General features: G+C 35.1%; 4 protein-coding genes and 2 non-coding genes across 7 annotated transcripts; 5 read left to right on the plus strand and 1 right to left on the minus strand.

Annotated features, from left to right (window-relative positions):
* The first annotated feature begins 12,412 nt into the window (after positions 1-12,412).
* On the plus strand, positions 12,413-20,691 carry LOC131182831 (2-hydroxyacyl-CoA lyase-like). Its single transcript, XM_058152166.1, has 4 exons — positions 12,413-12,635; positions 19,924-20,158; positions 20,208-20,439; positions 20,494-20,691. Exons 1-4 carry the CDS (start codon positions 12,413-12,415, stop codon positions 20,689-20,691), a joined length of 888 nt encoding a protein of 295 aa, XP_058008149.1.
* Positions 17,502-17,608, plus strand: LOC131183697 (small nucleolar RNA R71). Its single transcript, XR_009151734.1, has one exon. It is a non-coding gene; the product is annotated as a small nucleolar RNA R71 (small nucleolar RNA).
* On the plus strand, positions 19,907-23,718 carry LOC110661154 (2-hydroxyacyl-CoA lyase-like). Its single transcript, XM_058153333.1, has 2 exons — positions 19,907-20,762; positions 22,938-23,718. Exons 1-2 carry the CDS (start codon positions 20,751-20,753, stop codon positions 23,250-23,252), a joined length of 327 nt encoding a protein of 108 aa, XP_058009316.1. The 5' UTR covers positions 19,907-20,750; the 3' UTR covers positions 23,253-23,718.
* Positions 23,719-27,043: 3,325 nt separating this feature from the next.
* LOC131183384 (uncharacterized) lies at positions 27,044-28,744 on the plus strand. Its single transcript, XM_058154160.1, has 3 exons — positions 27,044-27,300; positions 27,389-27,517; positions 27,648-28,744. Exons 1-3 carry the CDS (start codon positions 27,088-27,090, stop codon positions 28,365-28,367), a joined length of 1,062 nt encoding a protein of 353 aa, XP_058010143.1. The 5' UTR covers positions 27,044-27,087; the 3' UTR covers positions 28,368-28,744.
* A 1,754-nt stretch (positions 28,745-30,498) lies between these two features.
* Positions 30,499-33,804, plus strand: LOC110661178 (protein DETOXIFICATION 8-like). Of its 2 annotated transcripts, none has more exons than XM_058154161.1 (7): positions 30,499-30,779; positions 31,791-32,302; positions 32,435-32,521; positions 32,620-32,676; positions 32,766-33,004; positions 33,086-33,291; positions 33,483-33,804. In XM_058154161.1, exons 1-7 carry the CDS (start codon positions 30,585-30,587, stop codon positions 33,549-33,551), a joined length of 1,365 nt encoding a protein of 454 aa, XP_058010144.1. In that variant the 5' UTR covers positions 30,499-30,584; the 3' UTR covers positions 33,552-33,804. The 2 variants fall into 2 exon arrangements, with proteins under 2 accessions (XP_058010144.1, XP_021675425.2); XM_021819733.2 differs by having other exon boundaries at positions 30,500-30,779; positions 31,791-32,335.
* A 28,534-nt stretch (positions 33,805-62,338) lies between these two features.
* Positions 62,339-62,445, minus strand: LOC131183588 (small nucleolar RNA R71). Its single transcript, XR_009151632.1, has one exon. It is a non-coding gene; the product is annotated as a small nucleolar RNA R71 (small nucleolar RNA).
* Between the last annotated feature and the right edge of the window lie 9,644 nt (positions 62,446-72,089).

Below are 72,089 nucleotides of genomic sequence, written 5' to 3' on the forward strand. Positions count from 1 at the left end.
TCAAGTTAAAAAAAATAAATATAACTTATAGTATAACTTAACATTAAAAATCAATATCTCTTATCTTATAACAAACATATTATATGTCATAACTTATAGTGTATAATATCTCTATATTTGCATATTTCCCATAGCATTAAATCAAAGATATTAATCGGATTGAATAACGCAATTCCCTTGCTTTTGGAGATAGAACCACCATAACTCATCTCTTATCTCTACTCTCTCCCTATTATCATTCTACGCTCCCTATTATCATTCTACGGTTTCTCAATTCCAACAGAGCAGATAGTATTAATTATTATATCTTTATTTATTAAAATAATATTTTTAATTTATTTAAAATATAAAATAAAATAATTAAAAATTTAAAGAAATTTGGACGCTACTTATAGTAGCGTCCAACTTTTCTTAAATATTTTTAATTATTTATTTTTTTTAATTTTAATTTTTTATTTTATTAAATTTTAATTTAATTTTAAATTAAAAAATAATATTTATAATAAAAATATTATAATATATAATATTATATATTATAATTTTATTTATTAAAATAATATTTATATTTTATTTAAAATATAAAATAAAATAATTAAAAAAAAGGTTGGACGCTACTATAGGTAGCGTCCAACCTTTAAATTTTTTTTTAATTTATTTTTTATTATTTAAAGGAAAGCTAGCGTCCAGCTTTCCTTTAAAAATTTTGATGCGGACGCTATTATAAATAGCGTCCGAACCTTAAAAACGCTATTATAATTAGCGTCCCGCACTCATCTCGTCCAGCTCAGCGTAACTCACCCCTTTTTGGTAATTATCTTCAAACGCACCTTTTTTTGGTATTATTTTGTTTTCGATTACACATTTTTTGTCAAAAGCCCCTTATTTCGGCCTTGTGTGTTTTCTTTGTTTGGCTAAGGGACAATAGGGTTATTTTAGTTGGATGTGATGGGTTTTTAAACTATCTTTCATAAGACAATATGCTCTGTTTTCCTTTGTTTTTTAATGTCAATGTCAAACATTATAAATAACCATTGTTGTCACTTCTAATGTTCTTCCTTTTCTTTTATAACCAGATAATCCTTGCTTATGTTAGTAAAGCATAATAATTGAAAAACTATAATTTTTCTACTTGTTTGCTATAAAGCACTAAGAGCACCATCTGCTTATCGGGCATTTTATCAGCATTTCTTTATCTAATTTGAAAGTGGTGTTAAATATCTCTTGAAGCAAAGATTGTAGAAGAATATTGAACTAAAGCCTAGCATAAAAGGCACATAAAACAACAACCATAACCAGGTAAACCACCATAATTTTAAAACAACCCAATAAAGCACACCAAATGCAACCAATAATAACAGAGACTCGACCAAATTTGAAGAAGCAAGTACACACCAACAAGCTGACAGGATGAGAAAAGCAAACAAGTGGATGACAAACAACCTAAGGACACTGGACAAAAAATAGATAAAACAATCTCATAACCATAGAATGAATAAGCCAACACAATCAACAAAATAATTTTTCGTGATCTGCTTTCTCATAAGCATAATCATTAAAATAGAATCAAGATATCCACCACAATGAATGTCCATTGCATGTCTATCATGCATGCACGTTAAACTAAGCTAAGAACCCTATATGAGAGCTACTTTACTCCAGCCACCAACATGTCTTATTAAGTCTCACGTTAAACAATGAAACATTCATTCCCAGTAAAAGTCTCCATGTTCAACATATATATATGGAGATTAAGCGAGTTTAGTGGTATCAATCTAATTACATTCATTAGCTCAATTCTTTCCCATGGATACAACACCACGTAGAAGGATTAGGAGGTCCATTAACTTGCTCGCATCTCCGCAACGCTGGAAACAATGTACAATAGCACTAAGCAACAGTTGGAAGAGCTAAAACCGAAGTGAATCAGCCATCAAAAGATTGGTTCTTGATATTTGTATGGAATTCATTATTGCTACCTTATTGGATGAGCCACCACTCTTGAAGTCTTATGATATCTTCCTTGATTGCCTCAAACAAATGGAAATTCAACAAACAATGACAACAATGTTATTATCATCTCTCGATACCTCAAAGATCTGCTCAATCATTACCCTGTTGAGTCATTACCTCATGCTGAATGAAGAATGTGTCAAGTTGGCGTCTTGTGTGAAGCTATGGAAAGGATTTGTTTTCTAATTCTATGTTTGGTGGATATGTTTTGTTATCTATGGTTATGTTTCAAAAATTAGTTTTTTATCTTGTTTATCTTATTCCCTTGTCATGTTTCTCTATTATCATGTTTCATTTGTGTTGTTTTTGTGTTCACTTTTTTGTTAATGAAGAGCTATGTTCCATGTTGTGTTAAATAATGTCTTATTTTGCTCAAACATTAAAAATGATTATGTTTTATAAAGATAAAGATTTGAAACTCTAAATGTTATATGTAAATATAAAACTAAGACCTTAAAATCTAAAAGCTATAGCCCTCCATGATTCAACAAGAAAGATTAGTAAGGTGAACCTTCAAACGTGGCTATCATATTTTTTGTTACAATTGTTTTCCTTGTAACTTGCTTCATTTTATGCAAGCAATTTTGAATTGTCTTATAATCTCCTATGCTTCTTTGGCATTGTAATTCAATTCATTTTGATTGTAAAAAAAAAATAAAGAAACACAATTTGCAAAATTTTTGCAGATATTTTAAATTTAAGGAAGTCATACCACAATTAAATATTTCTAGAAAATGAGAAAAATATCATGACAAAATCTTTAATCCACCAAAACAATTTCATAATTTAAATCTACTAATATATACATTAGGCTTTAAGATAACACATCAAAAGGGTAATCACTTCATTTTTTCCAAATACTATAAACTACATCAAGTAACATCCGAATAAAACCCCAAAATGATCCCAGCAACAAATCCGTAGAAAAAAGCACTATAATCCAATTTTTTGGACTCCATATTTCTTAACTGCAGATTACTTATTGAAGGAGATTCTTCACGTGGGTCTTCCTTTCCAAACATTAAGGATTTCTTTGACTCCATATTGATTGTCGAAAGATATTGTTGACATGGCTCTTGATTACCCAAAGTTGTTGAGATTCCAGATGAAGCAACAAGAGACATTCCATCACCACCACGATATGAATTCATAGGCAGATTGTTAGCATGATTGAATGCATGCAAGGCCTCCTCCATTGTGTCATATGATTTGTACAAGCTCCGCTACACCAATAACATGTGGGGCGCATTCTTGCCATGAGGTGTAAATCCCAGGTTGAAGACCATGGAAGACAACATAAAATTTTTCTTTTCTTCTATTGCTTGTGACCCTCATATTTTGAGAGTACAGTAGGATATGAACGTTAGATGAATGGAAGAAGGAAGGTTATTCATCTCCATAAGTCATGAAGTAGGTATAGTCATAAAGAGTTTTCATGGAAGCTTTCAATTTTTAGAGTTCCAACAGCTGCAAATGTATTAATTTCACATTGAAAAATGTTGTAGTTAAGTGGCTTATAAATGTTGTAGGTAAGTAGATATTAAATGAACAGACTTTATAGTTAAGTGGCTTATAAATGAGCTAAATGGCTCACAGTCACCCTAAATGGCTTATATCTTAAAAGGGTAAAATAGTAATAAATTTCAATGTAATTACCAATATGCCATTTTGAGCTGGCTCAATTTGAGTCGTGTAGCATTTTTGTAAAAACATTTCTATTAGGCAACTACTAGGAGATGAAAAGCAAATACTAGTTCCCAATGCTTTCACTTCATCCTAAGTTTTTGAAATTTGAGAGTAATAAATCATGAAGAGAGAGTATGATCTTGCTGTCATGTGTCCTGTTTGAAAGCCTGGTGAAAATCTTGCAAATCCCTTTTAACATTTAAAAGAAAAATTATCCAGCGCATCAAAATTATTGACATAATTGTTATGGTTGTATTACTGGCAGCATTTCTTGCCTTCTACAACATTGGATATAATGTCAATGATTTGGAGTTCCCATCATGTTCATCATTGACATGACTGACGAGTTATAACTGAAATATTTTCCTTGAATTTTTCATTATTCACATAAGAGGCCAGACAGTATGAGTAAGAATTTAAGGGAAAAAAGTTACTTATCGCAAAGTGAAGATGAAGGAGCCACTAACCACCTAACAACTATGCTCTATACAAGGCAGTTCTTTAATATGGCAGGAAACATTCACTCATTTACAACAAAAGAATTCATTTATCAAAAGTATAATTTTAAGAACAATCTGAATGACACAGAAACAAAGATATAATTAAGCAAACCGCTAAATTTTTACAGAATAGGGAATATGCAATGATGAAAGGGAGAAAAAGGAGCCAATTATCCCTTGATCGAAAATTAACATATAAAAAAACCAATAAAAAAAAACACCTATCCCTTGATTGAAAATTAACATATGTACTTTGACAAGTGTTTAATTGGTTGATGCAAAGCAGGAGATATATCAAAATATGGAAAAAAAAAAAAAATCAATTTTACAAGGACATAAAAGCATGCCACGTCCTACCTTAGAATTGAGGTGAGTCCTCATAGTCTCTTCAGCCAAACAGACAATTTGGGGGCAAATACGACACTTATAAACTGATTTGAATTTTAATAAAAAATCTGGCATATCAGCTCGTGGTGATTCCTTTTGGGCTACACCATTAAGCTCTTTATTGAGAATACAAGCACCATGTTTACCAGATATTCGAGGGCCAACAGGAATTTGCTTTTCATTTCCAGTCCCATCATCTTCATTTATAAAACCTAAAATTGAGCCATCATGAGATCAGACAACCCAAAGCAGAAGTAAAACAAGGCATGAATTTTGAGCTTCAAATATTAATATATTTATGGGGTTTTGGCAAATCAAATAGGACAATTTGGCCTTGCATCCTCCCACAAGTAGTAAACATCTCAACACTTGCAAAAATGGGTAAGAAATAGCAGACAAAAGGTGAAAATAAAATGCTGTACTCAAGTGGAATAACAGTATATGAAACAAAACACGTACTTCAGACATCATACATTATTCACACAGATAATAAATCCCAACATTCCACCAAAAAGGCATTTATCCCATATTCCCATTATAATTTTACTACTGTAGAATTCAAAATTGGAGAATTTGGAAAAAAAAAAAAAAAACTTTTCGGCATTTTGGTCTGACGTAGCCATTCCTCAGGACTATAAGTAGCAAACTCAGGAATTTTTATCATTGCACCGACTAATGAAAATAACAAGAATCAGAATTACCGTAAATAAAAACTACATGATAAAGCACATTAACAATTATAAGAAAGCAGCCCAGGCAACCTCTTAACACCATAAAGGTGGGACCAAAACAATGTGTTAATAATGATCAAGAGCAGACTCCCATCATAAAGAGAAAAATGAGAAAAAAATATTGTAAAATGTAATTGATGATATGCAGTGAATCCCCTGTGAAATCATCATTTCACTTGCATTAGCTTCAAACAAGAAAATCATGTCAAACAATGCTTAAGCAGAATCAACAATGGAAAGTTCATAAATCCTCAGAATAAAAAAATTGGGCCTGATACTTCCAGAGACAAAATCAACCAAACTGGGGGTTCAAACAAGCTCTATATCTATCTAAATGCTAATATTAGGCCACCAAATGGATTGTGCAATCACCCACGGTTAGTTTTCAAAATTAAAAATCTGGGAAAATTTTGCGGAAAGGAGGTTAATAAAACAAATACTAATAACTGATACCCATTCATAACAAGTAATACATTTTAGATGCATGTTTCAACAAAAAAGGACAAACAATTTATAAGACCCCAGATCATACATTAAATGCAATCAATAATTTAACCCGATCATAGTTCCATGTAAGCATTATTAGATCATGTAAGGGAAATGGAAGTAACATTATGTTTATCACCCAAAATGCAAGTGCAACTTCCAGATAAAAGTTGCCTAATAAAAAGCCCTGAATGTACAAGAGAATCCTACCTTATGAGCTAATATCAACCTCATCAGTTGAAATATCCTCACTCTTGTATCCTGAATTATATGAAATATGAAAGAAAAGGTGTACACCAATCAGACTAGTGCTAAAAGTTAAAGTAGCTTGCAAAAGATAACAACTATAAGTAACAACGAAAATACATAAGGATTTAAGTAATTCAGGATAAAATAAAGTCTGCTGATCAATACCATGTTCCCAGTATACCACTGAAATGAAATAGCCAATAACAAAATAACGATAGTAGAATACTTGCCCTCGTTATTCCTTACACCCAACCCCCACCCCTCCGCCCCAACTTCTCCTCCTCTTTCTCTCTCTCTCTCTCTCTTTTTATTTATTTATTTATTTTTTTTTAAGAAAAGTAAAGCACATAAGTTTTGCGAATTATCATAAAAAACAACAGAATCCAAAATCTCGCCTTTAACAGAAGTCAAAACTTAGTAACTACAGAGCACTTGTGATCACTTGTAGCAGTAAAACAATGGAGACCCACTAAGCAATACTGAAAAACGATACAATGTGGAACAAACCACACGATGAGGAGCAGGATTCATCATTCTCTTTCGCCTCTGCAGCTGCAGCATGATCATCTGATTCCTCTGTAGCCTCTGCTTCGACTTCAGAGTCAGAAGAAGAAGAAGTGGAAGAAGATGAATCCAAGGAGGGTGCATCTCTCTCTCCGTGTTCGTCCCTATATAAACGACTCTTTATCATCTTTTTATCAATCTACTTCAAATACTGAAACCTAAACAGCAATAATTAATCGGGGAAAATTACCCATATGCAAATATGCATATTTCTGAGTATAGAAAGAAAATATATCTTACAAGCGAAATGAAATGACGCTTTATTTGGTGGTAAGAAAAAAACAGTAAGGAATGATTTTAAGAAATTTTTTATTTATTTGAGATAGAAAGTTGAGGAATAAGAAGGATTTGAGAGTATTATTTGAAGGTTGAAAATCTTTTAATTCTAACTCATAAATTTATTTGCTTGGAAGGGTTGAAAAAATTTTATATTTTTTTATTTTATAAATTATTTATATTAATTTTTAAAAAATTTTAAAATATTATTTTATTATAAAATAATAAATTTCATAAAAAAAATAACTTTATAATTTTTATATTTAAATTTATCTTTTAATATTATTCAATTAAATAAAAAAGGTTATAAAATTTTTATTTATATTATTTTTTTTTAAATATAAATAAAATTATTAACTTATCTTATAGCTTGTCAAGGAGAGAGAGAGAGAGAGAGAGAGAGAGAGAGAGAGAGAGAAGGTTTCAGCTTCAGATTTAACAGGTTGCAAACTGAGCGAGGGAGACAATAAGTTGAATTCGGGTTTGGTGAAAACCCGATCTCTCTCTCGTGGTGAAGCCCATTTACGAGAGTTCAGAATTAGTTCGGCCCCCTTTTAATTTACGTTTGGGTTTATTTAAAAAAAATATATTATTTTAAGAGGATGTTTGATTTAATTATATTTTAATTTTTAATTTAAAATATATTTTTTAATTTATAAATTAATTAAAAAATAAATAAATAATTATTTAATAAAACTATTTAAAAATAACTTTAAAATAATTTAAATATTTGATTAAAAGATATTTAAAAATAATTTAATTAGCTAAAAAATATATAATTAAGTATTATAATTATTAAAATATGATTATATTGATATTTTTAAAAAATAATTTTTTATTAGATTAAAAATAATTTTAGCTTATAAATAAATTTTATTTAAAATATAATTTTAAAATAAAAAAATAAATCATAAGTAAATTATTCTTATTTATAACATACTATTTATTTTAAGTAAAGTTTTAATTTATAAGTTAAATTAAATAATAATTTATAATTTTTTATTTATAAATAAATTTGATTGATTTATAAATTAAATTAAATATTTTTAAATTTTTATTTAATTATTTTAAAATTTAACATATTTAACCTCACTCTAACTATTTAGATTTTAATAATTTTAATAAATACTATTTAAATTAATTTTATATTTTTAAATAATTTATATATTTGGATTTAAATAAGTAAAACATTTATTTAGAATAATGTTTAAATCAGTGACAGATTGTTAAAGGGGACAAAGTAAGAGTAAATTTGAAACTAAAAATGATCAAAACAAAAAGGCCTTCTGCCGTACAAATCTAGCAATTTTTTAATATTTTTAAAAACATTTAAATCTCACATTAAAATCATACATAATCTCTCTCTACATTAATGTAGGTGATCGTCCACGTGGACTTTAAAAAAATGGTCTCTGCTCTGCTCTCTACTGCATACCGTCGCTAACACACGCCATATCAAAATTCAAATCAAAATCCTCTTTCTGCTCTGCTCATTTCCTTCCATGGCAGATTGCCCCCGAAACCCTCATCGATGGCAACATCCTCGCCGCCAATCTTTCGCTTGCTGCGGCGTCACTCACGTGTTTGGCTTTGTTGGCATCCCCGTCAAGTCCCTCGCCAACCGTGCTATCTCCCTTGGAATCCGTTTCTTGGCCTTCCACAATGAGCAGTCCGCTGGCTATCCCGCCTCTGCCAACGGTTAACTTACTGGTCGACCTGGGTTGCTTCTTACTGTTTCCGGTCCCGGTTGGGTCCATGGGCTTGCTGGATTGTCTAACGCTAAGGCCAATACCTGGCCGATGGTTATGATCTCCGGCTCCTGTGACCAAAACGATGCTGGTCGGGGAGACTTTCAAGAGCTTCATCAGATAGAGGCAGTGAAACCATTCTCCAAGTTGTCAGTAAAAGCTAAAGATATTAACGATATACCTAATTGTGTTGTCCAGGTTATTGATTGGGCAGTTTCTGGCCGCCCCGGTGAATGCTATTTGGATCTTCCATCCGATGTTTTGCATCAAACTGTAACGGAATCTGAGGCAGAGAGTTTGGTAACTGCTGCTCGTTCATAAAAAAACTCATCAATTGGTACAAATTGGCACAAGTGACAAACACCAACCGGCTACAATAGTCAATTGTGCCGAAATAAATCTAAATGAAATAGATAGTCAATGTGTCTCAAATAGATGGTGAGTAATGTATGAAAGATTATATTGTCAAATCCATATACAAGTATAAAAGATCTAATTTCACTAATGTAACAAATATTTTTCAAAGAATCATTAGGTCTTTTTAAGGGATGTAATGGGGTCAAATAGTATAAAATTGTGATTAACAAAGAAAGGGAATAAGGTAAATAAAATATGAGAATAATATTAATCATGAAACTCAAAGTGCATCCAAAATTTTTTTTTCATTTTCAATTTTTTTTTATTTTATTTTTTTTATAATAGAAATTTTTTTATCAAGAGAAAAGAAATTCACAATGAATCTCAAGTGCTGTCACAATAAAGGGACTACTTTTATAATATATATATTTTTTATTTTTTTATTTTTTTTTGTATGCGTCCATATTTCACGTCACACCCAAAATTACCTTTGGAATTTTTGGTGATCATTTTTTTTTATCAACTTTTCACAATTACTCTAGCACTATTCAAGATGTTTCAATCCTCCAAGTTTTTTTTTATATCATTATTTATTTTATTTTTTTATGCACTTAATTGCTAAAATATTATTCTCTTAATAGGTGGTAATATTTAGGTTTAATGGCTAGGTAAAAGATTTGAGTTCCAAAGAAATTAGGGAATTAAGGTTCAAGGGGGTTTGCAATGGTTGAAATGAGATTAAGTTAGGTTAAGGCTAAATGTAAGGTTTAAAATATGAAGGAATGCCTAAATCATATTCTTATCAAATGCAAGTTAAAAATTTCACTTTGAAAGATCTAGGATGCTTGTTCTAGGAATGGTGAGACGACAATGACCATTTTCTTCCTTAAAGGCTTATCCAGACACTCAAAACTCAAAATAACTAATCAGAATCTGCATACCTAAATGAATGTATTAATTTTCAGCTATTAAGTAAGAGAAAGAATAATGCTTAAAACTTTGTACCCAGCTGAAACTTTCATTCCACTAACCATCTAAAGGCAAGTTGGATTGCTTGAATAAGTAACTTATGGAATTCAAAGACTGATTTAAAAATTCAAAAATTTTAAATGAATAAATGAAATGCATGAGTGTAAATGTATAGTCAACTTATATGTAACTAAGTATGCATAACTAAGTATATGAAGCTATATGCAAGTGTATGTATGTGAATATGTACAAGTATGAAGTAATGAATATGTCACTATATGTAAGTGAAAAAGAAAAAATAATTTTTGCAAAAAATTTACGCTCTCCCCCATATTCAGAATGAACATTGTCCTCAATGTTAAAAGAATGCAAGAAATGGGATAATTTGGCTATATGTGCAGAAAATGGGTGGCTCATATGTGCATAAAGAATTATTACCCTGTTGCATAAGCGATAGCACAACTTGTGTTGAAAGTGACACAAGCTGAGATGAGAATTGTTATCTCATTGAAGTGCAGCCAATTTAATTAAGTAAAATTTGGACAGCTGCTGCACTCATTGCAAAAGAAACGGTGCAATGGAATCCATTAAATCAATTAAACTCAAAAATTTGGAATAGGGAAGTTAAGCGCAAAAATATAATCATCAAGTGTAAATTCCGAAGGAGCATATCAAAGCAAGTGAGCAATGTACTAAAGATATAAAAGAAAAATGTATGTTATGAGGAACTAAAAAAAAACTGAATAAGTAAATGGTTCAAGTAAAGGAAAAACAACACAAGCAAAATATTAACTAAATAAGTTCAAAATACTAATTAATTAAGTAACGAAATTAAAGACATGAAATGTAAATGGAGAATAAAAGCTGTTCAGTCAGGTATGAGAACTCCTTTGCCCTTGCCATCTTGTGGAGGTGGTGGTGCTTTTGGTGGTTGCTGTGGAGAGATGATGCTCAAAATCAGTGCCTGGTTTGTTTCGATCTTCTCCAGCTTAGCTCGCATGACTTTCAACTCGTCTTGCATTTCAACACTTCTATCCAAATATATATCAGCTAAATCTCGTAATGTCTGAAAAGAGACATTCGTCATTTGCCGAAAAGAATAGATCTCATCACTGAGATTCTCCATGAATGTCAGAAGAGTTGCTATAGATGGTCCAGAAGCTATTGATGAAGCAGGTTGGGCAGCTGGTGGAGCCTGGCGTGAAGGGTGTGTAAAAGGCTGCTCAAATGGTCGCTCAGATGCTGAGGAGGAGCTAATTGCAGTGGGAGAACCAGGTGGTGGTTTTGTTAGTGCAGGAATCTCATACAGCTTGGTAACCTCATTTTTGATACAAAATTTTTGGTTGGCCAAATGAGGTCCATCCAAAAATAGCAAACCAGTTGGAAGAGCAGGACACTTGTGAATTTGAGGATTAAAGCCAAAATAATGTGCAATGGGTGTGACCAAACCTCCAAACACAATGTTACCAGTACCCCTAGTAGTCTGGCGGATCACATGACGGCAAAAATAATAACCAGGGGAAGCTTTTTTGCCAGCTTTTGCACACCACAAAAAGAATAAATCATACTGTGACATTGTGCCAACACTAGTTCCTCTTCCTAAAATTGTATTTGCAATTAGTCGCTGAAGCAATCTCAAGGCATGATTCTCAATCTTGGAGGCCTTACTGTGCCTCGGTTTGAAGGTACCTGCTGAAGGTGCAATTTGCTGCCAAAATTCATACCCATTATAGTCCCTTTGGCTAGCATGTATTTTGAACAGACCATCAGGTGGAAATTCAAATATATGGTGAAAATTATCCATAGATAGCACCCTATCTTGACCAAGGCATCTAAAATTGATTGTCAAGTCATTATCCAATGCAATTTTATGCTCATTAGTGGACAGGGAGGCCATAAATTCCTGCACTAAAATGGGGTAGACCAGTTACTGTTTATGTGCAAATCGCACCCAACCTAAAGCATCTAACAGAGTCTGCATTTCATCATATATCTTCAAGGATTTAAGTGTAGACACATCCAAATACCGAGTTTGGACCATTTGTCGAGCTACGACTCTTGCCTTATTTCTTTTCATGTCGGCAGTAGGTAATACCCAGTGTGTAGCAGTAGGCAAAGAGGAGGGAATTGCAAAGTTACCTTTAGATGTACCGGGACGCTTGACCGCCGACTTTGGGATGCCACGTCGGACAGCAGGTGCAGCAGGCATTGGAGGCGGGATTGGGGGTTGCTGTGTGGCCGGTTCGGGTTGCTTCCTCTTAACGCCGCCCGTTGATTTGTGTGGCTTAATGCATTTTGCCTTTCTCTTCTTGTATGTGGCGATCGGGGCGTCACCAGAATGGGCCGGTGATGGGTCGGCATTCATGGGTGGAGAATTTTGGGGTTGCGGCGGCTGTGAGGAGCGGGGAGGTGAGTTTTCGAAAGAGAGTGGGGAGTCGGACATGGCGAAATGGAGGGGCGTGATCGGAAAAAGAAGAGAATGCAGAGAAGTAATGGTGGTTTAGATGGGGGCTGTGACGGTGAAGATGAAGGTTACGACGAAGAGGAGGGCTGTGTCGGGGCGATGTCGAGAGGAAGAAGGGGTTATGGGTTTACGGGTTGTGGGCTTGGGGTATGGGGTTTAGTTGGTTGGGCTATGGGTTTAGGTTTGGTTTCGGGCTTGGGCTTGTGGGGTATGGTTTTTGGGCTTTGGATTTGGTTTATTATTATTATTATTATTATTATTTTATTTCTTCTTTTTTTTTTATCAAAATGGGTTAGTGGGCTTTTGGGCTTGGGCTTGGGATAGCTACTGGCCCATTCTGGCGAAGGAAATTTTTATCCTACAAAACAAACAGGCGACACAAGTTAGATCATAAGCAAAACCGGTTATGTCGCAGGTTGTGCAACAATCTGCCCAAAATTGTGCCCAGCGAACACAAGCGGCGACACAAGCAAACCCGGTTATGTCGCAGGTTGTGTAATCTGCTGCCCAATTTGATCAAATTTCATAGCACCTAAAAAAATGGAAACAAATTAGATTTCAAATGATTAGCCATTCATAACATGAATTCTAATTGTTCAACTTGTTATGTTCATCAAATACTCATTAAAAATAAGTTTTCAAAACACCAATTTACACATCCATATTCAAATAATTTTCTTGTTAAACCAAGATGACAAGGTTTGGGAAAAAGGGAAATGACCATATTCAAATAATTTCTCTTAAAATTAACAAAAAGGGCAATGAATCCAGCAATATGCACCAGCAAATACTCAACAAAAGAAAGATGAAAATTATAAGTGAACAAGTTTAAAACTAAAATTTAAAACTAGAACTAAAATAATTTTTTTTTTATGCTCATTTACTTGCAATGCATTGCATCCCATCTGCACAAGGAAATTAGAACAATGTTAAACTCTGAATAAGGAGTATAGAAAAAACTTAAAACAAACATATAAATGAAAGAAATAGAGAATCAATGAAAAATTATGAGTTATGCAAAAAAAATGCTAAGTTTAGGTCTTTAGCTTGACCATACTCACTCAAGATTTTATAGAGAATGAGAGAGATAGCAAGTTGCTATCTTCTCAATTGGCTCATCAACTGAATAGTGCCTTAACCTTTATCAATTTACCTTGAAATTACCAGATTTTTCATCAAAAATTTCCACAGCACCATGAGGTAAAACTTTCACAATTTTGAATGGACCTGACCACCTTGATTTTAATTTTCCTGAAAAAAATTTTAACCTTGAATTGAATAAGAGAACCAAATCTCCTTCTTTAAAGTCCTTTTTCTTGATATGCTTATCATGCCATTTTTCAGTTCTTTCTTTATAGATCCTAGCATTTTCATAAGCATCAAGTCTCAATTCTTCTAATTCATCAAGTTGTAAAAGTCTTTTGTGTCCAGCAGCTTGTAAATCAAAATTGATTGCTCTAATGGCCCAATAAGCTTTATGTTCTAACTCTACGGGCAAATGGCATGATTTCCCAAAAACTAACCTATAAGGTGTAATTCCTATAGGTGTTTTAAATGCTGTTCTATATGCCCAAAGAGTGTCATCTAATTTAAGGGACCAATCTTTTCTGGACTTATGTCAGTTTTCTCCAAGATTTGCTTGATTTCTCTATTTGTGATTTCTACTTGGCCATTTGTTTGAGGGTGATATGGTGTGGCAATCCTATGCTTTACCCCATATTTTCTCATCAATTTTTCAAATTGGTGGTTGCAAAAATGGCTACCACCATCACTGATTATGGCACGTGGGGCACCAAACCTGGTTAAAACAAATTTTTTCAAAAATTTCACCACAACTTTTGCATCATTGGTAGGTGTAGCAATAGCTTCTACCCATTTAGATACATAGTCCACTCCTACCAAGATATATTTATTTCCATAAGAAGATAGAAATGGCCCCATGAAATCAATTCCCCACACATCAAATAATTCAACTTCTAATATGGACTGTTGGGGCATCTCATCCCTCTTGGAAATATTGCCTACCTTTTGGCACCTATCACACTTGTTTACAAAGTCTCTCACGTGTTTAAACATATTAGGCCAATAGAAACCTGATGTCAAGACTTTTTCATTAGTTTTTGAGACACTAAAATGACCACCATATTCAGAGGAATGACAATGGTAAATAACATCATTTATTTCTTCCTCTGGTATACATCTCCTAATTATTCCATCATTACATCTCCTAAACAAAAGAGGTTCTTCCCAAGAATAAAATTTAACATCATGCAAGAATCTTTTCTTTTGCTGCCAAGACAAATCAGGTGGCAAGACACCACAAGACAAGAAATTCACAATATCAGCAAACCATGGAAGTGAAGATTTCAACACATACAACTGCTCATTCATAAAAAACTCATCAATTGGCACAATTTCATCATCTTTATTTTCAGTTTTTATCCTAGAAAGGTGATCAGCCACCACATTCTCAACACCTTTTTTATCTCTTATTTCCAAATCAAATTCTTGAAGTAACAAAATCCATCTAATCAACCTAGATTTAGCTTCTTTCTTGCTCATTAAATACCTTATTGCTGCATGATCAGTGAAAACTATTACCTTTGAGTTGACCAAATAAGAACGAAATTTATTGAGTGCAAATACTACTGCAAGGAACTCTTTTTCAGTTGTAGCATAATTAACTTGAGCTTCATCAAGGGTTCGGCTTGCATAGTAAATGGCATAAGGTTTTCTATCTTTTCACTGGCCAAGGACAGCTCCAACAGCAAACTCGCTTGTGTCACACATGATTTCGAATGGCAAAGTCCAATCCGGGGGTTGCATGATAGGAGCTGTTGTTAATGCCGTCTTCAACCTGCAAAAAGCAAGCATACAATCTTGATTAAAATCAAATTTAACATCATGATTCAAAAGATTTGTTAAGGGTTTAGCAAGTTTAGAAATATCCTGAATAAATCGACGGTAAAACCCGACATGTCCAAGAAAACTCCGCACTCCTTTGACAGTGGTTGGAGGGGGCATTTTTTCAATAATTTCTATTTTAGCTCTATCCACTTCAATTCCCCTATTTGAGATCAAATGCCCTAAAACGATTCCTTCTTGGACCATAAAATGGCATTTCTCCCAATTCAACACCAAATCATTATCAGCACATCTCTTTAATGATGGTGGTTTGATCTCCAAAGTTTGCACTTCTTCAAGTTGAAAAATTGTGGCTTCAGGATGTGGTGGAGAACTCTCCAAGTGTTGTGCAAAAGTAGCTATATTGTGATTGTCATCATCAATGCTCCCACCATGGACTAAGCAATTTTCAAGAGGGTCTTGTGGATAGCTTTTTCTGAAATGCTCTTGAACAATCTCATCAATAATGTCTACCCGTAAACAAGACTCAACTTCTTCATGTTTCCTTTTCATGGCAGGATTGATGTTGAATATCATTTGATCATCTCCCACTCTAAGTGTCAATTTCTCACCCTTTACATCAATTAATGCACCAGCTGTTGCCAAAAAGGGTCTTCCCAATAAGATAGGAACTTTTTTGTCTTCTTCCATATCTAAAATGACAAAGTCCACCGGAATGTAGAATTTCCCAACCTTGATAGGCACATTTTCTAGAATGCCTTCTGGATACTTAATTGAACGGTCAACCAATGAAAGATACATATTTGTGGGCTTCAACTCTCCCATATTCAACTTCTCATATATTGAAAGAGGCATTAGGCTGACACTAGCTCCAAGGTCACATAAGGCATTTGCCACACAATTATCACCTATATGACAAGGAATGGAAAACACACCCGGATCTTTGAGTTTGGGAGGTAACTTCTTTTGAATTATAGCACTGCATTGCTCTCCCAAGTTGATGGTGTCATAATCTTCTAATCTTCTCTTGTTGGAAAGAATCTACTTCAAAAACTTGGCATAACTTGGCATTTGGGATAGTGCCTCAGTGAATGGCACATTGATATACAACTTCTTTAGCACTTCAAGGAATTTGCCAAATTGTTTGTCTAGCTTATGCTTGATGAATCTTTGAGGGTAGGGAAGGGTGGGCTTGTAAGGTTCAGGTGGGATGTATGGTTTCTCTCCTTCATCTTGCTCACTTTTGCTTTCTTCTTCTTTTTCATTTTTCTTGCTCTCAACTGAATTTTCTTCTTTTGTGCTCTCTTTTTCTTCTCTCTTGTTTTCACTCTCTTGACCAACTTTCTTACCACTTCTCAAGGTCACAACCTTACATTGTTCATGAGGGTTTTGTGGTTGGCTAGGTAGTTTGCCATAGGAGTTGCTTCCTGATGAGCTTGCTTGTTGAGCCAATTGAGTCTCCAACATGTGGTTGTGGACTTGTAATTGATCCATGGTTTGTCTCATGTGTTGCATTTCTTCCTCTAATTTTCTATTCATCTTACTTTGTTCAGCAAAAAATTTCTCCATCATGCTTTCCAAGGTTGGTTTCGGTTCATGAGGTGGAAGGGATTGTTGTGCTCTTGCTTGATATCCAGGTTGTGGCTGCCTTGTGGGTTGAAATTGAGGCTGAAATTGAGGCCTATTTTGCTGCACATACTGCTGGTTATGAGCATAATTTGAGCTTTGGCCTTGTTGAGCAAAAGTTGCTTGTGGTCTCCATGTTGAGTTGTTCACATTAGAGTAAGCATTTCCCATAGGTTTCTGTTGATAACCTCCTGCATAAGCAGCTTGCTCCTGCAAATAATCATCACCATAAGAAGAGTAATCAACTCCACAACTTTGGGTTCCATCTGTGAAGGCAACTTGTTGCATAGTTGTAGGAGTTGAGGTTGTTGCCTTTGTGCAGAAATCACTAAGAAGCTGAGTCAACTGATCAAATCTTGCATTCATGTAGCTAACTGAGTCAAGTTCATAAATCCCAGCCTTCTTTGGCTCAAGTGCTCTAGGATTTCCCCACAAATGGGTATTATGAGCAATCTTCTCTAATAAATCATAGCATTCTTCACTTGTCATTCTCATGAAATCTCCTCCTGCTTGTGAATCAATTGTGTTTCTTATGGCTGGAGTAACTCTGGTGTAGAAATTCTGAACAATCATCCATTTGGGTATTTCATGATGAGGACATTGCCTTTCAAGCTCCTTAAATCTCATCCAAGACTCATACAAAATTTCATCATCTCTTGGCTTAAAAGCTACCATCAAATTCCTCAAATGAGTGGTCTTCCCAGGTGGGAAAAATTGAGATAGAAAAGCTTGAGATAGCTGCTCCCAAGTAGCTATAATAGCTTGTGGAAGTGAGTCATACCACTCCAATGCTGAATCCCGAAGAGAGAATGGAAATAAGGTGAGTCGAATCACTTCATCTGAAACTCCAGGTTGTCTTTGTGTACCACATATCATCAAAAATTTCTTCAAATGAGAATGAGGATTTTCAAGTGGACTACCTCCAAATTGTGAATTCAAAACCATTTGAATGAGACCAGTCTTTAACTCAAATTGATTAGCTCCAATGATAGGTCTGTTATCTCTCACATCTGCACATCTAGGAAAAGCATCATCCAACGTGGATCTTCTTTGAGGATCATTTTGATTAACCACTTCATTTTGCCCGTTTTGCTCATTTCCTCCATTGTTTCCACCAATAGCTCTATTTTGATTCTCCATATTTTTAATTGTCTCCTCTTGCTCAAATCTTTGTTGTTCTTCTTTTTCTGCTTCCTTTCTTCTTTTGTGTTTCTTTTTGTTGGCTCAACAGAATTTTTCAATTTCAGGATTGAACAACAATTCGGTATCACTTGTGCTTTTCGATCGTCTCATAAACAATTAAAGTACCTGGAAAACACAAGGAGTAGTAGTGAAAATAAAAGAAAATAAAAATTCTAATTAGCTTAAAATAATTAAAATCCAACTTAAAAACAAACAATTCCCCGGCAACGTCGCCAAAAACTTGATACGATGTTGTCTGCAAGTGCACGGGTCACAGTAGTATAGTTTTAAAAAAATGATATCGATCCCACAAGGAATTATGCTTAAATTGGAAATAAAAGTATAAGCTAATTAGAATGACAAAAATTAAAGATGTAAAATGAAATTTGGAATTAAAATTGGTATTTGAGGAATTAAAACTAAATCAAACAATTAACTAAAATTAATTAAACTAGATTACCAAAAATTAATTTGAAATTTCTATTTATGAAATTTGAGAGGAATTAAATCTAAATTCAATAAAAATTAAAGTGATTCTAGAGATTGGGTGTCCAATATTGTTTGCATGTGGTTTATCCCCAATTTAGCCAAACACATGAGAATTGCAATTTTGAGGGAAATCAATTCTTAAATTTTTGAAACCTTTTTCAAGCATCTCAAAGTTGGTTTTCATTAAATCAAACCCTGTTTTCACGGTATTTCAAACCTAACAAAAACCCAATTAAAGCTCTAATTGATTTTGAAAAGTCCCCTTAATTCTCCTAGCTTATCTCTAACACCAAGAAAACAAAGTTTATTGCAAGATTATCTATCCCTAATATTCACTTTTCAGTCCATCTATTAAGGATTAAAGCTTAACTTAATGAGGGCCCATTCATCAAGCAAGGCAACAAGCTCACAAGCAATAAATCAAAATGTAACAATACTCATTTAAATGGCTAAATCAGTTCAAAACCACAATCCAAATCAATATTTACAAACCCATCTCTAGAATCTCAAATAACTACTCACAAACCATAGTTTCAAGACAAACCCAAATGTATAAATGAAGAAATAATGGAAATCTAAGTTAGGGAACAGAAAAACCCAGAAGAGTGCTGCAGAATCTGCTGCTGGATGAGTGCAGAACGAGCTCCCTGTTGCTGCTGCTGCTCCCTTCACGTGCTCCCTCTTTCCCTCTTTCTTTTCTTGCCAAAAATGACTCCCTTCCTTCTTATTGGAAAGAAAATGATAAAGGAGACTTTATATGGGTTAGGGGTCTGTCCTAGAATGGGTAAAAAGGGGGAAGGTTCCAGAGAAAGTGAGGTAAAAAGTCAGAATAACGCAAATGCCACATCAGCCATTTCCAGTAAAAACGACATAAGCTGGATCGGTTGTGTCGCGGGTTGTGTAGCTCTCGGCCTGAATATCTGACGATTCGACACAACCTGCGACATAAGCTAATTCGGTTGTGCTGTAGGTTGTGCAACAATCTGCCTGAATATCTGATGATTCGACACAACCTGCGACATAAGCTAAATCGGTTGTGCTGCAGGTTGTGTCGTTCTCGGCCATTTTTTACTCAACTTCAAAAATTTTTACAATTCAACTTTAATCTCCTCCAAATGGCTACTTTAATCAAAATACATCAAATTTCTCCAAATTTAGCTTACAAAATAAATAAATTTCAAAAATTAAATTAAGAAATATGAAAATTATAAAATTGACTAAATATATATTAACATCTATAATAATAGCTATGAATAAAAGATAAATTATGTGCAAAATTACAACTAAGTGATAATCTAAAATGCATGCATCAACTGCTGCCTTCAATTCTTCAGAATCGAAACCGATTGCAAAGGGGAATCAGGTTCTAAACTCAGAAATTGAAGGAGCCGCGGAGTTGCTTAGAAAAGCAGAGAGGCCTCTAATTGTGTTTGGTAAAGGGGTTGCCCATGCGAGAGCAGAGAATGAACTGAGGAAGCTAGTGGAAACCACTGGAATCCCATTCTTGCCTACGCCAATGGGAAAAGGCTTGTTGCCAGATACCCATGAGCTTGCACCAAGTGCAGCTAGGTCGCTTGCTATTTGGTAAATGTGATGTCGCGCTTGTAGTTGGCTCTAGGCTTAATTGGCTGTTGCACTTTGGAGAGCCTCCCAAGTGGTCTAAGGATGTGAAATTTATACTGGAGGATATTTGTAAGGGTGAGATTGAGCTAAGGAAACCACATTTGGGTTTGGTCGGAGACGCAAAAAAGGTGTTGGAATTGATCAATAAGGAGATCAAGGACGACCCCTTTTGTTTGGCGAAGAATCATCCGTGGGTGGAAGCGATTTCCAAGAAAGCAAAGGAGAATGTGTCTAGAATGGAGGCTTAGTTGGCGAATGATGTTGTGCCATTTAATTTCTAGACGCCCATGAGGATAATTAGAGATGCTATTTTGGGAGTGAGGAGCCCAGCTCCAATATTGGTGGCAGAGGGGCCTAATACGATGGATGTTGGGAGAGCTGTGTTGATTCAGACAGAGCCTAGGACTAGGTTGGATGCTGGCACTTGGGGGACAATGAGGGTTGGGTTGGGTTGGGTTATTGCATTGCAGCTGCAGTAGCTGAGCCTGATCGACTTATAGTTGCAGTTGAAGGCGACTCTGGATTTGGGTTCAGTGCCATGGAAGTTGAGGTATGGCTCCCTGTGCACTATTATGATTTAAATTTCTGTATTGACATTTCTTTATTCTGCTTCATTGATTAACGATTGGCGTTTGATGTTCTGTTTGCTTTTTGTTGGTGTTAATGAGTGGAGGAAAAAAAAAAAAAAACCAAGCTTTTGCTACAGTTAGCAATTAAGGCCAGTCTTTTAGTTTTGTCAATTATATATATAATTGATGTCAACCGTAGCCAAACTTGAAAGGGATTTGCCAAAATTCCGAAATTGTCAATGTGGTATATATGTTAATTCACAAAATTTCGTAAAAATGTATTATGTCATGTGCTAAATGAAACTTTTTTTTGGATAAAATATATAGTCCATGATTTCAATTTGAGAGTCTAGCATATGTGTTTCCATGTTGCTTGTATAAGTTGACAAATTTTAAAGAATTATTGCTAATTGGAGCAAAGCTTTGGATTTTTTTTTTGGCTAGTACCTTTATTATTTTGGTGCTGTGATGAACTTCAACTCTTTTTTAATTGTTCGATGAAGTTTCAGGTCAACTGCTTGATGAAGTTTTCAATTTCCACACTATTTAGGGTTTCATTTAAAATGTTTTGAGGTAACTGTCATTCTGTCAAAGATGTTGAATTTGAAAATATTTTGTTGCTTGTAGCCAAAAAGAAACCCGTACTCTGAGGAGGTAGCAAGTTGAACCTCAGTTATTGTTGGTTAGAAGGTCTGTTTTGAGCCAGTTAGATGTTTTGCTTTATTGTCATTACTCTATAGGCCAAATTACATAAAACTCCATTACTTTTAAGTGCTATTTCAATCCTTATGAAATCTTTGAGAGGAATACCATTTTATTACTTAAAATTGGTGTTAGCCCTTTATTTAATTGAAAATTTGGTTAAAAGGGAAAATTTGCTTAAAAGTCATGGGCTCTTTACTCTGTTTAAACTAACAGTGATAATAACTTGTGTTGTGGCTATCTTTGTTAGTGTAAGGTCGAAATTTAATGCATACAAAGAATTGCTTCAACAGTTCATGTTGGGGCGGTCCTGAAAACAAGATAATTAAAAATATCACCAAAATTCATTTTTTTTTTTTGTGAAAAAAAAGAAGAAGTCTAAACATCCTGCTTTTGGCCATGTTAGTAGTATTATTGATACATAAAGATATTCTTCGGTTCATCTATGGCCTATTTATTACCTTAGCACCCCCCAAAGTTCCATTGATAGTTTGATACATCTATCTCAGTCTGGTGACTTTGCCTGTAACACATACTTAAACTCCTGTATGCATTTTTTTGCACTGCATTATTATAAATTCAATTGTGGTTTTAGAAGCAGGTTCAGTTGAGCTGTTTTTTGAAAGTGTGAAAGCAGAAGTTAAGGCAGGAGTGTTCTGATTGGATATACTGCTGTTCTTTCTTTAGATTTTATATGGAACTACAACTCTTTAATTTAGTTTTTTTTTGTTTTATTTTCTATTTAAAAAAAAAAAGCTTATTTGTGAAGAGCATCATGGTTATTTATTTTCCCAGGTCAAGGGTGTTCCCCTGCCCTAATATCCTTATGTTTTCTTTTTGACGTGTCAGTTGAGCTATAAAAGTCATTTTTCAAAAGTAACATGGATAAATTACTATTTAGTTTGTATCCATTATGCTCTGTTTATCAAACTCTGTTGTTCCATTTGATTTTTGTTTCAAATTTTCATTTTGATGATGATAATAATAATAACCCATGGCACATAAAATTTTCAAATTTTCATTCAGTTACGTGGCATGTAACCCATAGCAATGAAGTTTGATCCTATCATGTGAAAATTTTCAAAGTCATGTAAAGCCTGCTCATTTTTTAATTGCTGCATGGCAGAGGCTAAACCTGGATATATCAGTGGTTTCTTCACAGTCTGCTTTTAGGAAGATTTGTTCTTCTCTGTTTTGATGCTTAGGGTACTATTACTTGAATTTTAATTTTATCTTGGGACACAAAAATCTTTAATTAAGGCAATTTATTAATTAATTTGCAGAAACATTTTCTTTTCTCTTCTTTTTATTGTTGGCTCTCTTCAAGAAATTTATTGAGGCTAACGAACATTTAAATGTTAGTTTTGAATAATCCCCCTGCTTTTGTTTACCTATCATCTGATTATCTAACAAAATTGTGGGAAATGTTCTGATGATTTTGAAATTTTTTATAGACGTTGGTTAGCTACCAGTTACCTGTGGTTGTGATAGTTTTTAATAATGGTGGTGTATACGGCGGTGATCGGAGGAGCCCTGAAGAAAAAACAGGGCCATTCAAAGGTGATCCAGCACCCACTTCTTTTGTCCCTGGCGCTGCTTATCATATTCTTATCGAAGCTTTTGGGGGCAAAGGTTATCTAGTTGAGACACCTGATGAACTTAAGCCTGCCCTTGCTGAATCTTTTTCTGCAAGAAAGCCAACTGTGATAAATGTTACTATCGATCCTTATGCTGGTGCAGCAAGTGGGAGGCTGCAGCATAAGAGCTAAGGTAGACTACACCTGTCTTTGTGTTATTCTCTGTGCATTTGTTGCTGTGACCAAGCTGCTACTGTAATTGTACTGCTTAAAACACATGCATGCATGCGATGTTGTTGGTTCAGATGTTCTGCTGGCATGCATGTAGAAGAAGTATGTTGTCATTCACAATAGGGTGAGCCACATTTGATTTGTAGTTTTCTGGCATAGAATCATGACATGATAATAGAATTTGGTGCAAGTAGAGTTGTAAGTTCTGGAGAGCTACCATAAATTTGATAAATGATTATGTAAATTGACAATGCCCCTCGGAAAGTGATGTCAATTTGAGTGTTTCCATCATAAATGTAGCTTTTCATTTTATTTTCTGTTGAAAGACTTGCTAATCTTTTCAGTGTAGCAGCTACTCGTGATGCAACAAGAGGAGCATTTTCCTGTTTCTTAATGGACAAAATTGGATTAATTATTGAACATGCTACTTCTCTTGTTCTAATCTAGTTATTTATTTTAACTTATTTGCGTGAAAGGTTCAACAGTAATTTTTTTTGTAAACTTATGCAGATCGTCTTTAGATTGCACCCCACATAGGAACAATGGCTAGCGCGTAAATTTTTAGGGAAAATTATTATTTATTTATTGTATTTGAATGAAATTAATTATTTAATTCATCTATTTTTAAAAATGCTCTATTTAGTCTCCTATTTTTAATTCGTTAAACTATTCAGTCATTTTAGTAATTTTTACGTTAGTAAATGAATATTAATGCCAATCAAATTATTATTTAGTCCATTTATTTTAATGAAATTAATTAATTAATATTTATATTTTAAAAATTACATTAGTTAGTTCTTATAATTTTGTTACATTAATTTCTTAGTTTCTCTGTCATTTTTTTTTCATATCAAAATTATCTTAATTCTCTTTTCCATATTTTTCTCACATCCTATCTTATTTGTCTTCTCTCTCGTTCTCTTTTTTTTTTTTTTTTTTTTGGTTTGCATTCACATCCTTTTTTTAATTTTCTCCCTATTATTTATTTTCTGATAAAAACAGTACAAAGAAGTTAATCAGTTTTTCTAAATAGCTTTGCGATCAAGGCAGGGAAATGGTTTCACAATAGAGAAAACAGAGAAAGATGATGCTGAGGGGATTGAATAAAAAATATTTAAACAATTTAAAAAATTTAAATTCAGGTTTATAATAAAATTTTTAATTTTATTTAAAATATAAAATTAAACTAATTAACTTTATTAAAGTAGAGAATTTAAATAGTAATTTGATTAGTATTAAAATTTATTAATTAACATAAAATTAAACTACATTAAAAAATTTAACAAATTTAAAATATAAAAATTAAATAGTATGTTATCTAAATTACAAAATTAAATAATAGAGCGAAATGGATGAGACAGCGCTTCATCTTATGTATGATTATCATATAAATAGTATTCAGACTACTAATTATTATTATTATTATTATTATTATTATTATTATTATTATTATTATTATTATTTAGTTATTAAGAGCTTCTTTTATACTCATGAATTATATAGATATGAAATAAATGTTACTAATTAAAAGGAATGTAAATTTATAAATATATATTTTTTTTCAAACAAATATATAAATATTACTAGCTAATTAAAGAATTGTATGAAAGTGATAATATATAAAAATCACATGCTACTTCTAAAACCATACAAAAATAATCATAGCTTCCAGAATGAAAAGCTCTTTTTATTTATTTATTTATTTTTTTCTGAACGGTTTGTCGTTTTCTTGTCAGTGTTAAATGTTGGTTGGATGCAGCGCGTAGCTTTGGAAAGAGAGAGAACATAAGGGAGATTATTATTTATTTTAATGGAGACTCAATTTATTATAAATTTATAATTTAAAAAATATAAAAAAATTTATTTTTTATATACATAAATTTTATATATTTATAAATATTTACTTCATAAATTGTGTTTGGGAAAAAAAAAATACACTATCATCACTGGGTGTTGCTAAGGAAAAGATGGTTGAATGGGGTATCCAAACCATCATACCATTTTTCTTATTAATAATTTGATAATTACCAATTGGAAAATATAACAATTTCTTACAATTTTACTGCCCTTTCTCACTGATAATAATAAACTGTCAATTTGTTAAAAAGAAAAAAGCTTTCGAGAGCATTATGAGCAAAATTAAGTAGATTAAAATCTAATGATTAGAAGACTAAGTGCCTATTTAACATTGAGATTGAAGGTCAAAATTATTTTTTAAAAAAAAAATATTATTTTAAATATTATTAAAAAAATAATTTTAAGATTAAAAATTATTAAATTTAATTTTAAATTTTTTTTAATACCCTTAATAGAAATGACAATCAGCTCACAATATTTGAATTATTACCTAAGCCATTTTCGAATTTGAACTTCTTAATTAGAGGTTCCATTTTGACTTCAATGGCCCTTCATATTTAAGCCTTTTTTTTTTTTTTTTCCTTTGTTCTTAACCATGTGGGACTTGCAACACTAGATTGAATTTTGTTCTAATATGTTTTTAGTCTCAAATGGTAGGATTTGCAATGTTTTCGAGCAACTTCTACCCTTTCATTAGCTTTTCATATTAGAAACTGAATTACAACTGACTGCTATTTGAAGTGTGCCGTACATATATCACTTGGAAGTTGAAAGCCGGAATGTTAGTTTTCCAGAAATTGCAAAAAAATTCATGGAAGTTTTGGTCTCCACAATTTGTACAACACATGACTTTTTGCCTTGTGAAAGTTTACGCGTTTCAAATTGCTTTAAATGCGTACATATTTGGTAGAAAATTCCCATATCTTTCGTCCAGTGGAATATATAATATTTTATCATTTGTAAATTAGACATTGCAAGATGACAAGTTAAGAAGATAAAAAATATTGTTACCTTACCCAGCTCAATATAAGACAAATAAGGATTAGAAACTAGTGATCCATTTAGATGGAAATTTCAAATCCAATGGTTGATTGATATAGTTGAACAAGAGTTAAAATCGAAACAACCCATTTATACTTCAAAAATTTATGAAGTATTTAAAAAGTTTACTAACTTATCAAGAAATTTCAATTGAAATCAATTATATATATATATATAAACAAAAAAAAATTTCCCATGCCTATGAAATTTACCATGAAATTTAAAAATAAAAGGTCACTTGTGAAACTTGATAATGATATGTTTCTAGAGTTAACAAGAATGTCAAAATACACATTCAAGGAAATTGATGTAGAAAATGCATGGAAGTATGCTTGATGTGTACAATTCTTCATAATAACAATAATAATAATAATTTTACGGTTCACAAAAAAATAATTCATTCAGAATTTTTGCTATTTTCTTCAATAATTCAATTTAAATTTTACATTTGAGAGCATAACAGATCTTACTATTATACTCACAATGTGTAATTATGAGTAGAGAAATAATTAATTTATATCTATTTTAAGACTTAATTTAGTACATTTATAAAATAATTTATGTATAATTAAAATTTATTTTAATTAAAAAAATTATTAATATCAGCCCAAGTTAAATGAGAAAATTTGAGCACAACTTTACTAACGCAAAACCTTATATCACGTGCACGAAAGCTTTTTGACTTTTGCGTAATTTAGGGGAAAGATGGAGGAAAATGTATAGGAGAACTTGATGAGACTTGTTTCGTCAACTCTAGCACGCACAAGGCAGATGTGAAATCAATCAAATTTCTCTCTGATAACAATATATATACTACTTGCAACCTAGTCTCTCGCCATTAGCCACCCATTTCCTCTGTTTTCATTTTCACATTTCTGGGTGATTGATAATTCCTTGAATGAGTATGGCAGAATCCAATGTCGCATGTTTTATAGAGGAAGAAGTTGATGGCTATGAAAATCTAGAGGTGCACAATACAGAAGAAGATGGTTTAAACCAGAAGTTGGAAACTAGCAACACCAACACAACAGTATGTTCTGTATGTATTGAAGAAGATGGAAATGGCAACGATGAAGCTGCTGCTGCCGATGCCAATGACTTGAATCAAAGGGTAAAAAATAATTTCAATGTTCACTCGTCCTCTTGGAAGTTGTATAATAATTTTTGTTTGATAACTGAGTACTTTTATTTTGAAACAGGGTATCGGAGAAAGTACAGCTGAATCCAACACTGACTCATCTGTTCCTCTTCTGCCAGAGACTGACAATGCCATCAAAATAGATGATGATAATGGCTTTGGCAACAGGGAATATGGCCAGGATCAAAAGGTTAAAACTAGAACAATTAATATTTATTCGTTTTATCGATAACTAATTAGTAACTAAAATTAGGAGTAAGCATGCATACTTCAAGCAACTGATCGCATTTTTAATTTTTTTATCTCGTCTCTTGAAGCAGCCTACTACCATGGAACGGGTAGAACGGATCTTCCTCATCATGAACTTCATTATAGAACTATCAACAGCGGCGTTTGATCAGCTGTCTTCTAAACGTAAGCCCCAGTTTGCACTGATCAGCTTGCTCATGTCTGTCATAGTCATGTTGATTTCAGCTGTGATTCTTGTGTGGAAGGGTCAGAAAGAAAGAGTTAAATGGATGAGGAGGGGCCAGATACCTTGGTTTTACTACCCATCTCCAAGTCACAAGCCTTTTGGAGCGTTTCCTGATATTATTGGACTAGTTTGTGCTGCCTTCCAATGCGTGTTTTCAATAATTGGCTATAGTTTTTTGTCTCGACATGCTAATAATCCTGTCAAAATATCTGTTTGGCCCATAATCTTTGCTGGTGGCCTATTGTATTCTGGATTTGTAGGAAATTCATCCAGGGGAAAGCCATGGATCAACACTTCACCTCACAAACAATTGGAGATGATGAGGAGCCTTGAGATTGCAGAGATGGCGCTAGTTGATCACAGAGCAAATCAGCGCAAGGGAGCACCTCTTGAGCATTTGGAATTACTAAGAAGGCTTGACCAACTAGAAATGTTCAAGGACCTGGGAAGGTTGAACCTCTTAGAAATGTTGAGTGCTAATTCTGAAGTTAGCCTTGAGCAATTGGAAAGGCTTAAGGCTGATGATCACGAGGCACTTAAAAATGATATAGAAGCTCCTATTTAGCACCTACTAGCTGATGATGAGGAAATTTGAATATAATGTTGAGCCTCTGAGCTGGAGAAGAAACCTTGGGGATATGCGGAAATTGAACTACTTGTTGAAGACCAGCAAATTTGAAATTAATGGAGCAGAGCACCATGCTCAAAAGATTAAGCCGAAGCTGTCCGAAGTAATTCAATTAATTTCTATTATTGCTAAAAGGATGTATAAAGAGAATGGGTATACATACTATTGAATTCTTTTCCTTTTTATTGCCAAAAGATGTATGGAGAATATGATTGAGCATGCATATAAGAGATACTGAGCTTTTTTTTTTTTTCATTATTATTAACAGTTATATTAAGTAATTAATAAAATAAATTAGAGCATATTAATTGTCATTTAAAATTTTAAAATTTTTTTAATTATCATTACATAAAATTAAAAAATAACACTTTATTTTTTTATAATTTTAATTATTTATATTTATTGATTCCACATAATTATTCATATAAAAAGCAGAAAAAAATATATAGTGTCACTTAATGAGATCATGTCTGTTATGATTTGAAAAAATTATCAAATGAATGAATTATTTGGTATTAAAAACTTTTTATATAAATTTTTTATTATTAAATTATTACTAAAAAATAAATATAAAGGTTGGAAGAATATGTATATAAGAGATCTTGAATTCTTTATTGTCTAAATGATGCATAGAAAAAAAAATGATGTTCACCCATCTTTATATGTATATAATAAAAAAATAAAAATAAAATGCATTAGAAGTTATCAGTAAGTTATATTAAGTGGTAGAAAATAAAAAATTAATTATAATGTACATATTAATTATTATTAATGATGAAAATATAATTAAAAAATAAAAATAAATAAATTAAAAGTTTAAACATACACGTTTAAGTGTGCCACTTGCCATCCTCTCATAGCTAAGAAATAATGGACACGTAGCAATCCATCCTTAATCTATTTGATAGAGATTATATATATATATATATATATATATATATATATATATAGTTATATTTTTATTAAATTAAATAATATATCAACATTGATTATACCCACGCAAAACGCAAACAAAAGCCTATATATATATATATATATATATATATATATATATATATATATATATATTTTATATATATTTGTATTTAATTTATTTAAAATACTTGACGAATAGCTCGATAAAATATGAAAATATAAAGAAAATAAATATAAAAAATAAATATAAATTGAAAATAAATATAATGAATAAATAATAAGATGAAAATTCTTATAAGATAGAAAATTATCGTATTTGTGTAAATTATTTATCATTTTCCTTTATTACCTTGATTATCAAAACAACATTTGATAAGTTTTAGAGAAAATTTTGATTAAATATTATATATTTTTTATATTAAGAGGTGATTACTTTAATTTTGGACGTGTGATATCAGTTTATATAATTTATAATTTTAATTTTTTTAATATTAATTAAATTATAATTATCATCATAATTTTTTATTATAAAAAATTAAATAAATAATTTTATAATTATAGTGAAAAATAAAAGTTACATTAATTTATATAATTTATAATTATCAATTTAATTTTATTAATATAAATTAAATTCTAATTATTTTCATAATTTTTTTATTTAATACCTTAGTCTATTATTATTTACATGTCACTCTACGTAGGTCATCAATTGATGTAAAATTGTTACATAGGGATAAAAGGATAAATAAGAAGAAAAAAAAAAATCTAAGAAAGCATACCACTTATTACATTTTGATATTTATATAGATATAGATACATAGATATACAAGTTAATACTTAGTCTCTCGAAGATGCTTCGCCAACTTGCGTACGTAACTTGTGTTGAAGAAAATCTATTAGTGCGTATAGTGGGGACGAGCATTAATTTTACGTATAGCTGTTTAGGTGAATGTCTATTCGTCTTTACATATAGAGTAATTTTTCACACAAATTGGCAAATCGCTAAAAAAAGAAAATGATAATGAATTTATTTATATAGGTACTTTTTTTTTTTTTTGGGTTTATATGAAAATTAAAATTTGTTACTCATAGTAGGTACGTGTAACACTGGATATGTTACCTGCCACGTTCTTAAACAAAAGGAGCGACAATTGTGTGATTCTTTCCCAGTGAAAACAAATAGATGTCAAGAGGGCAAACATAGACGACACCAGAAGAAGAGAAAACTAAAGAAAAACCATGGAACAGAGAGTATGGGTTATGAAAGAGCTAAAGAAGTTGAGCTTGTTGGCTGCTCCAATGGTGGTAGTTTCAGTATCACAGAGCGTTCTGCCGGCCATTTCACTAATGATGACAGGCCATCTTGGTAAATTACAGCTTTCTGGCGTATCTATCGCTACCTCTTTCACCAACGCTACTGGCTTCGCCCTCCTCGTAAACCTTTTCATCCTTGCTCTTCTTTTCTTTTATTTTATTTAATTAATTATCAAATCAATATCATCTCAGCTCTTGATCTCATTTTGTGTAACATTCCCTTCCTTGTTTTGTATAATATCGATCTTCAATTCAGTTGAGATTCTGCATTTAGGTTGATATTGTTTTCGTGGCATGATTATATCCTAGAATTGCGGGATATTATTCTTGCCTTTCTGCTCTGTGTATATATCAGATCAATGAAAAACAAAAACAGGCCATTCTTTTCTATATCTTATGTTAATGGCATGCATGCAAGTCCAATCCTTATTTATTTTCTTTTATAATTCATGAAAAATGATATGTTTAGTTGCCATAAAGTAAATTACAATAAACATTTGCTAATATAATTATTTTAATTTTTTTTTGTTTTTTCAACTCATTAAATGTTAATTAAAATATCAGATGTTACGTAAGTAAAACAAAACAAAAAAATCAGTCCTTCCTTTTTTCAAAATTTTTTTATGTAAAAAAATAAATTAAAAAACTTATTGTTTAATTCTCAAAAATAATAAGTTGAATTATTTTCCAATTATTTCTACCCATGTGGCAATTTAACTTTCTGGCATATTTTCTCTTCGTCTCGTTTTGTTTTCATTTTTTTTTTAATTTTGCTACGCAATTATTTTCCTGTTTGGAATTAAAGTTTAGGAAAAACAAAAGTATTTTTTTAGAAAATATAATTATTTTAAATGTAGTTAAAAAATAATTTTAAAAAAATTATCATTTTAATATTTTGTAATGAAAATCACTTAAAATTAATATTAAATTAATTATTAATTTTTCTAAATTCTAAGTAATTATATTGAAGAAAATGTTTATCCTCCATCAGTAATGTACCAAAAAATATTTTATTTTTCTGGGCCTATATATATATATGCCCTGACTAAGTAGAATTATGAACAAAATACATAGGGAATTCAAATGTGTATGCAAGATAATTGACTGTGTGTATTGTTATATGTCAAGCAGTTTGGACTGTCTGGAGCTCTGGAAACTCTATGTGGTCAAGCTTATGGAGCAGGCCAATATCACAAGTTGGGAAGCTACGTCTACTGTTCAATGATATCTCTGCTTCCAATATGTCTTCCTGTATCTATCCTGTGGATATTCATGGCCAGGTTATTGATTTTGATCGGTCTAAACCCTCAAATCTCAGTTGTTGCCTGCAAATACTCTATCGGACTTATACCTGCTTTATTTGGCTATGCTATTCTTCAATCACTTTTTCGCTACTTCCAGTCTCAGAGTTTGATCCTCCCAATGCTCTTGAGCTCTTGTGCAACTGTGTGTTTCCATGTACCTCTTTGTTGGGCTCTAATATATAAGTGGGAATTTGGAAATATTGGAGGAGCAATAGCCATTGGCGTGGCTTATTGGTTTAATGTGATCATTCTTGTATCCTACTTTCTATTTTCTTCATCTTGTGAAAAGACTCGCATCCTCTGCTGGAAGGATATTTTCTCTAGCATTAGTGAATTCTGGTGCTTCGCTCTCTCTTCTTCTCTAATGGTTTGGTAATGGTTTGATCCTCTTGAGGTTTTATTTTATCATCTTATGATTCTCTGTTAATCATGCAAATTCCTTTTCATGCATGTTAATGATGATGATCATAGTCTTGAATGGTGGACCTTTGAGCTTCTTATATTGCTGGCTGGACTTCTAAAAAATTCAAAGCTTGAAACATCAGTTCTTTCTATTTGGTATGCCTCTGTGTCTGTACTTACTTTTTTCTGATGATTGATCATAAACAACTTCAGTAGAAATGCTTCTGATTGGATTTGATCTCTGTAATAATCAGCATTACAACTACATCATTGCACTACTTCGTACAATATGGTATTGGTGCTGCTGCAAGGTTTGATTTGCTTACCTTTTTCTCCCAAAGCATCTAATTGCGTATATAGGTGAGACAATCTTCGTATTAATGCTTTCATTCTTTGACAGTGTTCGAGTTTCGAATGAGCTAGGATCTGGGAATCCACGTGCTGCTCGAGCAATTGTCCATATAGTACTTGTCATTTCACTAACAGAGGCAGTAATTGCGAGCACAAGTCTCTTCTGTACTCGCTACGTTTTTGGATATGCTTTTAGCAATGACAAGGAAGTTGTGGACTATGTTACAGAAGTGGCTCCCCTGCTTTGTCTCTCGGTTATTGTAGATAGCTTACTGGCAGTACTTTCTGGTTAGCGCCTCAATAAGCTGCAATGGCCCATTATTACAACTTGTATATAATGTGTTTCAGAGTGAATTATGCTGGTGGCAGGGATTGCTAGAGGATGTGGTTGGCAGCGTATAGGAGCCTTCGTAAACCTCGGGGCGTATTATTTTGTTGGAATTCCAGTATCTGTTGTTCTCTGCTTTGTTGGGCATCTCAGAGGGAAGGGCCTTTGGATTGGCTTACTTGTAGGGACTACAGTGCAATTAGCATTGTTTGCTTTCATAACTGCTTCCACAAATTGGAAAAAACAGGTCCTGCTTCTGAAAATTTCATCTCCATTTACTGCTTTGCCCTAAGATCAGAAATTGAAGTGTTTTCTTATTGTTGGTCCCGAATTTTTTTTTATCTTTAATTTTCCGTCATACCTTTAATAGAAGTTAACTATGGTGACATATAAAGGTTTAGTGAACTAAAATTCCTACTGTGTCTGTGAACGCTGCAGGCAAGCATAGCAAAAGATAGAATATTCAAGGGACAATTCCAGCAGATAATAGATGGCATTGAACTTTGAAGACTGCAGGAGGAGAAAATAAGAAGGGAAAATAAACGCATTTGAACGTTTAAACTGCTTTTTTAGTAGATGTAGTTATGGCTCAATGAGTACTACAATTGAGAAAACACTCTCTAAATGCTGGATGAAATGCCCTGGTCTGAAACAACATAAGATGCAACGCAAGATTCCAGCCATGCCTAGTGAATGTTAAAGCATAATTTGCTTTGTTTATCAACTACACATTACTCAATATTAAACGTTCTCTAGCTAATACCTTTGTGTTCTTGTTTGTATGCATAATAACCAAAAACTGAAATGGAACTTGGCCAGTTTAACCTTGCATGACATACATCTCTCAATTCAGAATTCATATTAAATACATATATTACACATCAGCATAATTGTTAATTTTGAAACTTTTTTATTAAAAAAAAAAACTTTTTGAAGCTTTTTTTAATGTTACAGTATTACTGAATACTTTTTATATTATATTAAATTTATATTTTTCATCTGATCAAAATTAAACCATTCACTTTGAGATTGTTAAACAATAAAAAAAACATATATAAAAAAAATTAATTGAAATCTTTTGCCACAAAATTTTTCCTTTTCTTATGTTTAATTCAAAACCAATTTTCTCTTCTTCCATGTTTTGTATAGACAATAGACATGGCGTTTTCCAAACAGCATCTCTCGTAACTGCTATGACGAATTGGCAAGAACAGGTCCTACTCCTGAAATTCTCCCCCTTCACCCTTTCTTTTCCCCTTCATCTTTAATGGGTGTTTTCTGTTATGACCAATGAGCATGTTTAAACATGCTTCCTACTTTTTGGTTCTGCACTTGAACGTTGTTGGCTACCAACGCAAGGGAGAGGATGTTTTAAGGGACATCTTCAGCTGATCATGAAGAGCCTTTGAAGAGGAAAAACTGAGACAATGCATCCTTGTGTGTGTATTTGAAGAAACCGATCGATGTTCAAGGAATCTATTATTTGTTATGATGAGACTAAAACAATTAATCCAACTATTAATTGTTGAATCGCCAGAAGATAATAACAAATAAGAATATTAGATTTTTTAAAAAGAAAATTAATTAAGTAAACATCCACAACCATGCAGGATATTGATAACTTATGACTGAATATATAGTAATAAAATAAAATACTAGTAATTCCAGAAGAGAACATAATAGAAAAACTATTCTATACAACACACTTTCCTTCTTGATCAATTCTTGCTCCTTCCCTCAACTACTAGCACTTCTTGCATATCCACGACCCTAGGCTTCGTCATGCGCATGCTTTAGCGTAACATATATACTGGTGCACACTAGTAGTAAGGAGGAGGAGGAGGGTGATTCCAAGGCGGAGGTGGCCTGTATGGATCAAAAAAAGGCGGTGGAGGAGGACCAGGAGGAGGAGGAGGTGGAGGAGGAGGAGGGGGTGTTGCAAAAGGTGGTGGCGGATGGTGGTGATGGTGATGGTGGTGAAGTGGTGGAGGTGGAGGATAAAAGTCAGGACCTGGTGGAGGTCGTGGTGGTGGAGGACCGTGTAGATGTGGGGGTGGTGGTGGAGGGGGGTGTCTATGGAAGGACATGTTTGCTGGAACTTAGCTGCAACGATTTATATGAAAGAAATTTGTTGTTGTCTATATATATAGAAAGCATACAGAAGGTGCACAGAAAGAGAAGTTTAGACAGTGGACGCAATTTGAGGACTTTTAGATAGAAGTATAGACTGGTAGATATATGAGAAAGTAAACAAATTTTCTTAACCAGGAAGGAACCAAATTCAACCTCCCGAGATTATTTTATTTATTCATATGCGTATATTTCTTGATCACCTCTACCACAATTATATTTTAATTTAATAATAATGACTAGACTTCAATGAAATCGAGGAAAAAAAAAATCCACCACTCTGTCAATTAATGTTTTTTCTATGTGCTGACATCAACAAGATTTATGATTTGGCTTTCAGTTTGGTGGTCCTATTAATTTAAAAAAATAAATAAATTTATTTTTATATATGCATATTCTAATTTAAGAGTAACAATAAAATTACTTCATTTATAATATAGAGATCATATATTTGAACCATGAAGACAACCTCTTTACTGCATATATCAATCCTTCCTTAAAAAAACTCATAAATAAAATGGATGAGCAAATGGAGAAGGTGGGGATGTGGATAGAACGTTGGTGGGTGAAGGAGCAGGCGGTGGGGGATGGATAGTGATGTGTCAATGCGATTAACAAAATGTTCTGTAATGAAATATCAATAGTGTGGCAAAGTGGTAATGATTATAATTTGAGTATTAATGAAGAGTTTTTTGATGCTTGTAAGTTAAAGGAAGGGAAAGAAATAAAGGGTAAAAGGATTAATAGACGAGTAGTTGTTAAGTAGACAGGTGGTTCAAAAGATCGATGGATGGTATAATTGTGGTTCAAAGGCATCCCATTTCAATCAAACAGACTTCGTGCGTTTCTTTTTTAACTGAAAAGTAGAACTATCGTTCCTGAAAAATGGTTACAAGCAATCCTCAGCTAACAGCAACACTAAATGATGAGGAGGATTTGTAATCCATCCTGAACCAAGGCTACCTACTCTAGCACAATTAGCACATTTGTTAGCTCATCTAGGAGAATGATAAACTTTAATCAAAGGATTACTTGAAAGGAAGCTTTTGATATCAGGAATGACAGCCACAAATGCCAGGGGATGGAGTCTTGTGGAGCAGACAACAAATCACAAAGCTGAAGAGAATCTGATTAATAACGCAAGAATGAATGTTTCCACTACTGAAAAGAGACAGGGCAGCTCTCAGTGCAATGCCTCTACAGGGAGTGGAGATAAAGAGATGAAGGAATCTGCACAACCATTTAACAAACATCCATCTGAATTACGAACAAGAACACCATATCCAGCTTTGGCAGAGCAGTAGTCATAAGAAGCGTCTACATTTACTTTTAAGACTACCCGTCCTCGGAGGAGACCATCGATATTGAATCTGTCTTTAGTGGCCTTAAGACAAAAGCATTGAAATATTTTGTGGAAACTCCAACCTGCAAACTTCCTCAACGTCATTCTGGGCTCTTCTAATGGTAGCCTTGGATTTGGTTTAACATTTTGAAATATTGCAGCATTTCTACCTTTCCAGATGTGCCAGCATAAAAAACTAGCCAATAGGATATGATGCTGGTTAGAAGAATGCTGCCACCACTAAAGAAAAGATCCAAAATCCTTCTTCTCTCGGAGAGTATTCTAATGGAGATCCAAACCATGAGGCTTTAGCATGAGGGCAAAAAAAAAAAAAAAATCAAATCCCTGTCAGTATCAACTCAATTCAACTCAACTCAACTAAGTCTTTATTCCAAAGATTTGGAGTCGGGTATATAGATTCGCTTTCTCCACTCTAAACAATTTTGGGTTAAATCCTTAGAAATGTGTAATGTTTTTAGGTCATATTGTATTACTCTCCTCCAAGTCAATTTAGGTCTAGCCTTTTTTTTCTTTCTATCATCTAACCTAATATGCTCTACTTGTCTAATTGGAGCCTCCGTATGTCTAAGCTTCACATGACCAAACCATCTCAACTCTTATCTTAGACGCATACGACTCTTTCAATGCCCAAAACTCATTACCATATAACATAGCCGGTGGCTGTACGGTAAAATTTTCCTTTCAACTTATTGAGAATTTTACGATTTCATAAAACTCGCGTGGCACGTCTCCACTTCAACCATCTGGCTTTAATCCTATGACTAACATTCTCCTCACATCCCCCATCTACCCATCTACTTGAAGGACTGAGCCTAGAGTGATTACTTTGGGACAGTACCACTCCATTCAAACTAACTCTTTCCCTATCATCAGTTTAGCCTTCACTAAACTTGCAATGCATGTATTCTGTCTTCGTTCTACTTAACTTAAAACCCTTTGATTCTAGAGTACTTCTTCAAAGCTCTAGCTTTCTATTGACTCCTTCTCGTGTCTCATCTATCAGACCAATATCATCCGCAAACAACATGCACTAAGGAATACTCTCTTGTATATGTTTCGTCAATTCATCTAAAACTAATGTAAAAAGGTAAGGGTTTATGTCTGATTTTGGTATAATCCAATTGAGATCGAAAAATCTCTTGTGTCCCCTCCCACTGTGCGCACAATAGTAGTTGCTCATTCATACATATCTTTCAACACTTGTATGTACCTAATAGATACCCTCTTTTATTCTAACACATTCCTTATGACATCTCTTGGAACACTATCATAAGCCTTTTCCAAATTAATAAAAACCATGTGTAGATCTTTATTCACATTTCTATATTTCTTCATCAAACTTCTAATGAGAAAGATCGCTTCCATAGTTGAACGACTGGGCATGAACCAAATTGATTGAGAGAGATAGAAGTATCATGACGTAGTCGATACTCCACAACTCTCTCCCACAACTTCATAGTATGGCTCATGAGTTTAATTCCTCTATAGTTTGAGCAACTCTGTATGTCTCCCTTATTTTTATTTTTTATTATTTTTTATTTTTATTTTTATTTTTTTATTTGTATGCCGTGTCATTGACTAAGTTCCATAATGAAAAGCATAAACTTGATAAAATTAGCACAAAATTCAGAATTTATTAAATCATTAAAATGAATTTTTGTGGACTAAATAAAAGGTCTAGCTTCTTGGCTATGTTACGTATTAGATTTAAAAAACATAAAACTATGGTCCAAATACCACACAAACGACATCACAATTCTGTTGGATATGAACACCCACGTATGCAATATGCATCAACGTTGGCACCTACGTATCTTGTTTACCATGGATCAAAAAGGTTTCTATCTCAAAACACCATTGACTTTGAAAACCCTCAACTGCATGTATTGCGTAAATTCAACAACTCCCTCAAATACTTAAATATAAGCCCTTATATCGAGGGCTTTATTTTTTTATATTTTGTTTATTGACGAATTTCATGTAAAATCCATTGAAAATACTAGTTAGATTTGAAATTCAACTGCCAAAAACTAATAATAAACGTGGACAAGAAGATAATCAAATTGCAGGTTTACAAACTTTAACAACAACAACCAACAAAATAATAATAATAATAATAATAATAATAATAATAATAATAATAATAATAATAATAATAATAATAATAATAATAATAATAAAAAGTACAGTGATGGAAAAATAAGGGTAAATAAATAAATAATCTCAGCCACTGCATCTGCATTGTATAATAGGAAAAACCCAATCCAAGGATAAATAGCCCATTCAAGCAATTTAAGCGAAGCCCAATAGACTCTCTAAAAAAAATAATCATAACGAAGCCCAATATAATATGCCGAAATGTCAAAACTAAATGCATGGGTTTATTCCACCGTTGCTTAATTTTACCATAAAGTAAAACTATTTTATTATAAAAAAATAAGATAATTTAATAAAATTCTACAATTCATCTAATATATTTTTTTTATAAAATAATTAATTTCTAAATTTTGTTAATTAAATTAAAAAATAAAATATATGTTCACATAAAAAATTAACTAGATTATAATGATATTAAAAAATTATAAGAACATGTTACACATTTATCATAATTAGTTTTCTTCTTTAAGCGCGTTGCACGCAATTTTATTCACTGTATAAATTCACGAATTAAATTTTTTACAGAAAATTGTTTATATATAATATAATATATGAAGTTCATAATATTGTAGACTTTTTTTTTTTAATTTTCTTTCTTCAATTTTATGAAATTTTTATTGCTAAAATATATTATTTTTTATACTAAATTTATTGTATAATTTTTTGTTAATATAGAAAAAATTACACATATTTGGAAATTATAGAAAAATTTGAAGAATATATATATATATATATATTTAAGTATGAAATTATTAAAAAAATTTAAAATTTTAATTTAATTAATTTAAATTAACTAAATGATAACATAATGATGTAATTAATAAAAAGTTAATATTTAAAATAAAGTTTATTATATATTTTTATTTATTAATATTTAAAATAAAGTTTATTATATATTTTTATTTATTAATATTTAAAATAAAGTTTATTATATATTTTTGTTTATATAAATATAATCCTCATCGTTAACTAAACTATTTCACAGTTAAATTTATAACTTTTAATCTTAAGAAAATTCAACTAAAAATTGTTAATAAAATAGAACTTAAATTTGGATAGAAAACTAATCCAACTAATCAAATTAAAATTGTTAAAACCGATTATTATTTCTACGATGAATACTTTAAATCTCCAAAATTAAAATATAAATCACATTATTTTTAATCACAACTTGCCTCACTTGATGAACAATAACTGCAATTTACCTTTTATAATTATTATTACTAAATATTTTACTCTAATTATTATACAACTCTTAGTGTCACGACCCAACCTATGGGCCAGACCGACACTAGGACCTGGGCCTGCCTAAAGCCCTCGAGGCCCGTAGTAAGCCTAATTATTCCTCAACTCAATCCTAAGGCCCATTTGGGCCCAATTTCAAGAATTCAACCGGACAGAGTTCAGGCATAAAATAGACCATTCAACGGGGAGTTTTTTACTCGACCGACTTGTAAACACAATATAAAATAAATTGGGGAGCTTAGCTCACCCTCCACATAATCAAAATGTCATAACTCAAATGGGAGCTCAGCTTCCTCATTCAATACCATCATGTATACAGTTAATAATTTTACAGATCCAACATAACTTTTATAATACAGGCCCAAAATAAAAATAATTACTTCTAACATATGCGGAGTCTAAAATTTAACTCAATTGAACAAAATACATTAAATACTATTAATGGACCTACGAAGAAGAAGAGCAGGTTAGCCACAACAAATAATCCTCCTGTAGCCTGGAAAAATAGATGAACAGGAGTGAGCGTTCGACTCAGAGAGTAAAATACTAATTTTAATTACAATTTCTATAGCTAACTAAAGCTAATGCATCCTAAGGCATGGAATGCAACATCATCATAATTTTCATACAAACCACATCATAGAGGCAATTTGGAGCACTCACCCACCCAATACTGTACAAACAGTACATATATGGGAGCTGATCCCCTATACAGCTCGTTTAATCCAACCTCTGCCAGCGAGTGTCTCTCAAACCGGACTTTCGCTTAATAAATCAAATGCGGGGTCCCAGCGAGTGTCTCTCAAGCCGTGTCTACCCGTCCTATCCATATCCAATACCATACCACACGCACGGCAACGCACGCATACTGCTCCAAATTATCACAAACAACATCCATGGCACTTCATCAATTATGAATACAATATAAAACGTGCCTAGTGTTTAACTAAATAGATACATATTTATAAGTGATGCATGGGCATGCTTGAACATATAATAATATCGAAATTATAATTAAAATTAATATTTTACTCACAGACTTAAATCAAGGTCACTGCGGCAGCTAGGTGGAGGAGGAAGGCTGTCTCAGCTCACCTGATAAATTCCATAGTAATTATTTAATATATTGACTCGATACAAGCTTGGAAAAGACCAAAGACACCCTAGGTCGTGCCGAAAATTCGGTAGAGTCTCCCCTATACCTAGGACCTACCCAACTTGAAAAAAGGTTCAAATCGCACTTCTATATTCACAAGCCACACATCCACAACTCAATCACATCATATGACCCCTCCTGAGCCCACCCAAATAGTCAACAATCACAATTTGAAAAATTATACTTTAGTCCCTACAGCTACCCTTTTTGCAAAAACTACTCAAATGAGCTCTAAAAGCTCTAAAAACTCTAAAACTTTACCCCACAGTCCTTAGCAATATTATAAAGCTAACGCAAAAGGAATTATATTTTTCTAACCTATCACGAATATTTTATAGATTTTTAATCGAAATCAAGCACTAGATAATTAAGAAAAATGAGGGCTTGGGTTTACCTATGCCAATTCCGACCTTGGAGACCCGTCCAGGACGTCTAAAAATTGTAGGGTAGCCTATAACCTTGAACCAATTCGGAGACTTTTTTGATAACCTGTCCGTCCGGCCCGAAATTATAAACCCGAGCAACTATTGAATTTCAGCGAATTGAAGGTACCTACGCGAAGCCCACAACACAGGGGTTAGTATAAAATTTTTATGAAATTTTCTAAACCCATTTAATAATAAAAAAAATACTGTGAAGTCTCGTGGGACCCACTGAAAAATGGTGTCGGAAAAATTTGAAATGGTTGTTGCCGCGAAGCTCTGGACTAGTGGAGTACTCCGGTACTCTCTGATTTTTGGTGGGGTTTACGGTTTTCTAGAAATCTAGCCTGAAAGTCAAAATAGGCTAAAACTTTTCGGACAAAAATTGGACAAACCGCTCAATATATTTTGGTGTTCTTGGCGTCTATGAAAAGCTCTTGAGGTGTAGATGGGTTTTGGCACAAGACTCAGTCCAATCGGTGGCCGAATCGACCAGATTTTGGCTGGAAAGACGAAGCAGCGCGCTGTGCGTGTAAGCGCCTTTGGGAGCATTTTTCCTGCGCTACAGGCTGCGGCCGGTGAGAGGGAAGGTCTGAGGTGGTGCATTGGCGAGCTGGGAAGGCTGGGGCAACTATGGGCCGGCGAGAGGCAGAGGGAGGAGAGAGAAAACGAGAGGTGTAGGGGGCGCGCGAAGGAGAAGAAGAAAAAAAGAAAATGGGCCGGTCCAATTCGATCAGTCCAGTTTGATTCAGCCGATTTGATTCAAGATATCTGAAATTAAATTTTTACTTTGCCCTGGGACAAAAAGCAAGGCCCAAAAATTTTGAAAAAATTCTAGAAAACTCAAAAAAATTCATAGAGTCCAAATTAATTTTTAGTTTTGCCACATGGTCTTTAAATTAATTTTTAAAAATCATCAAAGTTTTATATTTTCGGAAAATCGAACCCGATTTTTAAAATCCAAAAAATTTCAAATAATTTTCCAAAATTCAAATAGAATAAAATATTAATATCTACCCATAAAATAATTAATTTAAAAATTAAGGGTGTTACATTCTTCCCCCCTTACAGAAAATTCGTCCTCAAATTTTTACACAAGGTAGAATAAAAGAACAAAATTACACATATAATAAATAAGAATACTTGCTACGCATGCCCGCTCTGATTCCCAGGTGCATTCTTTCACTGATTGGCTCCTCCACAAAACTTTAATCATTTGGATCTGTTTTCATCTTAGCTGCCTCACTTGGTAGTCCACTATGGCTACAGGTTGCTCCTCAAACATCAAGTTTTCTTTTAGCTCAACTACATCCGGCTGTAACACATGAGAGGGATCAGGTATGTATTTGCTAAGCATAGAGATGTGAAATATAGGATGAACATGAGAAAGGTTGGGTGGTAACTCCAATCGGTAGGCAACTGCTCCAACTCTATCAGTAACCTCAAAAGGTCCAATATACCGAGGTGTCAACTTGCCCTTCTTTCCAAATCTCATGATTCCATTCTTCGGAGAAACCTTCAGGAATACATAATTTCCTACTACAAACTCTACATCCCTCCGTCTAGGATCTGCATAACTCTTTTACCTACTAAAAGCTGTTTTCAATTGTTCCCTAATTAAAGGAACCATCTCTGAAGTGCATTGCACTAAGTCTACATCATGTACCTTCGCTTCTCCCATTTCCGTCCAACACAGAGGAGACCTACACTTTCTGCCATATAACGCCTCATAGAGTGCCATCCCGATGCTGGAATGATAACTGTTGTTGTAGGCAAACTCCACTAAGGGTAGCTGGTCATCCCATTGACCTCCAAAATCCAAAACATACATGCAAAGCATGTCTTCCAATGTTTGGATTTTCCTTTTGGACTGCCCGTCTGTTTGAGGGTGGAAGGCAGTACTAAAGTTTAATTGTGTGCCAAGTGCCTCTTGCAGCTTTCTCTAAAACCTAGAAGTGAACTATGGCCCTCTGTCAGATATTATGAAAGCAGGAACTCCATGCAATCTAACTATTTCTCAAACATAGAGCCGGGCGTACTGTGCAATAGAATAGGTGGTTTTCACAGGCAAGAAATGAGCTGATTTAGTCAGACGATCTACAATTACCCATATCGAATCATATCACTGCGTGGTATGAGGCAACCCAGTTACAAAATTCATAGTGATCATTTTCCACTTCCATTCTGGGATAGGGAGCTCTTGCAGCTTCCTTAACTGCCTCTGGTATTCAAACTTCACCTTCTGCATCAAAATTCACCCTAAGCCAACTCTGGAGACATCACAGTACAATGTATATCCTTCACCACTCATCGATAATGTCAACACCGGGGCAGTAGTTAGACATTCCTTAAGCTTCTGGAAGCTCTCCTCACAATCATTTGTCCAAATGAATGAAACATTCTTCCAAGTTAACTTAGTTAGGGGAGCTGCTATCCTAGAGAAATCCTGTACAAAGCGTCTATAGTAGCCAGCTAGGCTTAGAAAACTTCGCACCTCGGTGACTATTGTAGGCCTAAGCCAATCAGTTACAGCCTTAATTTTCTAGGGATCCACTTGAATGCCTTCACTAGAAACCACGTGTCCCAAGAATGAGATGCTTTCTAGCCAAAATTCACATTTTGAAAATTTGGCATATAGCTGATGCTCCCTCAAAGTCTGCAACACTATCCTCAAATGCCACACATGCTCTTCCTCGGTCTGAAAGTATACCAAAATGTCATCTATGAATACGATGACAAAACAGTCCAGGAATGGCCTGAACACCCTGTTCATCAAGTCCATGAAGGCCGTTGGTGCATTAGTGAGTTCAAAAGATATTACCAAGAACTCATAATAACCATATCTTGTCCTGAATGTTGTCTTGGACACATCCTCATTCCTGATTCTCAACTGATGGTAGCCTGATCGTAGGTCTATTTTGGAAAAGAATCTAGCCCCTTGGAGCTGATCAAACATATCATCGATCCGAGGAAGTGGATACTTGTTCTTCACAGTCACCCTGTTCAACTATTTATAGTCAATACACAACCTTAATGACCCATCTTTCTTTCTCACAAATATAATAGGAGTGCTCCAAGGTGAAGTGCTCAGACATATAAACCCTTGTCCAAAAGCTCCAGTAGTTGCTCCTTTAACTCTTTCAATTCTGCTGGTGCCATCCTGTAAGGTGGCATTGATAGGGGGTTTGTACCAGGCACAACATCAATGCATAACTCTATTTCCCTTCTGGGTGATAACCCTGGAAGCTCCTTAGGGAAGACATCCATGAATTCTCTGACAACAGGAACATTTTCTATGTTAACACCTTCTACAGATGTATTTCTTACCAATGCCAAATACCCTTGACATCCACGCCTCAACATTTTTCTAGTACTAATTGGTGATACCAAGTTATATGGAGCCACGCTCCTATCACCATCAAAGCTAAACTCTTCCTCACTAGGTATGTGGAAATACATCTTTTTGTTCCTATAGTCTAAAGTGGCATAATGAGTTGCTAGCTAATTCATTCCCAAAATCCCATCAAAATCCATTACCGGTAAAGGAATCAAGTCTGCTAGGAGGATTCTTCCATTCACTACAACTGGGCTACCAGGAAAAAGCATATCCACATCTATGTTGTAACTAAGTGGGGTAGCTACAGATAATGGGCATTCTAAAGTTGTAGGGTTTCTACCCAATCTCATGACAAAAACATGAGAGACAAATGAGTACGTAGCACCCGGATCTATCAAAACACGAGCCTCATAGGAACAGACTAGAAGAATACCTGCCATAACTGCATTGGAAGCCTGAGCATCCTGGTGGGTCAAGGTGAAAACCCAAGCTTGACCCCTACCTTGCATTGCAGAACCCTGAAATTGACTTCTACCTCTTGACCTGCTTCCAAATCCACGTCCTCCTTGTCCTCGGCCCTTTTGGCCACTGAACTAACTGCCTGCCATGTTGAAAGTATCAGGATACAATTGACGAGGAACATTTACAATAAAACCCTATGACCCCATCTGTGGCTCGCTGAACACTGGACATTCTCTAGCAAAGTGACCCTACTGGCCACACTGGAAACATACTCTTGAACGCATCATACAAGGTCCTGAATGTCCTCTTCCACACTGCGTGCAAGGTGCCAAGGAGGATCCTAAACCAGACCCAGAACTGTTGTAACCCGAACTGTGACCACTGCTGAATCCATACCCTGGTCTGAATCCTCGAGATTTATGTTTAAAACCATCCTTCTTGTTCTTCCTACCCCTTCCTCTGTAGTGACTTTGGCCTCCACTATCTGTGGTACCCATGTAAGGAACACCTGAAGGACCTTCTGCTTTATTCTTCTCTGCCCTTCCACTGTCATCTCCTGTATAGCTAATCTTAATCTGTTGGGCTCTGTAACATCCTCACTTTAGCTAGTCCGTACAGTTTACTGTTCTAATGACCAGTGTCGGTCCGGACAGCTAGAACGTCCGGAAAAATATTTAAACTAAAGTGAGGAACCATAATTAACTCAAATATTAATAAGAAAAATTTAGCAAAAATTTTAGAAATAAGATACAACCAAGTTAAATGAGCCGGTGCCCTAGCGATGGGTAACCTAGTGAGAAGTTGCGGTTCTCGCAACTAGGAGCCCTAGACCCAGGGGAAAAATTATAAAATAATTTCTGGGACTCCAGAGAAGGGTTATTGAGGTTCTTATGGCATTAGAATGCTAATAAAATACTTAGAAAAAATTTTCAATCGGTATAGACAATTTTGGCCTGTTAAGCCAAACGGAGGGCATTTTGGTCATTTCGTCTTCAGAGATGATTTTTTACCAACTTGTCCAGTTAAATAAATAATTTATATAACTTAAAATATGAATAAATGTTGTTAAAAATTTAATTGCAATTAAATAGACAAGAAATGAAAAGAAAATAAAGGAAAATAGACTTATGACATCATAATGATGTCATTAAAGTTCACCCACCCAACCCAAAGTTGACACATGGCATAAATTTATTTAAAAGAGACAAATGGGCTGAAAAATGAGAGAAAAACCAGATTTCTCATTTCTCCTTTCTTCCTTGCCGTAAGCCTCCACCATAGCCACCATTTTCAAGCTTTTTCAAGCTTGATTTCACCAACTTCTACCCAACTAAACCCTAAACTCCCAACACAAAAAAATGTTCTTGCATCTTGGAGATTCTTGTGGAAGCAAAAAGAAAAGAAAAACAAGAATTTGAGCAAGTGGGAAATTCACTCCATTAGAGGTTAGTGACTTAAATTAGATTTTCTCTTTAAATTCATGTTGAAGGAGCATGATTGAGTGTAAAAGTGCAAAGAAATTTAATAAATATCATGTGTATGCCCATCCTATAATTTTGGCAGCCATGGATGTGGTAAGGTTTTGATGATTTTCATGGAGCTAAAATGGTAATAAGGCTGCCTTAACAATAGTCTCTCAAGTAAAATGATGAAATGCTAGTTAAATGCAAGATTTGAGATGATAGGGTTAGGGGTTGAGTATAAAATAAAGACTTTGAACATGTAATGGTGAAAGTGAATTTTAATGGTCAATTAGTGACCATTTAGTGATGTGTAAACAAGAAATGAAGTGGTTTGTGTAGTGGGAATTCAGATTAGTGTGGCTGCCCTTGGTGACCTGCAGAATAGGACATGAGTCCAGCAGGTTTGGGCAGCAATAACATGAATTATAGAGGTCTAATTGGTGCAAGGCCAATTGGACATGAAACTAGACACATAATGACACAACTTTGGTAAAGAAACCATGCCCAGAAAACCAAACCAAGTTGACCAAAAGTTTGCCCTAATCCGAGTGACCTGCAATCTGCCTGGCAAAATGATCAAATGAACAGTGTTTGGTCATTTGGCCATAACTCAATGTAGAAAGGTCCAATTGACTTGAAATTTTACCAACAACAAGCTGAGATATAGACCAACACCTTTCATGAAGAAACCTGACCCAAATTATGATCATAACCTAGTCAAATTGCCAACCAAACTTAGGTTACCAAATCTGGCAGAACCAGTTTTGCCCAGAATTTTGGAATCTATCCAATCCGGCCAGTTATGGTGTTTAGGCCATAACTTGAGCTACAAAACTCTAAATGGAGTGATTCAAAAAAGGAAATTCAACTAGACAAAATAAGGAACAACTTTCATGTTGATCATTTTTCCAAATTCCCACTGCAAAAGTGACTAATGGAACAGTAAACCCTAAGCTTGAAAACTGAAAATTCTGTCCAATTCACATTAAGCTTATAGATGGTATTGGCAACCAATACCAACACGTTTAAAATGCAAAATGTGGTATGTTGATGATATTTAAACTAATTTACCTATTGCTAATGCAAAAGTCAACATTTTAGTTGACCAATGAAATGAATAGTAATCATAAAAATTCAATTTCAAAGAACTACATAAATGAAAAGTGTTAAATGCCCTAGTAGGCCTAATATGATTGGTTTGGATAGGTTGGCATGCCAATAGGGTTCTGTTAGCAGTACTGCATATGGCTTCATGTCATTCTGTATTTCATGGTTTTTCATGCCATTCTGTGACATAATAGCCTTTGGCTATGATATTGAGTTGTTATACTCGGGTTTAATCCCCGATAATTATTAAAGCTTATTAGCTGTTCCGTTGCACACCTGGAGACACAATGTGACCAATGGTGTGATGGTCCAAGGTACTTAGTACCCAGTACCAGTTTACCCGTTTATCCAGTCCAGTCAACTAGTATAGGTTACTCGGGCAACGTTAATAAATCTTACCAAACTTTAATCGAATAATATTACAATAAATATTTGAAATTAAGTCTACCCAAAAACGTAAACATACATTCTGCATACATGTTTTTATTTTATTTTATTTTATTTTATTTTATATTGTCACCACTAAGCAGAATTGCTTAGCGTGTCGTTTTTATCATGCGCAGGTACTGGAGACATAGCTGGGGAGTCCAACAGACCTCATACTGGGTGAGTTTTCAGATCTGCACTCAGAGTTCAAAGTCACCTCACAATTGCAGTGCATTGGTAGGACATTGGGCTACCTAAGTCTTTTGTATTTGTAAACTTTTGTTATGTATATTATAAACTCATGTAATCATATTTTTGCTGTAATTACCCATGAGCTGTGTTCAGAAATAAATATGAGTATTTCTCATTGAATTGGGTGTGATATGAGTTGAATGTGAATTTTGAGATACTGAATTGATTTGAGAAATTGTTGAAAAATGTTGGTGGTTGACTGAGATTGAGATTATAATTATATTAGAAGTGTTTTTAAATAGGTTCAGAAGAACTGTTTTCCAATTTATAGCCGACACTCTGCCAGATTTTATATAAAATTTGCGGAAAAATTTAGATTTATCAAAAATTATAAATAAATGAATAAAAAGGGATTAATTGAAATTGAAACATGAATTGGTGTTCCGACACACTGAGTGGCATAACTTGCTCGGCTACACTGTAGACGGGTAAGGGGTGTCACATTTAGTGGTATCAGAGCATCGGTTTAGGCGTTTCTGGGTCTAGATAGAGTGCATAACATTGCATTGCATTTGTAAGTGTTGAGGTGACACTGATGCATATCTGTTTGTTTTCTTATTTTGAATAGGACATGGATCCTGCTTCGCAAAGAGCAGTTGATGAAGAGGCGGAGAGTCATGCTCCACCAAGGGCTGAGTCTGGGGGCAGGGGAGAATCTGCTCCACCAGCAGCTGAGGCACCTGCCCAACCTCAGTTTGCTCTATTTCAACAAATGACTAAATTCTACCGGCAAATGATGGGGGCAATTCCATCACCACAACCACAGCCACAACCTCCACCAGCACCACAGAAATCTCATCTGGAGAAATTGAGAAAGCATGGGGCTGTGGATTTCTTTGGAAAGAGGGAGGATGATCCCATGGCTGCAGAAAACTGGTTGGATAGAACTATCAGAGTGCTGAAACAGCTAAATTGCACCCCCGAGCAGAACCTAGTGGCTGCTGTGTCCCTACTTTAGGATGACGCATATTAGTGGTGGGACACAGTAACCGGTGAGGTGTAAAACCTAAACGGATCACCTGGGAATTCTTCCTTACAGAGTTCAGGAAGAAATATATTAGCAAAGTGTATTTAGAAGAGCGAAGAAGGGAATTTATCAGTTTGAGACAGAGACAGTTGTCAGTGGCTGAGTTTGAGCGTGAGTTTGTCAGACTGAGCCGGTATGGGAGGGAGATAGTCCCTACCGAGGCAGAGAGGTGTAGACGGTTTGAGGAAGGGCTCAATGACAATATCAAAGTCATGATCACAGCATTGGAGATCATGGATTTTTCTAAATTGGTGGATGCTGCATCAAAAGTGGAAAGGGTCAAAATCAATGAACAAAATAGAAGGGAAAGACAGCAGAAGAGGGTGAGTCGATCCAGTACATTTTACGCTCCCGATGAAGAAGAGTAAGGGTCCTCTGCTCGAGTTCAGACCACCACGAGTCGAAGTCGGTCTCGAGGCCTGCACCACGATTCCACGACTAGAAGAGGCCAGTCCACACCATCAATGGGCAGCTCTCCAGGGATGGTGTTTAGGGGACCAGCCCCTACATCTTCTGCTTGTCAGTACTGCCAGAAGTGGCATAAGGGGGAATGTTGGCGAGTGACTGGTGCATGCTTACGATGTGGATCAACAGAACATCAGATCAAGAATTGTCCGAAGAGGACTACTACAGTTGCTCCAACACAAACTGAGAGACCTGTTCCTGTACCACAAAGGGGTAGGAAGCCAGGTAAACCTTAGGCAACTGGTCCATCACTGAGGCCTGCATCTGAGTTAGCTGAGAGGCCAGACACTAGAATACCAGCCAGGGCCTATGCCATCAGAGCTCAGGAGAAGCAAGATGCCCCGAATGTCATCAGGGGTACGCTTTCCCTCTACAACACTTCTGTACATGCATTGGTGGATCCAGGATCCACTCATTCCTACATTTGCATCAAACTCCCCATTGAGAGGGGAGTTCCAGTAGAGGAGAGTGATCAAGACATTCTGGTCACAAATCCACTAGGCCACAATGTGGTAGTGAATAAAGTTTTATAAGGGTTGCCCGTTGAGGATTCAAGGATATGAATTCTCGGCAGACCTAATTGAGTTGCCCTTCCACGAGTTTGACGTGATTTTGGGTATGACTAGTTGTCATGTCATCAGGTAATAGTTGATTGCAAATTGAAGAGGATTTCTCTGAAAACTTCTAAGGGTAATGAGATCACTATTATGAGTGAAAGGACAGATTTCCTGTCCAATGTTTTCTCAGCCACAGTTGCAAGAAGATTGATGAGAAAAGGCTGTGAAGCTTACCTAGCACACGTGGTTGATACTAGGCAGGCTAAGCCAAACTTGGGTGACATACCCACAGTAAGAGACTTCCCAGATGTATTTCCTAAAGAGTTGCCTGGTTTACAACCAGAAAGAGAAGTCGAGTTTGCTATTGAGGTAATGCCGGGTACAGCACCCATTTCTATTGCTCCTTATAGGATGGCACCCACTGAATTGAGGGAGTTGAAAACTCAGTTACAAGAGTTGCTTGATAAGGGGTTCATACGCCCCAGTGTGTCACCATGGGGAGCTCCGGTGCTATTTGTGAAGAAGAAGGATGGAACCTTGAGATTGTGTATTGATTACCGGTAGTTGAACAAAGTAACTGTGAAGAATAAATATCCATTGCCCAGAATTAACGATCTGTTTGATCAGTTGAAGGGAGCTAGTGTATTTTCAAAAATTGATCTCAGATCAGGGTATCATCAGTTAAGGGTAAAGGATGCAGATGTGTCAAAAACTGCATTCAGAACCCGGTATGGGCATTATGAATTTCTAGTGATGCCGTTTGGGTTAACAAATACACCAGCAGCATTTATGGACCTTATGAACCGTATCTTTCATCCATACTTAGATCGGTTTGTAGTGGTCTTTATTGATGATATTCTGGTGTATTCCAAGACCAGGGAAGAACATGATGAACATTTGAGAATTGTTCTGCAAACCCTGCGAGAAAAGAAGTTGTATGCTAAGTTGTCCAAGTGTGACTTCTGGATGAGTGAGATCTCTTTTCTTGGACACATAGTGTCATCTGAGGGGATTAGAGTGGATCCCAAAAAGATAGAAGCAGTGATGGAATGGAGGCCTCCCAGAAATACAACTGAGGTCAGAAGTTTCTTGGGGCTAGCTGGGTATTACAGAAGATTTGTGAAGGGGTTCTCTCTTATAGCTGCTCCAATGACCAAGTTGTTACACAAGAATGTGAAATTTGGCTGGAATGACAAGTGCCAAGCTAGTTTTGAGAGGCTAAAGGCTATGTTGACAGAAGCACCAATGTTAACATAGCCAGTGTCGGGAAAAGACTTTGTGGTCTATAGTGATGCCTCGCATAATGGGCTAGGGTGTGTATTGATGCAAGAGGGGAAAGTGGTCGCTTATGCTTCCAGGCAGTTAAGGCCACATGAACAGAACTACCCTACTCATGACCTGGAGTTAGCAGCAATTATCTTCGCACTGAAGATATGGAGGCATTATTTATATGGTGAAAAATGCTACATCTATACAGACCACAAGAGTCTAAAATATTTGCCAACCCAGAAGGAGCTCAATCTTAGACAGAGGCGATGGATTGAGTTCCTAAAGGATTATGATTGTGTGATAGATTATCATCCTGGGAAGGCAAATGTAGTTGCTGATGCTTTGAGCAGGAAGTCCATCACAGCTTTAAGATCACTCAATGCCTATCTGTCCTTAGCTCAAGATGGAGCTATTTTGGCTGAGTTGCAAGTGAGGCCAACCCTGCTACAGCAGATATAAGATGGGCAGAGGGCAGATGAAAAGCTAATGGCTATTGTGGGTAAAATTCCTGAGGGGAAGGAAAATGATTATGAGGTGAAAACAGATGGGTGTCTATACTACAGAGGAAGAGTGTGTGTATCAGATGATGGGGAACTGAAGACTAATATTCTGAAAGAAGCACACATTAGTATTTATGCTATGCACCCGGGGAGCACAAAAATATATAATAATTTGAAGCCTCATTATTAGTGGCTTGGTATGAAGAGGGATATAGCTGACTATATGACTAAGTGTTTGACATGTCAGCAAGTCAAAGCAGAACATCAAGTTCCATCAGGATTGCTACAGCCTATAAGCATACTTGAATGGAAATGGGACCGGGTCACTATGGATTTTGTTAGTGGTCTACCTCTCACCCAAAGGAAGCATGATGCAGTGTGGGTGATAGTGGATAGATTGACGAAGTCAGCACATTTTCTGCCAGTTAGGACTGACTACTCACTGAAGAAGCTAGCAGAATTGTATATCAGTGAGATAGTTAGACTGCATAGAATCCCACTTTCCATCATATCTGATCGAGACCCAAGGTTTACATCGAGATTCTAGAAAAAGTTGCAAGAAGCCTTGGGCACACAACTTCGTTTTAGCATGGCTTTTCATCCCCAGACGGATGGACAGTCAGAACGAGTAATCCAGATCCTGGAGGATATGCTAAGGAGTTGTGTCATTGATTTTGAGGGGAGTTGGGATAGATAGCTCCCACTGGCAGAATTCGCATATAATAATAGCTCTCAAGCTAGCATTCAAATGGCTCCGTATGAAGCACTGTATGGGAGGAAATGTAGAACCCCAGTATGTTGGACTGAATTGGGCGAAGATAAGCTGGTAGGACCAGACCTGGTGAAACAGACTGAGGAGAAAGTGAAGATAATCAAAGCTAACCTGAAGGTTGCCTCAGATAGACAGAAATCATATGCCGACTTGAAGAGAAAAGAGATAGAGTATGCAGTTGGTGATAAAGTGTTTCTCAAAGTCTCACCGTGGAAGAAAGTACTGAGATTTGGGAGAAAGGGTAAGTTAAGCCCTAGGTTCATTGGCCCATATGAAGTCATTGAACGTGTGGGACCAGCGGCCTATCGGCTAGCTTTACCACCAGAACTGGATAAAATTCATAATGTATTCCATGTTTTTATGCTGAGGAGATATCGCTCAGACCCTTCACATGTCATTTCCATAGAAGAGATTAAAATCCAACCAGACTTGACATATACAGAAGAACCTATACGAATCCTAGCTCGAGAAGTGAAGGAACTAAGAAATAAACAAATTCCACTGGTGAAAGTGCTTTGAAAGCATCACAACACTGAAGAGGCAACTTGGGAAAGTGAAGAGATGATGAGGCAACAGTTCCCTCAACTGTTTGCATCAGGTAAATTTCGAGGATGAAATTTTTATTAGAGGGGAAGAGTTGTAACATCCTCACTTTAGCTAGTCCGTACAGTTTACTGTTTTAGTGACCAGTGTCGATCCGGACAGCTAGAACGTCCGGAAAAATATTTAAACTAAAGTGAGGAACCATAATTAACTCAAATATTAATAAGAAAAATTTAGAAAAAATTTTAGAAATAAGATACAACCAAGTTAAATGAGCCGGTGCCCTAGCGATGGGTAACCTAGTGAGAAGTTGCGGTTCTCGCAACTAGGAGCCCTAGACCCAGGGAAAAAATTATAAAATAATTTTTGGGACTCCAAAGAAGGGTTATTGAGGTTCTTATGGCATTAGAATGCTAAGAAAATATTGAGAAAAAAATTTCAATCTGTACAGACAATTTTGGCCCGTTAAGCCAAACGGAGGGTATTTTGGTCATTTCGTCTTTAGAGATAATTTTTTACCAACTTATACAGTTAAATAAATAATTTATATAACATAAAATATGAATAAATATTGTTAAAAATTTAATTACAATTAAATAGATAAGAAATGAAAAGAAAATAAAGGAAAATGGACTTATGACATCATAATGATGTCGTTAAAGTTCTCTCACCTAACCCAATATTGACACATGGCATAACTTTATTTAAAAGAGACAAATGGGCTGAAAAATGAGAGAAAAACCAGATTTCTCATTTCTCCTTTCTTCCTTGCCGTAAGCCTCCACCATAGCCACCATTTTCAAGCTTTTTCAAGCTTGATTTCACCAACTTCTACCCAACTAAACCCTAAATTCCCAACACAAAAAAGTGTTCTTGCATCTTGGAGATTCTTGTGGAAGCAAAAAGAAAAGGAAAACAAGAATTTGAGCAAGTGGGAAATTCACTCCATTAGAGGTTAGTGACTTAAATTAGATTTTCTCTTTAAATTCATGTTGAAGGAGCATGATTGAGTGTAAAAGTGCAAAGAAATTTAATAAATAACATGTGTATGCCCATCCTATAATTTTGGCAGCCATGGATGTGGTAAGGTTTTGATGATTTTCATGGAGCTAAAATGGTAATAGGGCTGCCTTAACAATAGTCTCTCAAGTAAAATGATGAAATGCTAGTTAAATGCAAGATTGGAGATGATAGGGTTAGGGTTTGAGTATAAAATAAAGACTTTGAATATGCAATGGTGAAAGTGAATTTTAATGGTCAATTAGTTACCATTTAGTGATGTGTAAACAAGAAATGAAGTGGTTTGTGTAGTGGGAATTGAGATTAGTGTGGCTGCCCTTGGTGACCTGCAGAATTGGACATGAGTCCAGCAGGTTTGGGCAGCAATAACATGAATTATAGAGGTCCAATTGGTGCAAGGCCAATCGGACATGAAAATAGACACATAATGGCACAACTTTAGTGAAGAAACCATGCCCAGAAAACCAAACCAAGTTGACCAAAAGTTTGCCCTAATCCGGGTGACCTGCAATCTGCCTGGGCAAAATGACCAAATGAACAGTGTTTGGTCATTTGGCCATAACTCAATGTAGAAAGGTCCAATTGACCTGAAATTTTACCAGCAACAAGCTGAGATATAGATCAACACCTTTTATGAAGAAACATGACCCAAATTATGATCATAACCTAGTCAAATTGCCAACCAAACTTAGGTTACCAAATCTGGCAGAACCAGTTTTGCCCAGAATTTTGGAATCTGTCCAATCCGGCCAGTTATGGTGTTTAGGCCATAACTTGAGCTACAAAACTCCAAATGGAGTGATTCAAAAAAGGAAATTCAACTAGACAAAATAAGGAACAACTTTCATGTTGATCATTTTTCCAAATTCCCACTGCAAAAGTGACTAATGGAACAGTAAACCCAAAGCTTGAAAACTGAAAATTCTGTCCAATTCACATTAAGCTTAGAGATGGTATTGGAAACCAATACCAACACGTTTAAAATGCAAAATGTGGTATGTTGATGATATTTAAACTAATTTACCTATTGCCAATGCAAAAGTCAACATTTTGGTTGATCAATGAAATAAATAATAATCATAAAAATTCAATTTCAAAGAACTACATAAATGAAAAGTGTTAAATGCCCTAGTAGGCCTAATGTGATTGGTTTGGATAGGTTGGCATGCCAATAGGGTTCTGTTAGCAGTACTGCATATGGCTTCATGTCATTCTGTATTTTATAGCTTTCTATGCCATTCTGTGACATAATAGCCTTTGGCTATGATATTGAGTTGTTACACTCGGGTTTAATCCCCGATAATTATTATAGCTTATTAGCTGTTCCGTTGCACACTGGGAGACACAATGTGATCGATGGTGTGATGGTCCGAGGTACTTAGTACCCAGTATCAGTTTACCCGTTTATCCAGTTCAGTCAACTAGTATAGGTTACTCGGGCAATATTAATAAATCTTACCAAACTTTAATCGAATAATATTATAATAAATATTTGAAATTAAGTCTACCCAAAAATGTAAACATATATTTTGCATACATGCTTTTATTTTATTTTATTTTATATTATCACCACTAAGCAGAATTGCTTAGTACGTTGCTTTTGCCACACGCAGGTACTGGAGACATTGCTGGGGAGTCCAGCAGACCTCATACTGGGTGAGTTTTCAGATCTGCACTCAGAGTTCAAAGTCACCTCACAATTGCAGTGCATTGGTAGGACATTGGGCTACCTAAGTCTTTTGTATTTGTAAACTTTTGTTATGTATATTATAAACTCATGTAATCATATTTTTGTTGTAATTACCCATGAGCTGTGTTCAGAAATAAATATGAGTATTTCTCATTGAATTGGGTGTGATATGAGATGAATGTGAATTTTGAGATACTGAATTGATTTGAGAAATTGTTGAAAAATATTAGTGGTTGACTGAGATTGAGATTATAATTATATTGGAAGTGTTTTTAAACAGGTTCAGAAGAACTGTTTTCCAATTTATAACCGGCACTCTGCCGGATTTTCAATAAAATTTGTGAAAAAATTTAAATTTATCAAAAATTATAAATAAATGAATAAAAAGGGATTAATTGAAATTGAAACATGAATTGGTGTTCCGACACACTGAGTGGCATAACTTGCTCAGCTACACTGTAGACGGGTAAGGGGTGTCACAGGCTCGATCAACTACCATATCAAAAGACTGATCAGACATCATGGCCAGGTTTGCATACCTCCTGTCCAGCCCCTTTAGGAACCTCTTTACAGCCACTGCTGTGGGGGCATATATACTCAGTTCCAAAAATTCTATAGCATATTCATCTACGGATCTGCCATTATGCTTGAAGGCTTCAAAGGCCCACTACTTTTGATCTCTGAAGCTCTCTGGCACAAACCTGCTAATGAAAAATTCCACAAACTGGGTCCATGATAATCTCTCAATACGAGGTAGCACGTAGTCTGTCATCCACTATCTTAGCACTGGCCCCAATACATGCTGCACACACTCTATAAGCCTCCTAGTAGTCAACTGCAACTCCATCCCTGCTTGTTTGTAGGAATCCAAAAATCGATATGCATCATCTGACACGTCATAAGTACCATGCACCAACTTCTTGAAATTAATTATTTGTTTGTAAGGTTTCGCTCTTGGTGCGGTGGGCTACTGCTGTTGTAGAGGGTGGACCATATATTGTGCCATCATATCATTGGTTCTCTGCAATTCGGATAAGGTAGCTGCCATTGGGTCAATGGGACCCTGGACCATAAAAGACTGCTCTTGAACTGGTAGCGTCTGCTCTTCTACTTGAGCAGCTCTAGGTCTCCTACCCCGCCTCCTTGGGGCAGGCGCCTCATCTTGTGCCTACACCTTGTCTGGCACATCCCATTCTGGTGCAGTGGCAGCTCTCCTGCTTCTACGCATTTTCCTGAAATTCAGTAGCATTATCCCACAAAAATTTTAAACGGCATGTTACACAGCTCTATAGACTCATATTTACACACAATTATATAAAGCAGAAACTAGAAGCAAAGATGACAATGCAAGGACAAATGTGGACCCTATTCTCTGCATGTGACTCCTATTAGACTCTTCCCAACATTTTAGACAGATATTCCCTATGAATCTGGAACCTAAGCTCTGATACCATATTTTTCACGACCCAACCTATGGGCTAGACCAGCACTAAGACCTGGGCCAGCTTAAAGCTCCCGAGGCTCGTAGTAAGCCTAACTATTCCTCAACCCAATCCTAAGGCCCATTTGGGCCCAATTTCAAAAATTCAATCGAACAGAGTCCGACTGTAAAATGAACATTTCAACGGGGAGTTTTTGACTCGGCCGGCCTATAAACACAATATAAAATAAATTGGGGAGCTCAGCTCACCCTCCACATAATCAAAATGTCATAACTCAAACGAGAGCTTAGCTCCCTCATTCAATACCATCATGCATGCAGTTAATAATTTTACAAGTCCAACATAACTTTTATAATACAGGTCCAAAATAAAAATAAGTACTTCTAATACATGCGAAGTCTAAAATTTAACTCAATTGAACAAAATACATTAAATACTATTAATGGACCTGCGAAGAAGAAGAGCAGGTTAGCCACAACAAATAATCCTCCTGTAGCCTAAAAAAATAGATAAACAGGAGTGAAGGTTCGACTCAGAGAGTAAAATACTAATTTTAATTACAATTTCTATAGCTAACTAAAGCTAATGCATCCTAAGGCATGGAATGCAACATCATCATAATTTTTATACAAACCACATCATAGCAGTAAAAAGGCAATTTGGAGCACTCACCCACCCAACACTGTACAAATAGTACATATATGGGAGCTGATCCCTTATACAGCTCTCTTAATTCAACCTTTGCTAGCGAGTGTCTCTCAAGCCGGACTTTCGCTTAATAAACCAAATGCGGTGTCTCAGCGAGTGTCTCTTAAGCCGTGTCTACCCTGACTTATCCATAAAGAACCGGGTCCCAACGTGTGTCTCTCAAACCATGTCTACCCATCCTATCCATATCCAATACCACACCACACACACGCCAACACATGCACACTGCTCCAAATTACCACAAACAATATCCATGGCACTTCATCAATTATGAATGTAATATAAAACTTGCCTAGTGTTTATCTACATAGATACATATTTATAAGTGATGCATGGACATACTTGAACATATAATAATATCAAAATTATAATTAAAATTAATATTTTACTCATAGACTTAAACGAAGGTCACTACGGCGGGTGGGAGGAGGAGAAAGGCTGTCTCGGCTCACCTGACAAATTTTATAGCAATTAGTTAATATATTGACGCGATATAAGCTTGGAAAAGACCAAAGATACCCTAGGTCGTGCCGAAAATCTGGCAGAGTCTCCCCTATACCTATGATCTACCCAACCTGAAAAAGGGTTCAAATTGCACTTCTATATTCACAAGCCACACATTCACAACTCATTCACATCACATGGCCCCTCCTGGGCCCACCCAAACAGTCAACAATCACAATTTGAAAAATTACACTTTAGTCCCTACAGTTACCCCTTTTGCAAAAACTACTCAAATGAGCTCTAAAAATTCTAAAACTTTGCCTCGCGGTCCTTAGCAATATTATAGAGCTAACTCAAAAGGAATTATATTTTTCTAACCTGCCACGAATATTTTATAGATTTTTAATCAAAATTAAGCACTAGATAATTAAGAAAAATGAGGGTTCGGGTTTACCTATGCCAATTTCGACTCTGGAGACGCATCTGGGACGTCTGAAAATGATGGGGTAGCCTACAACCTCGACCCAATTCGGAGACTTTTTCTGAAAATGATGTCTGCCTGGCTCGAAATTGCAGACTTAAGCAACTATTGAATTTCCACGAATTAAAGGTACCTACACAAAGGCCACAATACGGGGGTTAGTATAAAATTTTTACGAAATTTTCTAACCTCATTTAATACTCGAAAAAATACTGTGAAATCTCGCGGGACCCACCAAAAAACGGCATCGGAAAAATTTGAAATGGGTATTGCTGCGAAGCTCTCGACGAGTGGAGCACTCCTGTACTCTCGGATTTTTGGTGGGGTTTACGGTTTTCGAGAAATCTAGCCCGAAAATCAAAATAGGTAAAAACTTCCCAGACAAAAATTGGACAAATTGCTCGATGGATTTTAGTGTTTTTGGTGTCTATGGAAAGCTCTCGAGGTATAGATGAGTTTTGGCACAAGACCCGGTCCAATCGATGGCCGGATCAGCCTGATTTTGGCCGGAAAGACGAAGTAGCTGATGCATGCATTTTAGATCATCATTTAGGAGTAATTTTTGCACATAATTTACCCTTGTTCATAGCTATTATTATAGATAATAGTATATATTTAGTCAATTTTATAATTTTCACACTTCTTAGTTTAATTTTTGGAATTTATTTGTTTTGTAGGGTAAATTTGGAGAAATTTGATGTATTTTGATCAGAGTAGCCAATTGGAGGAGATTAAAGTCGAATTGCAAAAAAATTTTGTAGTTGAGTAAAATGGTAGAGGCGACACAACTGCGGCTGACAACCGAATTAGCTTATGTCGCAGGTTGTGTCGATCGTCAGATATTCACGCCGAGAGCGACACAACCCGCGACACAACTGACTCGGCTTATGTCGTTTTTACTGGAAATTGTTGACGTGGCATTTCCGTTACTCCAGCTTTTTACCTCACTTTCTCTGGAACCTTCCCCCTTTTACCCATTCTAGGGCAGACCCTTAGCCTATATAAAGCCTCATTATATCATTTTCTTGGATAGAGAGCAAGGGAAGCATTTTTGGCAAGATTAGAAAGAGAGAAGGGAGCACTTTCTGCATTTCTTTTTCCGGAAATGCAGATCACGTTTCTGCACTTTTGTGCGTGAGAATCTGCAAATTTCTTTGAGTTTTTCGACCCCTTTTAGCTTACATTTCCATTATTTCTTCATTTCTTCATTTGGGTTTGTCTTTAAACAATGATTTGTGAGTAGTTTATTGAGATTCTAGAGATGGGTTTGTAAATATTGATTTGTTTTGTGGTTTTGAACTGATTTAGCCATTTAAATGGGATTTGTTATATTTTGATTTATTGCTTGTGTGCTTATTGCCTTGCTTGATGAATGGGCCCTCATTAAGTTAAGTTTTAATCCTTAATAGATGGACTGAAAAGTGAATATTGGGGATGGATAATCTTGCAATAAACTTTATTTTCTTGGTGTTAGAAATAAGCTAAGAAGATTAAGGAGAATTTTCCAAAAATCAATTTTATGCATTAGTTGGGTTTTTGTTAGATTTGAAATACCGTGAAAACAGGGTTTGATTTAATGAAAACCAATTTTGAGATGCTTGAAAAAGGTTTCAAAAATTTAAGAATTGATTTCCCTCAAAATTGCAATTCTCATGTGTTTGGCTAAATTAATGATAAACCACATGCAAACAATATTGAAAATCCAATCTCTAGAATCAATTTATTTTTCATTGAAATTAGATATAAATCCTCCAAATCTCATAAATAGCAATTTCAATTTAAATCCAATTTAAATTTAATTCCAATTTAAATCCAATCTCTAGAATCACTTTATTTTTATTTTTATTGAATTTAGATTTAATTCCTCTCAAATTTCATAAATAGAAATTTCAAATTAATTTTTGGGTAATCTAGTTTAATTAATTTTAGTTAATTGTTTGATTTAGTTTTAATCACTCAAATACCAATTTTAAATTCCAAATTTCATTTTACATCTTTAAATTTTATCACTCTAATTAGCTTATACTTTTATTTCCAATTTAAACACAATTCCCTGTGGGATCGATATCATTTTTTTAAAACTATACTACTGTGACCCGTGCACTTGCGGACACAACACAGTTACCAAGTTTTTGGCGCCATTGCCGGGGAATTGTTTGTTTTAAGTTGGATTTTAATTGTTTTAAGCTAATTAGAATTTTTATTTTCTTTTATTTTCACTATTGTTCCTTGTGTTTTTCAGGTACTTTTCTTGTTTATGAGACGATCGAAAAGCGCAAGCGACACTGAATTGTTGTTCAATCCTAAAATTGAAAAATTCTGTCGAGCTAACAAAAAGGAATACAAGAGAAGAAAAGAAGCAGAAAAAGAAGAACAACAAATATTTGAGCAAGAGGAGACAATAGAAAATATGGAGAATCAAAATAGAGCTATTGGTGGAAACAATGGAGGAAATGAGCAAAACGGGCAAAATGCTGTGGTTAATCAAAATGATCCTCAAAGAAGATCCATGTTAGATTATGCTTTTCCTAGATGTGCAGATGTGAGAGATAACAGACCTATTATTGGAGCTAATCAATTTGAGTTAAAGACTGGTCTCATTCAAATGGTTCAGAATTCACAATTTGGAGGTAGTCCACTTGAAAATCCTCATTCTCATTTGAAGAAATTTTTGATGATATGTGGTACACAAAGCGACTTGGAGTTTCGATGAAGTGATTCAGCTCACCTTATTTCCATTTTCTTTTGGATTCACATTGGAGTGGTATGACTCACTTCCACAAGCTATTATAGCTACTTGGGAGCAATTTATCTCAAGCTTTTCTATCTCAATTTTTCCCACCTGGGAAAACTACTCATTTGAGGAATTTGATGGTAGCTTTTAAACCAAGGGATGATGAAACTTTGTATGAATCTTGGATGAGATTTAAGGAGCTTGAAAGGCAATGTCCTCATCATGAAATACCCAAATGGATGATTGTTCAAAATTTCTACACCAGAGTTACTCCAGCCATAAGAAACACAATTGATTCACAAGCAGGAGGAGATTTCATGAGAATGACAAGTGAAGAATGCTATGATCTATTAGAGAAGATTGCTCATAATACCCATTTGTGGGGAAATCCTAGAGCACTTGAGCCAAAGAAGGTTGGGATCTATGAACTAGACTCAGTTAGCTACATGAATGCAAGATTTGACCAGTTGACTCAGCTTCTTAGTGATTTTTGCACAAAGGCAACAACCTCAACTCCTACAACTATGCAACAAGTTGCCTTCACAGATGGAACTCAAAGTTGTGGAGTTGATTACTCTTCTTATGGAGATGATTATTTGCAAGAACAAGCTGCTTATGCAGGAGGTTATCAACAGAAACCTATGGGAAATGCTTATTCTAATGTGAACAACTCAACATGGAGACCACAAGCAACTTTTGCTCAACAAGGCCAAAGCTCAAATTATGCTCATAACCAGCAGTTTATGCAGCAAAATAGGCCTCAATTTCAGCCTCAATTTCAGCCCACAAGGCAGCCACCACCTGGATATAAAGCAAGAGCACAACAATCCCTTCCATCCCATGAACCGAAGCCAACCTTGGAAAGCATGATGGAGAAATTTTTTGCTGAACAAAGCAAGATGAATAGCAAATTGGAGGAAGAAATGCAACACATGAGACAAACCATGGATCAATTACAAGTCCACAACCGCATGTTGGAGACTCAATTGGCGCAACAAGCAAGCTCATCAGGAAGCAATTCCTATGGGAAACTACCTAGCCAACCACAAAACCCTCATGAGCAATGTAAGGTTGTAACCTTGAGAAGTGGTAAAAAAGTTGGTCAAGAGAGTGAAAATAAGAGAGAAGAAAAAGAGAGCACAAAAGAAGAAAATTCAGTTGAGAGCAAGAAAAATGAAAAAGAAGAAGAAAGCAAAAGTGAGCAAGATGAAGGAGAGAAACCATACATCCCACCTGAACCTTACAAGCCCACCCTTCCCTACCCTCAAAGATTCATCAAGCATAAACTAGACAAATAATTTGGCAAATTCCTTGAAGTGCTAAAGAAGTTGTATATCAATGTGCCATTCACTGAGGCACTATCCCAAATGCCGAGTTATGCCAAGTTTTTGAAGGAGATTCTTTCCAACAAGAGAAGGCTAGAAGATTATGACACCATCAACTTGGGAGAGCAATGCAGTGCTATAATTCAGAAGAAGTTACCTCCCAAACTCAAAGATCCGGGTGTGTTTTCCATCCCTTGTCATATTGGTGATAATTGTGTGGCAAATGCCTTATGTGACCTTGGAGCTAGCGTCAGCCTAATGCCACTTTCAATATATGAGAAGTTGAATATGGGAGAATTGAAGCCCACAAACATGTATCTATCATTGGCTGACCGTTCAATTAAGTATCCGGAAGGCATTCTTGAAAATGTGCCTATCAAGGTTGGGAAATTTTACATTCCGGTGGACTTTGTCATTTTGGATATGGAAGAAGACACGAAAGTTCCTATCTTATTGGGAAGACCCTTTTTGGCAACAGCTGGTGCATTAATTGATGTGAAGGGTGAGCAATTGACGCTTAGAGTGGGAGATGATCAAATGATATTCAACATCAATCCAGCCATGAAAAGGAAACATGAAGAAGTTGAGTCTTGTTTGCGGGTAGACATTATTGATGAGATTGTTCAAGAGCATTTCAGAAAAAGCTACCCACAAGACCCACTTGAAAATTGCTTAGTCCATGGTGGGAGCATTGATGATGATAATCACAACATAGCTGCTTTTGCACAACACTTGGAGAGTTCTCCACCACATCCTGAAGCCACAATTTTTCAACTTGAAGGAGTGCAAAATTTGGAGATCAAACCACCATCATTAAAGGTAGAGGATGCCCCAAAGGTAGATCTTAAACCTCTTCCTTCCAACCTCAGGTATGCTTTTCTTGGACCAAATGAAACATATCATGTTATAATTAATGCATGTTTGACTGATATTGAGAAAGAAAAATTGTTGAGAGTTTTGAGAGAATATAGAAGAGTTTTGGGTTATGCAATTGATGATATAAAGGGAATTAGTCCAACAGTTTGTATGCATAGGATCTTCCTTGAGCCAAATAGTAAACCTTCTATTGAACACCAAAGAAGATTGAATCCTACAATGAAGGATGTTGTGAAAAAGGAAATCCTAAAATTACTAGCTGCTGGAATTATTTACCCCATTTCTGACAGTGAGTGGGTTAGTCCTGTGCATGTTGTACCAAAAAAAGGTGGGGTGACAGTTGTTAAAAATGAGAATAATGAATTAATACCCACTAGAACTGTTACAGGTTGGAGAATGTGCATAGACTATAGAAAGTTGAACAATGCTATAAGAAAAGACCATTTTCCCCTTCCTTTTATGGATCAAATGTTAGAAAGATTAGCCAAGCATTCATTCTTTTGTTACTTAGATGGATATTCTGGTTTCTTTCAAATTCCAATACATCTTGATGACCAAGAGAAAACTACCTTTACATGTCCCTATGGCACCTTTGCCTATCGAAGGATGCCATTCGGATTGTGTAATGCGCTTGGCACATTTCAAAGGTGCATGATGGCCATTTTCTCTGATTTTATTGAAGAAATTATGGAGGTCTTCATGGATGACTTTTCAGTTTATGGCACTAATTTTGATTCATGCTTGACTAATTTGTCTAAAATCTTGCAGAGATGTGCTGATAATGATTTGGTGTTGAATTGGGAGAAATGCCACTTTATGGTCCAAGAGGGAATCGTTTTAGGGCATTTAATCTCCAATAGGGGAATTGAAGTGGATAGAGCTAAAATAGAAATTATTGAAAATATGCCACCTCCAACCACTGTCAAAGGAGTGCAGAGTTTTCTTGGACATGTCGGGTTTTACCGGCGATTTATTCAAGATTTTTCTAAACTTGCTAAACCCTTAACAAATCTTTTGAATCATGATGTTAAATTTGATTTTAATCAAGATTGTATGGTTTCTTTTTGCAGGTTGAAGACGGCCTTAACAACAGCTCCTATCATGCAACCCCCAGATTGGACTTTGCCATTCGAAATCATGTGTGATGCAAGCGAGTTTGCTGTTGGAGCTGTCCTTGGCCAGCGAAAAGATAGAAAACCTTATGCCATTTACTATGCAAGCCGAACCCTTGATGAAGCTCAAGTTAATTATGCCACAACTGAAAAGGAGTTCCTTGCGGTAGTATTTGCACTCAATAAATTTCGTTCTTATTTGGTCAACTCAAAGGTAATAGTTTTCACTGATCATGCAGCAATAAGGTATTTAATGAGCAAGAAAGAAGCTAAATCTAGGTTGATTAGATGGATTTTATTACTTCAAGAATTTGATTTGGAAATAAGAGATAAAAAGGGTGTTGAGAATGTGGTGGCTGATCACCTTTCTAGGATAAAAACTGAAAATAAAGATGATGAAATTGTGCCAATTGATGAGTTTTTCATGAATGAGCAATTGTATGTGTTGAATTCTGCACTTCCATGGTTTGCTGATATTGTGAATTTCTTATCTTGTGGTGTCTTGCCACCTGATTTATCTTGGCAGCAAAAGAAAAGATTCTTGCATGATGTTAAATTTTATTCTTGGGAAGAACCTCTTTTGTTTAGAAGATGTAATGATGGAATAATTAGGAGATGTATACCAGAGGAAGAAATGCATGATGTTATTTACCATTGTCATTCCTCTGAATATGGTGGTCATTTTAGTGTCTCAAAAACTGTTGAAAAAGTCTTGACATCAGGTTTCTATTGGCCTAATATGTTTAAACATGTGAGAGACTTTGTAAGCAAGTGTGATAGCTGCCAAAGGGTAGGCAACATTTCCAAAAGAGATGAGATGCCCCAACAGTCCATATTAGAAGTTGAATTATTTGATGTGTAGGGAATTGATTTCATGGGGCCATTTCCATCTTCTTATGGAAATAAATATATCTTGGTAGGGGTGGATTATGTATCTAAATAGGTAGAAGCTATTGCTACACCAACCAATGATGCAAAAGTTGTGGTGAAATTTTTGAAAAAATTTGTTTTGACCAGGTTTGGTGCCCCACATGCCATAATCAGTGATGGTGGTAGCCATTTTTGCAACCACCAATTTGAAAAATTGATGAGAAAATATGGGGTAAAGCATAGGATTGCCACACCATATCACCCTCAAACAAATGGCCAAGTAGAAATCACAAATAGAGAAATCAAACAAATCTTGGAGAAAACTGTCAATAAGTCCAAAAAAGATTGGTCCCTTAAATTAGATGACACTCTTTGAGCATATAGAACAGCATTTAAAACCCCCATAGGAACTACACCTTATAGGTTAGTTTTTGGGAAATCATGCCATTTGCCCGTAGAGTTAGAACACAAAGCTTATTGGACCATTAGAGCAATCAATTTTGATTTACAAGCTGCTGGACATAAAAGACTTTTGCAACTTGATGAATTAGAAGAATTGAGACTTGATGCTTATGAAAATGCTAGGATCTATAAAGAAAGAACTAAAAAATGGCATGATAAGCATATCAAGAAAAAGGACTTTAAAGAAGGAGATTTGGTTCTCTTATTCAATTCAAGGTTGAAATTTTTTCCAGGAAAATTAAAATCAAGGTGGTCCGGTCCATTCAAAATTGTGAAAGTTTTACCCCATGGTGCTGTTGAAATTTTTGATGAAAAATTGGGTAATTTCAAGGTAAATGGGCAAAGGTTGAGGCACTATTCAGTTGGTGAGCCAATTGAGAAGATAGCAACTTGCTATCTTTCTCATTCTCCATGAAATTTTGAGTAAGTATGGTCAAGCTAAAGACCTAAACTTAGCATTTTTGTACATAACTCATAATTTTCCATTAATTCTTTATTTCTTTTATATATTTGTTTTAAGCTTTTCTATACTCCTTACTCAGAATCTAACATTGTTCTAATTTCCTTGTGCAGATGGGATGCAATGCATTGCAAGCAAATGAGCAATAAAAATTTTATTTTTTAGCTTTAAATTTTAGGTTTTTAATTTGTTCACTTATAATTTTCATCTCTCTTTTGTTGAATATTTGCTGGTTCATATTGCTGGATTCATTGCCCTTTTGGTTAATTTTAAGAGAAAATTTTTCCAAATTTTAACATCTTGGTTTAACAAGAAAATTATTTGAATATGGGTGTGTGAATTGGTGCTTTGAAAAATTATTTTGTGTAAGTATTTGATGAACACAACAAGTTGGACAATTAGAATTCATGTTATGAAGGTTTAATTATTTGAAATCTAATTTGTTTCAATTTTTTTTAGGTGCTATGAAATTGGGTCAAATTGGGCAGCAGATTACATAACCGGGTTTTGCTTGTGTCGCCGCTTGTGTTCGCTGGGCACCCTTTTGGGATAAAAACTCCCTTCACCGGAATGGGCCAGCAGCAAACCCAAAGCCCAAAAACCGTACCCCACCAGCCCAAGCCCGAAATTAAACCTAAAATCCAAACAAAACCCAAAAGCCTATACCCAAGCCCACAACCCAAACCTAAAGACCCTAACCCGATAGCCCATTACCTTCATATTCCTCTCGACATCGCCCCCGACACAACCCTCCCTGCCGTAACCTTCATTTTTCCCGTCGCCTTCACCGGCCGCCATTCTTCCCATATTTCTCTTTCTCCGATCACGACATTCCATTTCGCCATGTCCGAATCCCCATTATCCTTCGAAAACTCACCTCCCCACTCCTCACAGCCGCCACAACCCCAAACCACGCCACCCATGCAAGCCGACCCATCGCCGGCCCATTCTGGTGATGCTCCGATCGCCACCTTCAAGAAGAAAAAGGCGAAAAGTATCAAACCTCACAAATCGACGGGCGGCGTCAAGCGGAAACAACTAGAAACGGCCACAAAACAACCCCCAATCCCGCCTCCAATGCCGGACGCACCTGCTGACCGACGTGGCATTCCGAAATCAGCAGTTAAGCGTCCCGGTACATCTAAAGGTAACCTTGCATTCCCTTCCTCTTCGCCTACTGCTATACATTGGATATTACCTACTGCCGAAATGAAGAAAAATAAGGCAAAAGTTGCAACCCGACAAATGGTTCAAACTCGGTATTTGGATGTGTCTACACTTAAAACCTTGAAGATTTATGATGAAATGCAGTCTCTATTAGATGCTTTAGGTTGGGTGCGATTTGCACATAAACAGGAACTGGTCTACCCCATTTTAGTGCAGGAATTTCTGGCCTCCCTGTCCACTAATGAGCATAAAATTGCTTTGGACAATGACTTGACGATCCATTTTAGATGCCTTGGACAAGATAGGGTGCTGTCTATGGATAATTTTCACCATATATTTGGCTTTCCACCTGATGGTCTGTTCAAAATACCTACTAACCAATGGGACTATAATGCGTGTGAATTTTGGAAGCGCATTGCCCCTTTCAGAGTAACTTCAAACCAGGACACAGTAAGGCCTCCAAAATTGAAAATCATGCCTTGAGATTGCTTCAGCGCCTAATTGCAAATACAATTTTAGGCAGAGGATCCAGTGTTGGCACAATGTCACAGTATGATCTATTCTTTTGTGGTGTGCAAAAGCGGCAAAAGGCTTCCCACAGTTATTATTTACGCCGCCATGTGATTCGCGGACCACTAGAGTCTGGTAGTATTGTCTTTGGAGGCTTGGTCACACCTATTGCACATTATTTTGGGTTTAATCCTCAAATGCACAAGTGTCCTGCTCTTCCAACTGGTTTGTTATTTTTGGATGGACCTCATCTAGCCAACCAAAAATTTTGTATAAAAAATGAAGCTACCAAGCGATGAGATTCCTTCACTAATGAGACAAACCACTGGTTCTCCCACGCCATTAGTTCCTCCTCGGATCGAGCGACCATTTGTGCGACCTCCTACACACCCTTCACTCCGAGCTCCACCAACCGCTCAACCTGCTTCATCAACAGCTTCTGGACCATCCATAGCAACTCTTTTGACATTCATGGAGAATCTCAGTGATGAGATCTATTCTTTTCGGCAAATGACGGATGTCAATTTTCAGACACTACGAGATTTAGCTGACATATATTTGGATCGAAGTGCTGAAATGCAAGGCAATTGAAAATCATGCGAGCTAAGTGGAGAAGATCGAAACAAACCAAGCAACGATTTTGAACATTCTCTCTCCACAAAGACCACCACAAGCACCACCACCTCCACAAGATGGCAAGGGCAAAGGACTTCTCATACAGTGACGACTTTTATTCTCCATTTACATTTCATGTCTTTAATTTCTTTGCTTAATTACTTAGTATTTTGAACTTATTTTGCTTGTGTTGTTTTACTTCAACCCTTTACTTATTCAGTTTTTTTAGTTCCTCATAAAATACATTTTTTCTTTTATGTCTTTCGTACATTGCTCACTTGCTTTAATATGCTCCTTCAGAATTTACACTTGATAATTATATTTTCTGCGCTTAACTTCCCTATTCCAAATTTTTGAGATTAATCGATTTAATTAATGGATTCCATTGCACTGTTTCTTTTGCAATGAGTGCAAAATTGTCCAAATTTTATCTAATTAAATTGGCTGCACTTCAATGAGGTAACAATTCTCATCTCGACTTGTGTCATCAACACAAGTTGTGCTCTCGCTATGCAACATGGTAATAATTCTTTATGCACATATCAGCTACCCATTTTCTGCACATTTTTAACATTGAGGACAATGTTCATTCTAAGTATGGGGGAGAGGGTAAATTTTTTGCAAAAATTACTTTTTCCTTTTTCATTTAGTGACACACTCATACTTGTACATATTCACATACATACACTTGCATATAGCCTCTTATACTTAGTTACGCATATTTAGTTGCATATAGGTTGACTTGACATTTACACTCATGCATTTCATTTAAAATTTTTGGATTTTTAAACCAGTCTTTGAATTCCATAAGCCACTTATTCAAGCAATCCAACTTGCCTTTAGATGGTTAGTGGAATGAAAGTTCCAGCTGGGTACAAAGTCTTAAGCATTATCCTTTCTCTTACTTAATAGCTGAAAATTAATACATTCATCTAGGTATACAGATTCTGATTAATTATTTTGAGTTTTGAGTGTCTGGATAAGCCTTTAAGAAAGAAAATGGTCATTGTCGTCTCACCATTCCTAGAACAAGCATTTTAGATCTTTCAAAGCGAAATTTTTAACTTGCATTTGATAAGAATATGATTTAGGCATTCCTTCATATTTTAAACCTCACATTTAGCCTTAACCTACCTTAATTTCATTTCAACCCTTGTAAAACCCCCTTGAACCTTAATTCTCTAATTTCTTTGGAACCCAAATCATTTACCTAGCCATAAAACCTAAACACTACCACCTATCTATGAGAATAATATTTTAGCAATTAAGTGCATAAAAAAAATAATAATAATAATAAAAAAAATATATAAAAAAAAAAATCTCGGAGGATTGAAACATCTTGAAAAGTGCTAGAGTAATTGTGAAAAGTTGAAAAGGTCACCAAAATATCCCAAAGGTAATTTTGGGTGTGACATGAAATAGGGACACATACAAAATCAAAATAAAATAAAATAAATAAGCATAAAAAGTAGTCCCTTTGTATAATCATTGTGATAGCACTTGAGATTCATTGTGAATTTCTTTCCTCTTGATTTGATAAAAAAAAAAAAATGGATGCACTATGAGTTTCATGATTAATATTCTCATATTTTGTTTACCTTATTCCCTTTCTTTGTTAACCGCAATTTTACCTTATTGGACCCCATTACAACCCTTAAAAAGACCTAATGATTCTTTGAAAAATGCTTGTTACATTAGTAGAGTTAGATCTTTTATGCTTGCATATGGGTTTGGCAATATAATCTTCCATACATTACTCACCATCTATTTGAGACACATTGGCTATCTATTTCATTTAGGTTTGTTTTGGCACAATTGACTCTTGTAGCTGGTTGGTATTTGTTGCTTGGGTTGATTGGTTAATTCTTAGCTATTCTGTAATTGTTGAGAGTGCTTGCTTCATTCTTTGTGCTTTTGCTGGTGGGAATTTGGAATGTTGGTGACTAGAGGTAAGTTGGTAGTTTGGATTAGTGAATTTTGTGTTTTCAAAGACTGATTCTATTCCCTTCCAAATGAGTTTCAATGAAATTTTGCTTGAGGACAAGCAAGAGTTTGAGTATGGGGGAATTTGATGCATGCATTTTAGATCATCATTTAGGAGTAATTTTTGCACATAATTTACCCTTGTTCATAGCTATTATTATAGATAATAGTATATATTTAGTCAATTTTATAATTTTCACACTTCTTAGTTTAATTTTTGGAATTTATTTGTTTTGTAGGGTAAATTTGGAGAAATTTGATGTATTTTGATCAGAGTAGCCAATTGGAGGAGATTAAAGTCGAATTGCAAAAAAATTTTGAAGTTGAGTAAAAAATGGCCGAGAGCGACACAACCTGCAGCACAACCGAATTAGCTTATGTCACAGGTTGTGTCGATCGTCAGATATTCACGCCGAGAGCGACACAACCCGCGACACAACTGACTCGGCTTATGTCGTTTTTACTGGAAATTGTTGACGTGGCATTTCCGTTA

The sequence above is a fragment of the Hevea brasiliensis genome, chromosome 9, assembly GCF_030052815.1.
Source record: "Hevea brasiliensis isolate MT/VB/25A 57/8 chromosome 9, ASM3005281v1, whole genome shotgun sequence".
Classification (NCBI taxonomy): domain Eukaryota; kingdom Viridiplantae; phylum Streptophyta; class Magnoliopsida; order Malpighiales; family Euphorbiaceae; genus Hevea; species Hevea brasiliensis.

Coding starts and splice junctions, on each gene's coding strand:
- LOC110661178 (XM_021819733.2), top strand. CDS start 30,585: ATGGAACAGAGAGTATGGGTTATGAAAGAGCTAAAGAAGTTGAGCTTG. Junction 32,522..32,619: donor ACATCAGTTCTTTCTATTTG/GTATGCCTCTGT, acceptor TGTAATAATCAG/CATTACAACTACATCATTGC. Junction 33,005..33,085: donor CTTACTGGCAGTACTTTCTG/GTTAGCGCCTCA, acceptor TGCTGGTGGCAG/GGATTGCTAGAGGATGTGGT.
- LOC131183384 (XM_058154160.1), top strand. CDS start 27,088: ATGAGTATGGCAGAATCCAATGTCGCATGTTTTATAGAGGAAGAAGTT. Junction 27,301..27,388: donor CCAATGACTTGAATCAAAGG/GTAAAAAATAAT, acceptor ATTTTGAAACAG/GGTATCGGAGAAAGTACAGC. Junction 27,518..27,647: donor AATATGGCCAGGATCAAAAG/GTTAAAACTAGA, acceptor CTCTTGAAGCAG/CCTACTACCATGGAACGGGT.
- LOC131182831 (XM_058152166.1), top strand. CDS start 12,413: ATGGAGGGGCGTGATCGGAAAAAGAAGAGAATGCAGAGAAGTAATGGT. Junction 20,159..20,207: donor CTTGCACCAAGTGCAGCTAG/GTCGCTTGCTAT, acceptor AGTTGGCTCTAG/GCTTAATTGGCTGTTGCACT. Junction 20,440..20,493: donor CCAAGAAAGCAAAGGAGAAT/GTGTCTAGAATG, acceptor TTTAATTTCTAG/ACGCCCATGAGGATAATTAG.